Source organism: Dendrobates tinctorius, unplaced genomic scaffold (assembly GCF_039654945.1).
Source record: "Dendrobates tinctorius isolate UK_male_01 unplaced genomic scaffold, ASM3965494v1 ptg000309l, whole genome shotgun sequence".
Lineage (NCBI taxonomy): Eukaryota > Metazoa > Chordata > Amphibia > Anura > Dendrobatidae > Dendrobates > Dendrobates tinctorius.
The window spans coordinates 4,058,325-4,112,500 of NW_027361976.1; the positions used below are offsets into that span (position 1 = coordinate 4,058,325).

Here is a 54,176-nt window from a genome sequence, read left to right on the forward strand (position 1 = left end):
CTTAAATCACTGTGTACAGACAGAGGCAGCATCTTATTCATGTAACAATCTACCCAGCTCATTGTTATACATTTGTGATTGAGGATATTGTCACATTTTCATGTAACTGAACAGTGGGGCCCTGGACTTGGTATTTGGTGGGCCCTTGGCATCCCAGTCGGAAACTGCTTGGAACGTTGTAGTAATGGTTGGTGATCCTAGAGATTAGCAACTTATCTGGCAGCCTATAGATAATGGCACATCCCCTTGAAAAGTGTAAAGAAGCCTTAAGCCCCCATCTCACATATCGAGATCGCTAGCGAGATCGCTGAAGCGTCACCCATTTTGTGACGCAACAGCGACCTCGCCAGCGATCTCGCTACATGTGACATGCAGCATCGAACAGCCCCCCGCTGGATATCGCTGATCGTGCTCGAATGTCCTTGGACATTTTTTCGTCATCAGCGTCCCGCTGGCCAGCGCACATCGCTGTGTTTGACGCCGAAAAGCGACCTCGTTGGCGACACAGAACTCAGGGACGCAGGCGGGAATCGTCTGAAAAGCTGCTGTGTGACAAGGTACCAACGACCGGCGAGGTCGTTACACGGATCGCCGGATCGTTGCTGCGTCGCTGAAGAGATCTGCCTGTTTGGCAGCTAAATAGCGACCATTTAGAGACGCACCAGTAATCCTTACCAGGTCGTATCGTTGTCAGGATCGCTGGTGCGTCGCTAAGTGAAATGGGACCCTAACACAGCACAGCATCCCTTGCACCTGTAACTCGGCTCCCATAACCTCCTATGGGCCCATAGTGTACCTCCATATGCCTCAGATTTTATATGGAGCAAAACAGATTCGGTGTGATTTTCTGAGAAGAAAAATATGAAATAAAATAAGGATTTCTTTAGATGCATTCGGAATAAGGTGCCTCATTGAGACCCTATAAGGGGCACGTTACCAGTGTATAGCAGACACTTAGGGACTTATAATGTAGGAACTTTAGCATTTACAAACTTTCTTTTAATTTACCTCAGAGAACACTTTTTGCTTATAATGCTAATATATAGACCACAGCATGGATATTTTTTTGGCCTCATGCTCTTGTAATGTCCTTCCTTATAAAAATGAATATACTCAAGCAGACAAAGTGTGCCGGAGAAGAGAGTTTCTCAATTTTTTTATAACTTTTTTAATTAAATTATTGCAAATCTCCAATAACGGGAAATAAATAAATCAACATTTTTTTGTCCATTTTTTGTTTCACTGTGAAGTAAGCACATCAAGCTGGAGGAATGGTTATGAAAAAATAAATTATTAAGCATAAAGATGATCATAAATCTGTACATCTTGTAAAAACTCAAGATTTTGCATAACAAAACTTTATCAAAATTTGGATTTCCAAAGAAAATATCTGTATACTGCATTTGATATAAAAGGCGTCCAGCCTTTGCACTGGTTTCATTCATCAGTTGGAGAAAAAAAACACAAGTTAATTTTGAAGGAGTGAATGCCTTGAAAGCTGTAATACGTCATCCACTTCTGGCATGTATGCACTTGATGGAATGTACAAGGTCATTATCGTGATCGTGTACGACACATGAAAAGTAGCACACGCCGAATACTGGTTAAGCGATCCTTCAGTGAGGTCATAGCCAGAAAAGGGAGCTGTGCCCTGCTCTCAAGAGGAAGAACAGCTAGAATCCACCAGCACCAAGCAGGGCCATTGGGGTTTACCTGGAAAAGACAAGGAGTAACACAAACACATTACACGCTGGAATCTACATAACATCGAGTATCTGTCCATCATGGAGTCCTCTGAAATATGTCTTTAAATGAACATTTTCCCAGATGTTAATATTTGAATGTGTTCAGTTTATGCTCACTGAATTTTACAGGGCATCACCTTTCTAGCCTCCCTCACCCAGTGATATACAGTAGTTATCACTTTGTTTCTGGGAAGGGGGTGCAGAAAAAAAAAGTCAGTCCTGGGCCCTCCCCTCACAGCGCAGGGAAAAACCTTCATAGCTGCAAAATTCTGCAGCTCGCTGACTGGAGGGGAAGATAAAGAGTCACAGAGCCCCATACTACACATGGAGGGCAGGTAGTGACAGACCCAGCCACTACATATGGAGGGCAGGGAGAGAGTGACAGATCCCACACTGCACGTGGAGGACAGGGAGAGAGTGACAGACCCCGCACTACACATAGAGGGCAGGGAGAGAGTGACAGACCCCGCACTACACATGGAGGTCAGGGATAGAGTGACAGATCCCACACTACACATGGAGGGCAGGGAGAGAGTGACAGACACCGCACTACACATAGAGGGCAGGGAGAGAGTGACAGACACCGCACTACACATGGAGGGCAGGGAGAGAGTGACAGATCCCACACTACACATGGAGGGCAGGGAGAGAGTGACAGACACCGCACTACACATGGAGGGCAGGGAGAGAGTGACAGACCCCGCACTACACATAGAGGGCAGGGAGAGAGTGACAGACCCCGCACTACACATAGAGGGCAGGGAGAGAGTGACAGACACCGCACTACACATGGAGGGCAGGGAGAGAGTGACAGACACCGCACTACACATGGAGGGCAGGGAGAGAGTGACAGATCCCACACTACACATAGAGGGCAGGGAGAGAGTGACAGACACCGCACTACACATGGAGGGCAGGGAGAGAGTGACAGATCCCACACTACACATGGAGGGCAGGGAGAGAGTGACAGACCCCACACTACACATGGAGGGCAGGGAGAGAGTGACAGATCCCACACTACACATGGAGGACGCAGAGTGATAGACCCCACACTACACATGGAGGGCAGGTAGTGACAGACCCCACACTACACATGGAGGGCAGGGAGAGAGTGACAGACCCCGCACTACACATAGAGGGCAGGGAGAGAGTGACAGACCCCGCACTACACATGGAGGGCAGGAAGAGAGTGACAGACCCCACACTACACATGGAGGGCAGGGAGAGAGTGACAGATCCCACACTACACATGGAGGACGCAGAGTGATAGACCCCATACTACACATGGAGGGCAGGTAGTGACAGACCCCACACTACACATGGAGGGCAGGTAGTGTCAGACCCCACACTACACATGGAGAGAAGGTAGTGACAGACCCCACACTACACATGGAGAGAAGGTAGTGACAGACCCCACACTACACATGGAGAGAAGGTAGTGACAGACCCCACACTACACATGGAGAGAAGGTAGTGACAGACCCCACACTACACATGGAGGGCAGGGAGAGAGTGACAGACCCAGCACTACATATGGAGGACAGGTAGAGAGTGACAGACCCCGCACTACACATGGAGGACAGGGAGAGAGTGACAGACCCCATACTACACATGGAGGGCACGGAGTGACAGACCCCACACTACATAGAGGGTAGGTAGAGAGTGACAGACCCCATACTACACACGGAGGGCACAGAATGACAGACCCCACACTACACATAGAGGGTAGGTAGAGAGTGACAGACCTAGCACTGCATGTGGAGGATAGGTAGAGAGTGACAGACCCCACACTACACATGGAGGACAGGGAGAGAGTGACAGACCCCATACTACACATGGAGGGCACGGAGTGACAGACCCCACACTACATAGAGGGTAGGTAGAGAGTGACAGACCCCATACTACACACAGAGGGCACAGAATGACAGACCCCACACTACACATAGAGGGTAGGTAGAGAGTGACAGACCTAGCACTGCATGTGGAGGATAGGTAGAGAGTGACAGACTCCATACTACACATGGAGGACACGGAGTGACAGACCCCACACTACACATAAGTAGAGAATGTCAGATCCAGCACTGCACGTGGAGGACAGGTAGAGAGTGACAGTTCAATTCCCTGTATGACTCATAAGTCACTGCAAAAGTCAGTGGGAGGGAGGAGGACTTGAAGAGCGGAATGAATTCTACAGGGACAAGGGACTTCCTATTTCTCAGAAAAGAGAATATTTAAGTGGTTAGAAAGGCAAAATGGGAAATTGTAAGTACAAAGTGCTGTATAATATAACTGCAATATATTAAGAGGATAAAAACTTTGATGGGAGTGCTTGTTTAATGACGGAAACACTGGAGTAAAATGTGCTTAATTTATTAAGAGGTGTACGAATTAGGTGCAACTTACAATTGCCATGCACCTCCCGAGAAGATGTACTCCTTTCTGGGACTATAGTAGTGTAAACTGTGATGAATCTGTTGGGCAAGCTTGGCCCCATGTGGATTTATTATGACTGGTGTTGAGCACGTTAATCTTAATGAAGGGACTCGCTGTAGTAAAATGCACCTAATTAATGAAGAAGCGCACGCCACTTAATGATTTAGGGGCATCTGTTAACTTGCATGCACCACTGCCAGAAATGTATTACCGTTATTGTCTGGAGTATATTTCTAGAGTAAGTTATGCCATGAATTTGATGGCTAGGTGAAGCCACGTCACCACCAGTCCCACTCATCCTACGCATAGCTGACCAAGACTTCTGTTCAAAAATATTCCAAATGTAGTAATATTTGTCTGCAACTTCCATGTTGTGCAAAATTTCTGTTAATTATTAAGGCGTTTTATATTTTTTGCACAAATTCAAGCAACACAAATTTTTTGTGGCATGTGAAGTTGTTTTATAACAGAATTGTGGTGGAAAACATTTTTATGAATCGCGCACATCGGTCACAAAACAACTAATCTGAACCTGTGACCAAGTGAACATACATTCTGGGGCAGTACATAACTTATAGCGATGGGCAAAAGTTGCTTCAACAAAATTAGTAATTAAATTGGCCCTTTGTAAAAATGTGTAGTTTACAAACTATATGCCAGACCTGATCATACCCACTTAACTACTTCTACCACAATGATGGATGAATTCAAGCCATACACTAAAAAAAGTCAGTCAATGGCTACTAATAGTCACAAGTTCTGGGGTCATATAATTAATGATTAAGAATACTGTCTGCCATGTCAAAAACTTTAGTGAGGCTATGTGCACACGTATGCAGAAAATTTCTGCATGAAAACTGAACTCCTTCCCAGAAAACGCATTTTTTTTTCCCGTGCGTTTTTTTGCGCGTTTTTTGCATTAAAAATGTGCGTTTTTTTATGCGTTTTTTTTTCGGGAGCAGCCCCAGTCTCATAGAAAATAGTTAGAAATGCAGATTTTTCTGCAAAATTAATGAGCATGCTGCGTTTTTTTACCGTGATGCGTTTTTTTTGCGGAAAAAAGCGCATCAATCTGCACAAAAAGTGCAGAATGCATTAAAATGAATGGGATGCTTCTTTTAAGCGATTTTTAAGCGTTTTTGCCAGTAAAAATGCTTAAAAAACACGAAAAAAACGCTTAAGTGTGCACACACCCTTAAAGATGATCTGTCACTTGCCATTAATCAGTATGGGATTGTTTTTCCTGGAGTAAAAGCAGATGTTCTCCTGAATCTAGGAATAGTTTTCTTATGTTCCAACTCCTCTCCGTTCCTGAAAAATAGTCCCGTTTCTTGTATGTAAATCTACTCTTGTTAGCCAAGTGGGTGTGGTAATAAACTCTTCTCTATGGTACTTTTTTCATGATGATCACACCACCTTGGCTAAACAGGCTAGATTTAGACACTAGGAACAGGTGGCCATGTGTTAGGAAGAAGAAGCACAGGTACAAGCAAAAAAAAATGCCAGATTCAAGAAGACAGCAGCCTTTAAAACAAGTAAAATAAATATATATTCATGGCAAGTGACTCGTCCTCTTTAAGACAACATATCTGCTATGAGGAACTCTGACTTCTAACCTTATTTCTAAGAACTTAGGACTGGATGTAGACCAAACATGGAAGTGATGTGGCCATGTCATCTATAGAAATAAAAGCGCTTGTGATGATATCCTCTGTGTAGCCACTGATTAACCTACAGAGAGCACGAGTGGATCGTGGACCCTGCTTAGGAAATCCTTTCCTAAGCTATGGAAGCAGAACTATTGACCGACAAGTCATGCCAGTCCATTCCCATGAGTAGAACGTTAGGGGTTCACTCCCAGACCACAGATGATGTATTCTTCATATCTCCTACACTTAGAAACAATTTCACATCACATCTGATACTAAACATTTACCTGTAAATCGGTTTCTTTTGCAGGCATGGATCCGAAATGACTCAAAATGCGACCTTTTAGTGCTGGTTTCAAGGTAGAAAACCAAGTGTAAGCTTGATCGTACACAGAATCATGCAGCACAAGCAATTCTGCATAATGTTCTCCCTGTACCTGTAAGACAAGTAGCACATTGAGGCTAGATTGGATAATGGCCCTTTATTTTGGCTACAGTAATGTGTCACATGAGCTAGGTTCACACCGTGTTCAGTAGTGCTTTCGTGACTTTTCATCCAAGGCTTCTGGGATTTGTGATCCCCTGATAAAGCCATTCAGTAAAATGAGAAAAAAAGGAATTCCAATGGACTCTGTTCGCTCTCCTTTTTGACAATGACCAGATATTCAGATGAATTTTCATTCTGTATATTTAAAGAGTAGTCTGTTTTGCTTTCTAATACTTTTTTTTTCTAATGGGAATCTATGGGTGACTTCTACACTTACTATCAAAGAACCCCCCCTTCCCGTTTGTTAGGCAATCCCTGCATATGTTGCAGCTGTGAAATAGCTGTGAGACATGCAGCTGCAGGACTCAAAACATATTTTTCGAACACGTTGAAGACACTTGGTTAACACCACAGCTTGCTCGGATAACACCTTATCTCAGCACGTTCACTCATCACTAACTAGCATACTTTAGCTGTAATGATCCACATGACCACATAGTGGTAGTATTTTCGCTTCCATATGACGACGGTCAAGTCCCTGCCTTAGGGTATGTGCACACGCTGCGGATTCAGCTGCGGATCGGCAGCGGATTAAGCCCTGCGGATCGGCAGCAGTTCCGCAGACATTGTACAGTACAATGTTAGCCAATGGGATTTCAAATCCGCAGTACACACTGCTGCGGATTTTTCCGCGGTTTTAAATCCGCAGCATGTCAATTCTTTCTGCGGATTCCGCAGCGATTTGACACCTGTTCCATTGTCCAGGTGTCAAACCGCAGGGGAAAACCGCTGGTCACTTTACCTGCGGTTTTACCTGCAAATCCGCGTGGAAAAATCTGCAGCGTGTGCACATACCCTTACCTCGAGTCTTGTGCCCCAAAGTAACAGACTCACATATGCTCATGATGAAATTTAGTTTGTGCTAGTGATAAATTATGGAGAACTGGAGGCAAAATGTGAATTACAGTTTGAATAAACAGATATGTGATGTCCGGTTACATAGGACTACAACATTCTACTAATTGTAAGCACTTACTTTATCGTCCTCGACATACTCTATATCGGCGGTGTTATATCCGTCTCGCTGACTGTGTCGAATAACCTTAAATCTCCTTTTTCCAATACTATCCACCACTGAACGGCCGTCAGCAAAGAACTCTACATTTCTGATCTCCAACATGCAGCCATAATCTGCAAACCTATGAAAGGGAAGAATAATAGCAAATGAAAGGGATTCCCTGGGTAGTATTAGGCTACATTAATACAGCCATATTAACATTTTATATCACAGAAAAGCATTCACTTGTGTGAATGACGACTTCATGGGATGTTCTTATGTTTGAAAGTTACCGCCTGTCCATGAGTACGGAATAACTTCCCGATTACTGGGGTTCGATCGCTATAACCCCACCGATCCCGAGAACTAGGGCTCTGAAGAGACTCCAAACGTCAGAATACCCTTTTAACGCAAAGGATTCAAGAAAAATATGCTGTGGAATTTGCTTTTAGAGGAATTGCACATGGTGAAATGTTTTGCTCGATATTTTTACTGACTGAGAGATTCTCAACAATATGTTCCCTACGTCTCCATGTTTATTAGCAGATATAGCCGCGAAGCTGAACATCCACATTTTATAAGCCTGCTGATGCCAAATGCCATTTATATTATGTTACACTATGTATTTCTTTAATAGAGTATGACCACTTTCCCAAAAATGAATGTAAAGGTCCGTTCACATCCGCGACTACCTTTGCATGCATTCTGCATACAGGAGTACTGCAGATGTCAATGCTATGAGGTTGGCGCCACATGCAGGTACTGAGCAGACACAGTACAAAAGCAACCTAAGCGTTTAATAGTGTCAGATTTGTGATTGCAACCAGCTTTTATTTTAGACGGGTATATAAACTGACCACAATATGGGCTGATTGACAATATCACAGGTCGATAAGCGCTCATTTAATAACATTACAAGTTGCAACTGCAAAAGATTTTATGTAAATGGGTGGACATGCTGCCCCATATAAAAAGTTTGAGGGCTCCTAAAAGGCAGCCATCTTTTTGACACTCAAAAGGCAAATTGCTGCTATGACATAATTATGAAAAAAAAATGTATATAATAAATATTTAAGTGTATAATTTCTTATAATGGGTGCGCACATATTTTCTGCCTTACTACTTTCTTCTCTCACACATTGCTAGACAGCTCTTGTAGGGGTGATGTAGCACCCAGCAAATACTGTCTTTATTTGCTAAACATTTGAAAATATGTTGAAAAACAAGGCAACAGTTTTGGACACCAAAGTCTGGTCTCAAATCATCTAGAGGAGAAATGGAGGGGAATATCAACCTAATTTTTGGCTATTGCGGGAGTATTTTGTGCTCATGACTACCGCTAAAATTGCTAAATTAGGTAATACATGCCCCAGGAAGAAATTGGGCGAAAACGCGCGCCTCGGGGCAGGAGGCTGACAGTCCAGGCGGCAGCAGGATATATTATATTGCAGCACCAAGATATTTAAATAATACTGCATGTGTCCCATTATGTAGCATATTTATATAATGGAACAGAAGATTTTCCTGTCGGGTTATATACATTAAAATAATTAGGCACCATTTAATGCCTTTTGGGCAACCTGATGCCATTGAATACAATAGTGTGACAGCAAAATCGATATATACCTAATGTGCCTGCTACCCTAGTGCTGTCTTTTTTGATTAACAGTAGAAAATAATTAATTATATGCATGAATATCGATTTAATAGTGCGGGTAATTAATTTTATGTACCAATATTTATTTAATAGTGCTAATATAACCTGTGTGGTCATATGATAGAGCACCTTTGCACAATCACGTATATGCAGTGATACAATAGTATCTTTTCATATATTTTGCACTTTATAAATATTTTGCACATGCACTTTAGACTTTTGTAATGATTTTTTATACGTTACATTATTTTTCTACTTTGTTACCAATGTGGACTTAAAAAGCCAGCCTCCATTTATTCCGATATCTTATATTCCTGTAATTTTTTTAATAATGTTTTGATTAATCAATAAATTTCAATTTTAATGAATTTTTTTGAGCGCTTCTATTAATTTTTGTTTTCTCAATGGGATATGAGATATACAAAAATAATGGTGTATTTATCTGTATTTGATGTGCAGCCTTTGGTTTAAGGGCGAAACTGTTATGTATTAGCACTATTGTGTATAAATTATGAAATACATGTATAACCCTATAGAGCAGTTTAGGAAGGAACATAGTCCCATAAATATTATTACGGTAATTGTAGAGAGGGTGCTCATACATGACCACCACTCAATGAACGGGCTCATATAGACATCTAATTTTACGTACGAGTGCTATCCATGTTATTCACTGATAGACTATTACAGATACGAGCGCTATGGGGCCATTCATATGTCCAGTTTTTTTTTCCTCGGACCGAGTGGTCAGTGAAAAATATCGGAGACAAGTCCGATCTTCATTAGAGGGTAGGCTCAAAATCAGCAATGCAAGTCAATGGGATGACATCTGAGTGCAGTCTGATTTTGCACAAACTATCACAATAGAGATTTTTTTTTTTTTTTAAATTTCTCCATGAACAAGAAAATTGGGTGACACTCATACCACACTATGATCAAATTCTGGACAGAATAAACAGTTCATTTTTCTCGTACGTGAAAAAAATTGGATGTCAGGTCAAGAATTCTTGTGATTGGTAAAGCCCCCAAGATCATAAAGTTATCCTCTCTCCTATAGGTGGTATATTTTTTTTGCTTGAATGAGTTGAGCCACAAAAAAGAACAATTATCATAAATTATACTGAATATAGTGCTAAAGTTTAATGTAGGCAGAGGCGCACAACCTTCTTTGGCCCTGGTGACACATTGTTGGACTGCAGTACTAGATAGGGCTGAGAAAATTTTTGACATCTTACTTTTCAGATTAACTTTTCTCTGAATGGCACTAGATGACCAGATAATCACTGAATGGGATCACCCACTGGACTCATGCATGGAAACAACAGGGATTTCAAAGCATAAAATACAAGTTATACTAAATTTTTTCCCAACAAACCTATCAGCTTTTCCTTCTCTATACCGTGCTGTTCACAGATCGGACTGCATGTATAATATGACAGGTTCTCTTTAACAAAAAGAAAGTGGAGAAATGTAACCTAAATACATGTAAAGAATCCATCCACATACCCTTTAACAGAGTCTCCGATACACATGCCGAACTGCTTCGTACCCGTTTCCATGCATCTTCGAATCATCAGGCGATAACAAGGCTCAAATATGTGCAGTGGACATGGTACTGTAGGGTAGGCCATTGTGCACACGAATATGGGCACATTTGTATTCAAGCTTAAAAAGAATAAAACAAGGATCAATTAAGATTAGATTAACAATTCTGGATCCCCATGTGACTGCATTAAAATCAATGTGATCTGCTGGAGTTTATCTGGACTTCTTTGATCGGAGGTCCTGCATAGGTGTCATGGAAGCCACAATACTAGTAAGAGCAAGGTGGTGACCCTTAAAGAGGTTGGCCTCCACTTTTCTTTATTTATTAATTGACATCAAAAGGCTGGTAATCAGCTGTTACTGGCACCGGCCAGACGTACTCAGATACTGCCGAAACACAGCAGCTTCTGCCGGAACTACAGATCCACCCACTAGTCATTTGAACCCGGCCAGGACCATTATGGAAATAACTTAGCTGCTGTGTTCCAAGAGCATCCAAGAACTTCCGACCAGCGAAGCTAACAGTTACTTGGCAGGGCTGCCGAGTGTTTCATCCCTATTGATCAAACATTGATGGCCTATCCTAATATCTACACATTGAAGGCTGTCAGGGCACTTGTGAAGTTTACACTCTTATCAATATATTTTCATATGATGGCCTTTGAACAAGCAATTGGCTGAAAGATGAGCAGTGATTAGGGGAGCTGCTCTGGAGGAAGTGACAAGTGGGGTCCAGGGACATATGATATAACAGGTCTGATAACATCAGCTCAGGAACAGGAGCGTGAAAAGAGGTATTAACTGCTGTATAAAAAATATGGGCTGCAAAGAGGGTGACTGAGATCTCTGGAGTTCACTCCTCAACCTGAAATGTAGCTACAACATTCGGTCAGGGTCTGGCAGTCGCTTTGCTTGGCAATGAGCTGTAAACAATGTAACAAAGCTCTGGTAACCAGAGAATGACAGCAGATAGAAAAAGCAAGCAAATTGCAAACTTGCTTATTTTCATGCTGTTTAACTAAAGCAATTTAATAGCATGAGTTCAACCCTTTTGATTGCTGCGTACCTTGTGTGGATGCATACATGCTCTAAATCAGTCCAAACCCTTCACAGATATACAGCTTTCTATTTTTGTGGACTTACTTGGAGAGTTCCGCTATTTCCTCTTCATACACCATCTTTCTCTCTTTGAGTTCCTCAGGAAAGTACTTAGCAATGAGTTCTTCCATCAGGTCTGTTTTACAAAACTTCCTTACAGCCAGGTACTGGAAACATGAAAACATGCAATAAATGGTGATAATTTGTAAGGTGTAAAATGGGGGTAGCTGAGAGATACTGAAGGAGTATCTGAATATGTCTTGAATGTGGCTGAATAGAACATTACTACAACTGAAACTGACAGAGTCTGTATCCCATCAGTCCGAAAATCTCACTTGTCCACAAAACACTCTGAATGATGCTAAACTTAAAGGGGTATTCCAATCTCCAAGATCCCATTCCAATATGTAGTAGGTGTAATAATAAATAATATGAGCAAATAGCTCCAATTAGAAATATAGCATAGTTCTTCTGATTCACTATGTTCCTTTCCTCATGTGCAGGGCATTGCAGTAGCTTACATATCCTTGGTCACAACAACCACTAATAACTAGCTAACTTACTATTTGAATGGTCTTAACCATGGATACTTAAATTACTACAATGCCCAGCACAAAAGGAAAGTGACATAGCAAATCAGAAGAACTATACTACCTTTCCAATTGGAGGTATTTATTATTAATAATAATAATAATAATAATAATAATAGCAATAATACAAAATATTATTACCCCCTACTACATATTGGAATAGCATGTTGGAGATGGGAATCCCCTTTCATTTTAGCCTCCAAGTTAAATTTACAGAGAATGTAAGGTCCTAGAACAAACACCATTATATAGGCGATAAGGAAACTGAGTTCAGCAACTCAAAAAGAGGGAAGCTTTCTGGATTTTCAACTTCCAAACTTTAGAACGAAGGGGCCTAAGCAAGGATTTCAATATTGAAAGTTTTATTGTATAAACGAACATGCTTCTTTATTTACAGCAGTGATAACAACCTGTTATACTCTGAGACCCCATCCTCTGATGCCACTGGGTACTATACTTGTACATTGTACTCTACTGTCCTATTCTGTTTTGTTTTTGTTTTTCCATTTTTCTTTTTTTAGTCTTCATTCTTTTTTACTTTTTTTTCCCCTTTATTTTCCCTTTTTTCCTACTTTATTTTAAATTTTCATTTTTTACAATTTTTGTATTGCTGTGTCAGGGTGCAGTGTCTGTGTCTATCACTGTTAATATCCATGTGAAGATCAGGAAGTAGGAGACTAAATATTAGGACTATTGGCCAATCTGATATTTGCAGGATTTTTAAATAGTTATTATATGAAAAACAGAAACCTTGGCAAAAATAAAAAAAAATACATCTACCATAAAAAACGGTTTTATAAAATAGGTCATTTTCTAATGACACACTCCATTTACCAATAAAGAGTACAGCGATAGCATCACCTCCCTTTTATGGATGTTAGTAGCTTCTTTGATGGACATCACGATCCCACACACATTTCTATTTCACCTGGATGTTAAAATGTGTTGGGAGTTAAAAAAAAAACAAAAAAAAATACTCGTATGACTTAAATGAAAGATTAAGGCGTACTTGTTATTTCAGGTGACTTAGTTGTCGTGTGTGCATTAGGAAGCACACTACATCTGATCACTTATATCCTGCCTTTTTTTTTTTTTTTTTTTTTTTACTAGTCTTCTCCCTCTACATGCTCCATTTCTAATTTTCAATTGTCACTGAGCTAAGGGGTGGAGACAAATATAATGTCTCACATACACACCATAGCCTACAGAGACATGAGAAATTCCTGCTCACCTATCTTTCTGAAGCACATGTTGAGAAGCAGCAGCATAGAGAACATTAAACAGAAGTAGTGAGCAGTGTTGGTGTGAATCCAGCACTGGGGTGAGATGGAACACTTACTAGCCAGCAGCAATACTATTTCTCTGTCCTACTCTCTCCTCCTTTCCCTTCCCTTCTTCTTAGACTTTATTAGGCAGATGGAATCTGACACCTCATTGAGCAATATGGATGGAAGCAAATTTTAAAGTAAATAAGTTCAAGTGGAAGTGGTAGGAGAAGTGGCTTCTAAGTGAAGAAAGAAGCATATTTCCCCTATTATATATATATAACAATGTTTCTTATATTTACTTGTACTATAGATTTAATTTGATTTGATGTCTGTTTGATATAATAAGTTAGCTATTTCCAGTTACCGTATATACTCGAATATAAGCCGAGATTTTCAGCCAATTTTTTGGGCTGAAAGTCCCCCTCTCTGATTATATTCGAGTCATATACCTGGGGTCGGCGGAGGAGGGGGGTCTCACAGATCATACTTACCCCGTCCTGGCTCGGTCTCTGCAGCCCCCGCTTCTCCACGGTCTCCCTTCCTTCCTTCAGCGGTCACATGGTACCGCTCATTAAACTCATGAATATGCACAAATTTGAGTTTAATGAGCGGTACCACGTGACCGCTGAAGGTAGGAAGGGAGACCGTGGAAGAACAGAGCTGCAGAGACCGAGCCAGGATGGGGTAAGTATATGCTATATTCACCTGTCCCCGGTCCATCGGTGCTTGCTGCTGTCTGATGTGTCCTCTTGTCAGTTGTCAGTGACATTCAGACAGCAGAGGGCACGGTGACGTGGTTAGTGTGCGCCGTGCCCTCTACTGCCTGAACGTCACTGACAGATGACGTGGCAGACGGCGGCGAGCAGCGATGGATGCAGGACAGGTGAATGTCTCTGGTGCCGGGTCCTGAGCCAGCAGTGACACCAGCACCTGGCACCCAGCGACTGAGAGGTGAGTATGTCATTTTTTTTATTTTTATTTGCAGCAGCAGCGACAGCATATGGGGGCATAATGTATGGAGCATCTTATGGGGGCAGCATATGGGGGCATGATATATGGAGCAGCATATGGGGCATAATGTATGGAGCATCTTATGGGGGCAGCATATGGGGGCATAATATATGGAGCATCTTATGAGGGAATGATATATGGAGCAGCATATGGGGGCATGATATGTGGAGCAGCATATGGGGACAGCATATGGGGGCATGATATATGGAGCATCTTATGTTGGCAGCATATGGGGGCATAATCTATGGAGCATCTTATGGGGGCATAGTCTATGGAGCAGCATATGGGGACATAATCCATGGAGCAGCATATGGGAGCAGCATATGGGGGCACATTCTATGGAGCATCTTATGGGGGCAGCATATGGGGCATCATAAGGGGGCATATTCTATGGAGCATCTTATGGGGGCAGCATATGGGGGTATAATCCATGGAGCAGCATATTGGAGCATCATATGGGGGCATAATCTATGGAGCATCTTATGGGAGCATAATCTATGGAGCATCTTATGGGGGCAGCATATGGGGGCGTAATCTATGGAGCATCTTATGTGGCAGCATATTCTATGGAGCATCTTATGGGGCAGCATATGGGGCATAATCTATGGAGCATTTTATGGGGCCATAACCTTTATGGAGCAGCATATGGGGCATATTATTCTAGGGAGCAACTTATGGGGCCATTATTAACCTTTGTGCAGCATTATACGGGGTGTATTTTGTATGGAGCATCTTATGGGGTCCATCATGAACTGTATGGAGCATTATATGGGGCTCCTGGTTCCATATGGCTATTCAAAAACATTTATCCTACTGATGTCTCAATTAATTTTACTTTTATTGGTATCCATTTTTATTTTTGAAATTTACCAGTAGTTGCTGCATTTTCCACCCTAGGCTACTTGAGTCAGTACGTTTTCCCAGTTTTTTGTGGCAAAATTGGGGGGGTCGGCTTATACTCAGGTCTGCTTATACTCGAGTATATACGGTATTTAATAAAACAGCAAAGCTACAAACCTCACACAGATCTTCTTTGCACAACGGACACTTGGAGTTGTGGTCCAGGCAGCGCTCTAGACACTGGAGGCAATATGTGTGTCCACAGGGAGTAGTAACTGGTTCATACAGCAACCTGGAGTCAATAGATTAAAAAGAGAAAACAACAATATCTTGCAACAATACGAAACGCGTGAGTCATCTCTGCAGCACAATGAGGGCAATGAGGGAGACCTATGGATCACTGGTGTGGCTAGCTAAAACCTTGCATATACACTACATACTGACAGCTGAATATCTAGCACATCTATAGCAAGGTCGGGTTGTATTAAGAGGGTCCTAGCCACAAAAACGGCACAGACGGCACCAGTAACCATTTTACCTTAAAATTGCTTTTCTTGATCTGAACGTGAAAGTTTTTTTTTGTTGCCTGAAAAGTAGAACTGGGTTAATTCCAGCTTGGTGTGTAGACTGGACTCTGGGTCATTGGATAATCCAGGGAAAGGAGCACAGTCTGACCATTTTAATCACAGTCTGTGATATATAAAGTTACATAACCGGTCTGCAAATGTGGCAGACCCCCAATGTCGGAGTCAGCAATGAATATACTAGCTTCTCTTATCTCTACCCTCTGAAGGGACCATACTTTACAATGGATCATGTTTTCCAAATACATGTAATAAGTACATTAGAATCATGAATACTCCATAAAGAAGGTACATAGAAATGTATCATCATTACTGGTCATGACTCATGATGATTATTCATACATAATTAACACAAACCTTCCCTTTCTTTCAGGTATTTGGGTCTGCTATACAAATTTGTAGAGTGGCTATACATGGGCAAATGTCTCACCAGCACTCACCAGTCAATGAGACGTCTGCCCAATTTCAACCCTCTGTGCTGCGCTGGCACATAGTTGGAGACAATAAGTCCTGCTGATTATAAGAAACACTAAGGGCCCGATTCGTCAAGATCTGCATTGTTCACGCCGCGATTGGCGAGGAGCGTGCTGGAGTCAGAAGCTCCCAAATTCATGAGGAGGTGCACGCCTCCTCATGAATCGGGAGTGTCTGACAAGTGGTGTGCGCCTTTCTGCATCACACCAGAAATCTTACTCCAGTTAGGGAATGTCACAATTCATCATGAATTAAACAAGCTGTGGTGTCCCACCCCTGCCGTGCCCCAGCTCAGGGCTGGGAGAAACTGGCATGAAATGCTAAAAGTCACAAAATTTTAACCCAATTCTGACTTGCGACAAAATCTTGTGACTTTTCAAGGCTTTTATGCCAGAGTAATGGAGTGAAAGCTTGGATGAATCAGGCCCTTTCTAAATGTCGCTTTCTTTAAACTATGACTGTTACCTCTAAAACATCTTATTTAGGATCCTTTATGTATAGTATACCAGAAGTATTAGTATAAGTTCTAACTTTAGCCTTAGACGTAAAAATATATATTTATGATGATTCCTAAAATGAGTGTCTACCCATGATTTTCCCAGGTGCTGATTAATTTCTTTAATATATCTGTTCAGTCCTCTTAAAAAGTTATTTAAAAGTTAACATGCTAATTGCCTTGGAAATTTCCGGGCAGTGCAGGAGGGTGTCTCTGTGCTGTCTTCATGCCCACATGTCCTTAACTAGCATCCCTTCGAGCCCCTGACATCACCACTAGCAAAGTGAGATATCACCTACCAGCCTTTTTCAGTGCACTGAATTGAATGGGATACATGTGATTTTGGCTCTGCTAGTAACCCGAGAAGAACTATGGGATGTTAAGGCTTGATAAAAGTAGGGACACCATGAACCCTCAGCCCTAGTGCTAAACATCCAAGGCACAAGCATCAGACTTCTTGCTCGATGACCTGGGCCTCAGACCGATATCAACTTTGAACTGTATCAGCATGAACATATTATATATATTTTTATGGGCACTATCTATTTGGCACTACTGTTTTATGGGACACTTAAAGCACTTTAGGAAGGAGAATATGCAGTAAATGTGTGGTAATGGTAGATACAATGTAATCAGCCAGATTACATAAAGTGTGAGATTGCTCTTAGGCTATGTTGTAGTACTGTTGTATAATATCCTAAGTATATAACATAATTTGATTGGTGTCAGGTGGACATGATTTGGGCTACTTGTACTTTTGCCACTTTACTGCCAAAAGAGGTAAAAGGAAAAGAGCAGAAACTCAGGAAGAGCATCACTTAAGGGTGTACAGGCAATAGGTGGCCAGCAGAGACTGAGTAACTGGCCGTGGATTAAAGGAAACAAAATTATTTTCACTTCGGATGTCATGTTGGGAACAATCCCAGCAGAAAGAAACGCTACCTCATACAGAGAGAACAGTCCAGATCTGATGGGTCAACGTAGACAGATGAGTTCTGGTCTCCTTTGTTTACTCGTACTAATAAATCTAAAAGAAAAAAAACGCATTTAGTGAAATATACTTTCTATACTAGAAGGATATGTAATCTCCTAAGTCTTGGATAACATTGATTTTTTTTAATTTATACCAATAAGTTCATTTGTATGAATGTGCAGTATGTATCTGCCAGAAAAAAGTGTGCCGTTCCAATATACAGTAAGTTTCAGGGGTATTTCCTCCAAAGGCATGGTAAGAACACAGAGGTAGAGCAGACCAGTGACCATTCTGTGCGTATGACACCTTAGGGCTTATTCTCATATGGTTTGCAGCACAAGCATAGCATACATAAATAAGGAGGACTTTCTGATGTATACCTCCGACAGAAGTCCCTGACATATGCAACTATATAGACAAAGCGATATATTGTGTTGCCATAACATTCTAGGTTAAATGCATTTACATGTTTCTGCTGGATACATCCATAGGCAGAAATACACCTGTAAATGAGAACTGATCTAACCTGAAGGTCTCACCTCTTTTCTGGAGCTTGCATGGCCCCTCCAGCATTCTTCCCTCACTTGCATCATCTGAAGATAGCTTCCTCTTTAATGTGTTGCATGACAGAGGCAGTTTTACAGGAGTCTCTGCTGATGAGGTCCTTTTGTTCTCCACATCTGTTTTATTTTCAGATTTCTGCTTAAACTTCCATGAGCTTTTACATTCACATGAGTCTACTTCTTCAGGAAACATTACGGATTTCTTATATTCCATATGACCCTAAATCACATGAAAGGTAAATTGTGTTTTAGTTTTCTTGCTTTCTGAAGATAATGGGATTTTTGGTAAATGTAACCAATCAAGAGAACAGGAGAAACCAATCCCTCATGCAGGCTCGGACTGGCCAACAGAGAACAAAAGAATCCTCCGGTAGGCCCTTGTCAAGGAGTGCTAATGAGTAGTGCTATTACACTTGATTCACAATTTGCAGAAAAAGGTATAGTCGAATCATTCATTAAACAAGATAGCCAAATTAATATTACATGGAAGCAAAAGTAAATTTGTGCACTAGGGTCAGGTCAGGTCAATTTTGTATGTAGCTGAACAGTCTCAAAAATCAAAGTTACTGGTTGGCCTTTGCCAACCCAGTCAGACACTGCTCTCATGGCTCATGCAATAAATGTTGGTGGCTGAAGTAAAACTTCAATTATGATAATAATTAGGGGGAGACTTCTGACTCTCGTTAAAGAGACCAGCTCAGTATCAAGTCTTACAGGCAATGCACCCTAGGCGAAAAGTATGCAAATTGGTCTCTTTCGCTCTGCAATAGAGTTGTCTTGTAAGTATTACCTAGACGAGGTGGCTATCCTAGGAGTCAATGTCCAAACCTTTAAGAGGCCTTGTAACATGACCAGGGATAAATGCCAAGCCAGAAACTGATCTACAGATGGGGTGTTTGCCCCCTCATCAATGTAGAGCAGAGTCTGGTTGGCTGAGTACAATGATGTTAAGGCAACTGGCTATCATTAAACTATCAGACGTTGACATACAGGGTATCCATCTTTCTCAGATTTCTTTTGCTCTGAAACAGAGTTCATTTTCATAATTTTCTCCCATGTAATACTCTGTAAGAAAAATGTACACATGGCGTATTTAAGACCTCGGTGAACATGTATAGTTTTTGAAGCAAAAGACACTTCATGAAAATGATGGCATTGTTTTTCCTGAAGCTTCTTCTTTGCCGCCTTAGTTAACATCTTTGCGATGACTTTTTTTAATATATACTATATTTAAATAATTAGATATAATATATATACCGTATATACTCGAATATAAGCCGAGATTTTCAACCCATTTTTTTGGGCTGAAAGTCCCCCTCTCGGCTTATATTCGAGTCATATACGCCAGGGGGTCGGAGGGGGAGCGGGGGTGTCAGGTCATACTTACCCCTCCTGGCTCGGTCTCTGCAGCCCCATGCTTGTCCCACGGTCTCCCTTGCTTCCTTCAGAGGTCACATGGTACCGCTCATTAAACTCATGAATATGCGCATATTCATGAGTTTAATGAGAGGTACCACATGACCGCTGAAGGCAGGAAGGAAGACAGTGGGAGAACGGAGCTGCAGAGACCGCGCCAGGACAGGTTAAGTAAAGGCTATATTCACCTGTCCCCGCTCCATCGCTGCTTGCTGCTGTCTGATGTGTCCTCTGTCAGTGACATTCAGACGGCAGAGCCCTCTGCTGCCTGAACGTCACTGACAGACGACGTGGCAGATAGCGGTGAGCAGCAGCGGTGGACGCAGGACAGGTGAATGGAGCTGCATATGGGGCATATTATTCTAGGGAGCATCTAATGGGACCATTATTAACGTTTGTGCAGCATTATAGCATTATATGGGTGCATTTTTATGGAGCATCTTATGGGGCCCATCATGAACTGTATGGAGCATTATATGGGGCTCCTGATTCAATATGGCTATTCAAAAACATTTATCCTACTAATGTCTCAATTAATTTTACTTTTATTGTTATCTTTTTATTTTTGAAATTTACCAGTAGCTGCTGCAATTTCCACCCTAGGCTTATACTCGAGTCAATAAGTTTTCCCAGTTTTTTTTTTTGTTTTGTTTTTTCAAAATTAGGGGGGTTGGCTTATACACGAGTATACACGGTGTATATATATATTTTATATTCAGGCTTGGACTGATCTACAGGAGGACATGAGAATCCTCTGGTGGGTTCTCCACTCCACCTGTATGAGAAGTAGTTGACACAATACATTTGTTTGACTATGTTCAGACAAGGTCATCATCTCAACATTCATTTAACAAACTACCCTGCTTATTGTTATTATATAGGAAAACCAGTACATTTGTGAATGAGGTTATTGTGATATTTGCATGCAGCTGAACAGTGGGCCACTAGAGTCAATGTTACTGGTGCCCTTGGCACCCCAGTCCGGCACTGTATATTATATATACTGCTCAAAAAAATAAAGGGAATACTTAACCAACACAATGTACTAGGATGTATTCTCTTTATTTTTTTGAGCAGTATATATATTCATATATAAAATAGTGTCGGCCAAAGTGGAAGTCATCTGAAGATTGGTCAGTTCCCTTCTTTTAGCCGCTTCATGGTTAAAAGAAGTCACAAAAGACTGAACATTTGCACAGCAAGTCATTTTGCCACTGCAGTGCATATGCTCATTATGCTTAACGTTTATTGAGTGCACTTTAGGTGGGCTCCAAGCTGAATCCGCCTGAAAAAGACATTGCGTGCACATACCCTTTAAAACTCCATAATGAGCTGATCTTTTTAAAGAGAATCAGTGCTTCTCCCAAGCTGGATCTCCTGGCTCATATTGTTATTACAGTCATACTTTCTCTTACAGAACACGGGGCTGATGGCAAAGTGCCAGACTTTTTAATTATGAGACTGACAGAACAACCTTCGTATACAGTTTTCCCCCCCAGTTCATTGATCCCATTCTAGTGTCTGACAGAATATTCTGATGACATCTAACCCCTGGACTATAACAATGATCTCACTGCCTCTAAATGGGAAACACAGAAGCTGAAGATGAAGACTGGGTGCAGAAGAGTGAGGAAACCTGGACAAGATGGTCCTACAGCAGAAGATGATGGGAGAAGATTACAACTCTTTCACCAGAAAAGATGTATATCTTCGTACCGTGTTAGCCAGTAGATAGAAAAATATTCAGGATTGAGAGTCCTCAGTAGTTGATACCTTTTAATGGCTAACTGAAAAGATGGTAATACATTGCAAGCTTTCGAGACTACTCAGGTCTCTTCATCAGGCTAGACTAATACAAAATCTGAAGTCACATATTTATGCACAATACAGCCTAGAAAAAATGCAATAGATAAAACAAGTGATCTATTGCATTTTTTCTAGGCTGTATTGTGCATAAATATGTGACTTCAGATTTTGTATTAGTCTAGCCTGATGAAGAGACCTGAGTAGTCTCGAAAGCTTGCAATGTATTACCATCTTTTCAGTTAGCCATTAAAAGGTATCAACTACTGAGGACTCTCAATCCTGAATATTTTTCAACTCTTTCACCAGTAATTTTGTATCAGTAATGTACAGTGTTACACACGGTGCTACTATGAGTCATAAACAGTAACAATAAAATGAAAATCTAGTAATTGTTATTTCTTAAGACACCGACCCATGATAAAATACAGCAGATCGTCTTACTCACCCTATACAATCTCTGTGTGTTACTGCTGTAGTCCGAGGTGCTTAGTGAACTCGGAAGACTTCCCTTTATCCTCGTGGGATGTGGCACTATTTGCAGGATTTCAGGCAAGTCTCCCTGACTGTGTCCAGGACTTAACATCTTTAGCAAAAGCTGCGGATATGATAAAATAACAATACATTTATTAAAACTTAATAAATTGGCGTTAAAGTGCACAAGAGTTTTAGCAGCAAAACAAAAGACAACAGCCACCCGATTGTAAGTGATAATATAATGAGAGATATAAGAGGAGTCTGCGCTCAAAACTTCTTGTATCAGAATGGGATAGCAAAAATAAGATTCAGATTTAGTTTAAAAAACCATAGTATTAAATACTCAACAGTGGGCCCCATATGTTAGATAAATAAGAATAGACAATAGATATAAGTATAAATGTCAGTAAATACATTTACAAAATATTAGATAATAATAAATTGTCATCAAGATTAATCCGTTAGTGTTCCAAGTGGCTAATTAATGATTAATGTTGTCAAAGCTTCGCTTCCATACAGCGCTGATATAAAGTCTCTGCTAATCAGCTTTGCCTATCTATCAGCGGGAAAAAAACATGTAAAGTCATTTAAAAGCTGAAACCATAATCTGTAAAAACTTCCCAGAAGAACAGTACGTGTTAAGGCAGTGGGGGGAAGTCCCCTCTGTCGGATAGATAGGTTATCCTTCAGATAAGACGAAATGGCAGTCTCCGACAAAAAAACTAGTGAATAGGAGTGCTGTACCTGGGGAAGGTCATTTGGTCCTCACTACTCTCCGATGCTACTACAGTGTTGCGGTATCACGTGCCATTCGATGTCATGCAGGTCATGTACCTGCTTCTGGTACAGCGTAACCATACAGCGTGACTGGCTCACAGCAGACTATAGGAAGAAGATACACCGCGGACCGCTGGAAGGAGACCTTAGGGAGAAGCTGTCACCGGCCGGGAATAATCTCGGTGGCAATTTATTATCTAATCTTGTAAATTTATTTGCTAACATTTATACGTATATCTATTAACTATTCTTATTTATCTAACATATGGGGCCCACTGATGAGCATTTAATACTATAGTTTTTCAAACTAAATCTGAATCTTATTTTTGCGATCCCATTCTGATACAAGAAGTTTTGAGCGCAAACTCCTGTTATATCTCTTATTTATTAAAACTTGCAAAACTCCCTGTGATTAGAAGATGAGATATTGGTGGATATGTGGCAACAAAATTCTTTGGAACTTGGAGCAAATTTAATAACTTAATCTGTTGGGTTTACATGTGGTCAACATGTCTTCAGTATGACTGGGAATTTTGGATTACTGCAAATCTTAAAAATGACTTCATTCTTTCCTGAATTTCCAGTTTGGAGACTTGGTTCATTTCCCAGTATACCATATATGAAATTTCTCCAAAGCTGCTGATTTTACTGACCGTCCATCTGGAGTGTATGGAACCTCCTAAATCTTCCCACACAGATGATGTTAGAGAAGAGAAGGAACGAAAAGTTTGAATTGCAAAACCGATTTTTTTTAGTTTTCAGGAAGACCGAAGTGTCAAGCAGTGACTTTTCCCTCTTTTTCTGTTGAAAACACATGGATGCTCTACTGAGCCGAGTGTACATGTATATAGGAAGGTCAAGAGAGATAGCTGACAGCTGTCTCATGTATATAGTTAGCCTTAGGCTTCCCTGACACTCTAAACATTATTTTTTGCAAATTTTTTACAATTTGTTCGTGAGACTCAAAAGAAGTTTCACAACTGGATATTATAAAATGTTCCTGTGCTGATATAATCTTATAAATGTCCCCTGCTGTGTTCTGTGTTATGGCTGTATCCGACAGTGCAGAAACATGTCTGATCATTCTAGACTAGATTTCTATTGAATGATATCTATAGAAAAAAAAAATAGTACTTTTTTTTATTAGGGGACAAACACATTTACAGCCATACAAATGCTTCTCCATGTAAAAACCTGCTCATAGCTTCCATTTAATAAAACAGACATGTCTGGAAAGGTGACAAGTCTGCCATATTCAATGTGTGCAGGCATCATTAGAAAGAGAATTATTACATTACCTTCTGCGCTTCTGATTTTGCTGTATTATTCCCAGAATCAAGTGTGAGACAGTAAAGATATTCTTTTAACGCATCAACAGTCTTTCCCAAGTTTACCAGTGCTTGTGCTTTTTTCAGATGCCCCTATTTATAAAATAGATATATTTAATAAATTTTGTGTCATTTTATGACATTTTATACTTCTGATACATACTCATATCCTTCCTCAGACCGACACCATAAGGAGTATAATTATTATATATCACTGTAACGGGGTCTACCCAGGCTGGGGTACCTCTTTCAGTACCACCCCGTGTTTTCGGAGGTCCGCTCTGCGTTGGCTGGAGTCTGAATGAATGACGCTGGCTGGAATTCCTTGGTTACATGGGCGCATATAAAAGATCACTGCTTCTCCACGTATTTCCAGTCTGACAACACTTTACTCACAGGACACAGAATATATCACACAGATACAGAGGGTAGGCCAATAGAAAAGCGGCAGGCCAGACATACATTACAAAAGCCGCAGGTGGCCGGAGCCTGCCGATGTTTACTGTGGGAATTACAAAGGTGGGGGGAGGGCGGACAAAAGGAGAATATCGTGTCCCCTCTGCCCAGGGGCGCAGCCTGTGGGCTGATGCATTAGGGACATGCATCTCCCATGGAACCTATTATACATACATATAACTGCACAACATATTCTGGGTGCTGAGTGGTTCTGTAATACGTAACAATCACCATATATTATTGAGTGTTAGCCTCAGAACACAAGACGAAGGCTCGCAGGAAGGAAAAGGAGGAGACTTGTTCCATGTCTCAAGGCACCAATACATTTGGAAATTGCACTTTAAAAATCCTATGTTAGCCCCAAGTTCTGTTTAGCTACTTATAATATTAATCCAGAGAAGATGCAAAATGCTTACAATATTTTCCCAAATAAATACATAACAAATTGCGATGGATGGAGCTCTCTCTCTCTTTCTGCCATTTACCCTTGTAGTGTAATAGACAAATAATTATAAGATCAAAAAACTTACTTTTAACCAATTTGGCTGCAGCTTACAAGCGATGTCCGCATCGTTCAGGGCCTGTTCATAGGACTTCAGATTGAGGTGAATCATAGAACGGTTGCTATACAGTAAATGGTCAAGTGAAGCTGTAAGAAAAAAGCAACATCACAATTTGGCGTTAATGGACACGTGCCTTTTTGTTAGACTTTCTGCATTATCAGACATAGAAAGGTAGGTCAAATACTGTATATAGAAAAAACCAGAATTCTTCCTTTTTTTCAGTATTTAATTAATGAAGCCTGCTTATTTAATGAGAAGGAAATTTTTTTTGGGTTTTTTTCTACATGAGGCTCATTCTATTTATGCTGAAATATTTCTTGTACGGCTCAACCGTTGACTCCCATCCGGCTAAAAGCGAGCTCAACAGAACAAAATTTGGATTCTGAAATTTAGAACATTTCTCGTGTAGAAAAACATTTTTTTTCTAAAGCCTAAGGCTAGTTTCACACTAGCGTTTATGAGCGCAGCGACGGCCTGCGCATGGCCGCCGCTAAGCCCCGCCCCCTGACGCGCCCCGCCGGTAGCTCCGCCCACCGGCGCATGACGCTGCATGCGCCCTGCGTCCCCTATCTTTATCACAGGGGGCGCAGGCCGTGCGCAGTGCTGCAGTTTGGTTGCGTCGGCGCACCGTCAAAAAGGCGCATGCGCCGCCAAACGCATACTGCGCACGGCCGGCGCCCCCTGTGATAAAGATAGGGGACGCAGGGCGCATGCAGCGTCATGCGCCAGTGGGCGGAGCTACCGGCGGGGGCGCGGTAGGGGCGGGGCTTAGCGGCGGCCGTGCGCAGGCCATCGCTGCGCTCATAAACGCTAGTGTGAAACTAGCCTTAGAGAAAAATGTGAATTGAAATATGATTGCCATCTTAAGCTTTTACGGGACTGAATCTCCACCATTCTCTTAGGCCGCTTTCACACTTCAGGCTTTCGGTATCCGGCATGGTGCGGAGAAAAACCGGACTGCCGCATCCGGCCGCATACGCAGACACCGGATCCTTCTTTCTGCCGGATATATTCCTGGCAGAGAAGGTTTCTGGGCAAGCGCAGTGCGAAAAACCGGTCCGGCGTTGGGAAAAAACGTTGCATGCAACGTTTTTTCCAGACGCCGAACCAGCTATTTCCTCCGGATCCGGAAAAAAACGGACGTGCCGCATTGCCATCCGGCGCAATGCCGCACCAATGAAACAGCACGGGGAAAAAGCCGGATTTTGTCGCAACAGGCGCCGGATCCGGCAGTCCGGTTTTTCGCCGCACCATGCCGGATACCGAAAGCCTGAAGTGTGAAAGCGGCCTTAAAGGTAGGATCTGAAGATTCTCAAGAGGAGATTAAGCCTTTATTAGAGGAATGGGTACATTTCTTTTCCATGACTCATCTATAATCTACAGTTGAGAGCAGCAACTGAAAATATCCCACACTTTAGAAGATCCCGCATGTCCATGCATTACATACTCCCTTTGATTTTAATGGTCATCGTGTAATTTCAGTTATGGTGGCATCAACTTTTCCCTGGACAGAACAGTCTATGCCCGGGGGTTCGAGCAGGAAGAATATTGTTGGAGGACACAAATAGGGATTGTCTAAATTAGACACTCCCTTTAACCTGTTACTTCCAGTTGAACAGTTTTTGTTTTACCAACTCTTTAGTCCAATACTACTATTTTTATATTAAAGTTGCCAGCAGGATTGCTCATACGGTCATTTATTTATTGTACTCACTTATATAGCACCATAAATTCCACAGCACTTTACAAACATTATCATCACTGTCCCCGAGGGGGCTCACAATCTAAATTCCCTATCAGTATGTGTTTGGAATGTGGGAGGAAACCCACGCAAACACGGGGAGAACATGCAAACTCCTTGCAGATGTTATCCTTGGTGGGATTTGAACCCAGAACCCCAGCATAAACCCAGGTCCCCAGCATGAACCAAGGACTCCACCCCAGCACTGCAAAGCAACAGTGCTAACCACTGAGCCACCCTGCTGGTCATTTAAAGCCATTGCTAGTCAAAATCTCCTGGGCTGCACTGAGAATTGCTGGGCGACTAACTCTAACAGGACATTTAGCACTTTGGGTAAATGACGACCACTTTCGCTGATGTTTTTTTTTTTCCTGTAAAGAGCAACAAAACAAACCTGTTCAACTAACTTGTAGCCATTTTCGAATTCACAATGCAAGATTTACCTGTAGGACAAGATACAAACGAACGGCCATCATGGTTTAATTGCTGAGAATTCTCTAGCTCATTTTAATAATCTGTTAACCAGAATAATTGCCCTCGGGTGGTCAGAAGAATTCATATACAGACCCAAGCACATCAAGTTGTTAGGTCAGTAATGATGTTAATGGGATGGAAGCTCATTAAGTTCTAATTATCATTTTTCCATTACAGTATATGTTCTAGCAGAGTAGTCACTTGGGAAGAGAAGTCCAGAGCAATTTATAAAATTAAATAGGTCTTCATAGAATCTGTTTCATGAGAAATGTGTCTCAGAACTAGTAGAGTATCTTAGTAACTATGGTCAGAGAAGAGGATCGGTCTACAATGCTGACTTTCCTCAAATTTCAGCCTCCCTTTACTCTAAAGGAAGCTTTGTTATCAGAAATCTTTTAAGCATGCATTGGTGAGAACTTTTTACGTAAGTCAGTGTTCACAGTCACAACACGTGCATGGAGAGCCTGTGTGTTGTGACTGTCACACAGCCTCGACACATGCAGCTGCGGTGCCGAACAGCTGATTATCAGGAGCGCTCCAGGTATCCAGGTTCCCAATGCAGCTATTCGGGAAGCGCTATAGCTATTCGGATAAGGAGCTATCCGAAGCTATTCGCTCATCCCTAGTTATTATTCAGTTTAATAGCTACAAGAGGAACCTCACTTTCCTGACACAGCAGCGACCATGTAACATTTTGAGCACCCAAAATTGTTTATTAGGGGATGTAAAGCCCCATTGATAAAAGTTTTTGGTGGGGGTAAGAGTTTCGTCAAACACCAATGTATGGAATCAAATCATTGCAAGAAAGTCTGGGTGTCACCATTACAATGTATTGTTGTACAGCTGAAAAGCAAACTGCATATTATTGTAATATTGACCTATATTCCTAATAGACACGGGAGCAGCTTACAAAGCAGCGTTATATAAGGTGGGGAAGGCGCAGCTATTAATACTCGCTATGACATTCTCATACTGTTGGTAATTGTTTTGACATTATTTTCTGTTACATAGAAGCTTTCTGTGTTAAAATGTATCACTTCAATACAAAATTAGCTCTGGCTCCAAAATAGCTGATTGTAAAGTGCCATTTCGCACTAGGAGATGTCAACAAAGTGTGTTGCTAAGGCATCTGGATCGTAATGGATGGAAGAGAATAGTAACATGTTCATCCCACTGCTCCCCGTGTCATTCTGACACCATTTATTTATAGTAAAGTAAACAGAAGCAACTAAATATACAAAGCGATTAAAGTGTAGGTCGCCTTTTGTTGGATCTTTGGATGTTAGGAGAACATTTTTTATTAATTTTCTAGTTCACTATCTAGTATTTCACTTTTTATAAAACGTGATCCGGTCAATCAGCTGCGAGGAGATCAATGTCTCTGTAGCTGCAGGGAGCACAGAAGGGCAATGTGCGGAATATCATGATAAAACTACCCTCTCTTTTTAAAACCATAATATAGGCACGATTTAGGGTCTATAGCACACCAACACCAATCTACCCTGCAAATTAGATCACCTCTGTATTAAAGCCTTTTGAGGGAACTGATTTCAATGCCTCACATTCCAATAAACCAAAATATAACATACGTTTTCATTTTGTCCGTATTTTTTCGAGAGAATGGATGACGAGGGCCACTATAAGTCTAGGTAGCAGTGAAAAACACGTAAAGCACATGGGAAGGAATTGGTGTGCCGTCAGTGGTTAGCATTGTAAAGTATGGGAGAAGCTTTGTCATTTATTTCTTTACTCATCTGTGAAAAACACTGATGGTAAAAACGGACACACTGATGGTAAAAACGGAGACACCGATGGTAAAAACGGACATACTGATGGTAAACAAGGAGACACTGAGGGTAAAAACAGCCACACTGATGGTAAACTGATGGGAGAAACGACCACACTGATGGTAAACACGGTCACACTGATGGTAAAACCAGACATACTGATGGTAAATATTGACACACTGATGTTAAACTGATGGAAGAAACGGCCACACTGATGGTAAACTGATGGAAGAAACGGCCACACTGATGGTAAACACGGCCACACTGATGGTAAAATCAGACATACTGATAGTAAATATTGACACACTGATGGTAAAAACAGCCACATTGATGTTAAACTGATGACTAGAGTTGAGCGAAACGGGTCGAAAAAATTCAAAAGTCGCCGACTTTTGGCAAAGTCGGGTTTCATGAAACGAAACCCGACCCTAGGATGAGGTCGGCCACGAGGTCGGCGACTTACGCGCCAAAGTCGCGTTTCAAAAGTTTGTTTTGCGCTCTTTTTCAGCCAATCAGGATCCACGGACACTGTGGGCAACGTGATGACATAGGCACGGGTCACCACCATCTTTCAGAAGGGCATGCAAGTGATTGGCTTGCTTTGGTGGGCGTCACAGGGGGTATAAAAGGGCGTGCACGCCGACCGCCATCTTACTTCTGCCGATCTTAGTATAGGGAGAGGTTGCTGCTGATTCTGTAGGGAGAGCGTTAGGCAGGGAAGAAGACAAAAAAACTGCTTCTGCTGCTAGCGATTTGGCCTGCACAACACACAAGTCACTGTGTGTGCAGTGCAAGGGGAGGCTATATTGTGGTGTATCAGTGGTGTTGGTTGTTGGGCTGCCTTTTAAGGCTTCCTGACACGCTGGCATTGCTGTTTACCCACTGCTCCGCAAACTGCTTTTTTAAAAGCAATCCAATCTCCCTTATCCTCTCGTCACTTTGGTCACAGGCAGCTGTGCCATCGAGCATGTCACATAGCGCTCAGATATCAGTGGGCCGCACACAATCCACAAGTGTCCAGTGTCCAAAAGTGTACACAGAGATTCAAAATCTCCATTATCCTCTCGTCACTTTGGTCACAGGCAGCTGTGCCATCGAGCGTGTCACATAGCGCTCAGATATCAGTGGGCCGCACACAATCCACAAGTGTCCACTGTCCACAAGTGTACGCAGAGATTCAAAATCTCCATTATCCTCTCGTCACTTTGGTCACAGGCAGCTGTGCCATCGAGCGTGTCACATAGCGCTCAGATATCAGTGGGCCGCACACAATCCACAAGTGTCCAGTGTCCAAAAGTGTACGCAGAGATTCAAAATCTCCATTATCCTCTCGTCACTTTGGTCACAGGCAGCTGTGCCATCGAGCGTGTCACATAGCGCTCAGATATCAGTGGGCCGCACACAATCCACAAGTGTCCAGTGTCCAAAAGTGTACGCAGAGATTCAAAATCTCCATTATCCTCTCGTCACTTTGGTCACAGGCAGCTGTGCCATCGAGCGTGTCACATAGCGCTCAGATATCAGTGGGCCGCACACAATCCACAAGTGTCCACTGTCCACAAGTGTACGCAGAGATTCAAAATCTCCATTATCCTCTCGTCACTTTGGTCACAGGCAGCTGTGCCATCGAGCGTGTCACATAGCGCTCAGATATCAGTGGGCCGCACACAATCCACAAGTGTCCACTGTCCACAAGTGTGTGCAGAAATTCTAAAACTCCCCTGTCCTATAGACACCTTGTACCTTGTTTTACATTACTATATAGTTTGTTGGATTTTGTCTACATTTCTACCAAAAATGAGGAAGGCTGGTGGAAGAGGCCGTGGAATTGGGCGGGGGTTGGCAGCTGGTAATGATGGTGTTGGTGGTGGATCTGATGGTAGTGGCAAGAGCAAAATAGGACCGAATGCAGGAGGTGCTGACCCTGCGTCATCGTCTGGCTACATAAGGCCTCGAACGCTTAGTTTTCTAGGAGTTGGCAAACCGCTTTTAAAGGCAGAGCATCAGGAAAAAGTTTTGTCTTACATTGCTGACTCAGCCTCCAGCTCTATCGCCTCCTCTTCTTCAGTTGTAAAAAGTAAAAGCACTGAGTCGTCATTGGAGGCTCATGTTCATGAACCACACCTTTCCTTGTGTCCTTCACCCCAACCAAGATTGAAGGATGACGCAGGCCATACTACTGATTACTCCATGGAGCTGTTTTCACATACCATGCCTGGATTATCAAGTCAAATGGTGAATTACCCAGGCCAAGATGAATCTGACATGGAGTGCACTGATGCACAGCCGCTGATGGATGATTCTGCTGGTACATTCACTCAGAGCACTACATTGTCCTCGCAGTGTACAGAGCCAGATTTTGACCCTGATGAGACTCAGGTGCCCCTTCCCGCACACTATACCACCATACACGGTGACACAGAGAAAGGTGCACATGACATAGAAGAGGAGGTGATGGATGACCCAGTTGTTGACTCAGATTGACATCCATTGGGGGAAGAGGGTGCTGCTTCCAATAGCTCAGATGAGGAGCATCCACAGCAGACATCGACATCGCAACAGCTGTTATCTGGCAGGCCCGGAGCACTCCAAAGACAGGTTCCAAACATCAAAAGAGTTGCTGGACAGCTTGTCCAGAGGGTCAAAAGATCACAGCGTGCTAGGCCGCAAAATGTCTGCCAAAGTAGGAAGAGTGCAGTGTGGCACTTTTTTGAACAAAATCCTCATGATCAGGCCAAGGTTATCTGTAAGAAGTGCGCAAAGACCTTTAGCCGAGGGAAAAATCTGAAAAATTTGAATACCAGTTGCATGCTTAGACATTTAACCAGCATGCACTTGCAAGCGTGGACACAACACCAAACCTCAAGTGCCACATGTGCAACTGATCACAACGAAGGTAGTCAGCAACGCTACATTGTTTCCCCCACTGTAAGCCCACCGGTTAGCACAGCAGCAAATGTTGAGGTGTCGTTGCAAGGCCACAGCAGTCAGGGAATCCCACTGTTATATCAACGAAAGACTGATTCTAGGCCATCAGAAAGAACACCAACTCCATCACCATCATCAACCCTCTCTCAGTCCGCCCTGTCCACCGCTACTTCCACCATATGCAGCTCTCAAGTCCAGCTCACCCTCCCAGACACTATGAGTAGGTCAAGAAAGTACTCAGTCTCTCATCCGCGTACACTGGGTTTGAACGCCCACATTGCCAAACTAATCTCGTTTGAGATGATGCCCTTTCGGTTGGTGGAAAGCACAGCTTTCCGCGAACTCATGGCCTATGCAGTACCACACTATGACCTACCCAGTCGCCACTTCTTCTCTCGCAAAGCCATCCCAGCCCTCCACCATCATGTGAAAGACCGCATTGTCCATGCACTCAAGCAGTCAGTGAGCGGAAAGGTGCACCTCACAACTGATGCATGGTCCAGTCGGCATGGTCAGGGCCGTTACGTGTCCATCACTGCGCACTGGGTTAATGTGGTGGATGCAGGGTCCACAGGGGACAGCGGTGGTGGGACAGTGCTGCCTAGCCCACGGTATAGGAAACAGTTGGCTGTAGGCGTTCGACCCTCCTCCTCCTCCTCCTCCAGAAGCGACAGCTCGTCCACAGAGCGCAGTCGTACGAGCACTCCATCTGCAGCTGCCACTGTTGCACACGATGTGTCCCCCTATCGAGCAGCTAGTGGAAAGCGTCAGCAGGCTGTGTTGCAGATGATGTGTTTGGGCGACAGACACACCGCCGAGGTGCTGGCCGATTACTTGAAGCGACAAACTGAGTCATGGCTGGGCAGTGTACATCTTGAGGCAGGCAAGGTAGTTAGTGATAACGGCCGTAATTTTGTGGCAGCCATAGCCATTTCAAAACTCAGCCACATACCTTGCTTGGCTCACACCTTGAACCTGGTGGTGCAGTGCTTCCTCAAAAATTATCCGGAGTTAACAGCCCTGCTCCAGAAGGTGCGAAGACTGTGCGCGCACATCCGCCGGTCGCCTGTACACTCCGTTCGTATGCAGAAGCTGCAGCGATTGCTCCACCTTCCCAACCACCGCCTCATTATCGACATTGCAACAAGGTGGAACTCCACCCTGCACATGGTGGAGCGGCTGTGCGAGCAGAGGCAGGCCATAATGCATTTGTGGGAGGATACACGGCCAGGCACTTTGAGAGCAGACATGGAGTTGACAGGCGTGCAGTGGTCGAAGCTGAAAGGCCTTTGTAAAGTCCTTCAGTGTTTTGAGGAATGCACACGGCTGGTAAGCGCAGACGACGCCATCCTAAGCATGAGCATCCCACTTATGCGTCTGCTCATGCAAACTTTGACGCACCTTAAGGAGCAGGCGTCTGCAGCCAATGTTGATGAGGAGGAAGAGGAGGAGGGAATCCTTGATGACATTCAGCCATTGTCTGCTCAGGGACCTCTCCTGGACGAGGTGGAGGAAGAAGAGGAGGAGGAGGAGGATGATGGGGATGATTACTTAGGGGAGGAGGATGCATCTCGTGGGGCAAGTGAAAATGTTGGCGTGGCAAGGTCTGGTACAGGGTTTGTGCGTGACTGGAGGGATGTGGATTTGCCAGAAAGTGCTCCTCCACCCAGCACTCGCAGTGCATCATTGACACCGGGAACATTGGCCCACATGTCAGATTATGCCTTGCGGATCCTAAAAAGGGACCCCCGCATTGCCAAAATGATGAACGATGACGACTACTGGTTGGCCAGCATCCTGGATCCACGCTATAAAGGCAAATTACAAAACATCATGCCACAGGAGAACCTTGACCTAATATTGGCTAATAAACAAGCAACTCTGGTAAATCGGTTGCTTGAGGCATTCCCAGCACACAGCAGCGGTGATGGTTCTCACACGAGCCGTACGGGCCGGGGGCAGCTTGGCAGAGGTGTTCGTGGTGCACACAGCAGAAGTGGCGTTGGAGACAGGGGTTTCATGACAATGTTGTGGACTGATTTTTCAAATACCGCTCACACAACTGGTAATACTGCATCGATGGAAAGTGACAGGAGACAGCAGTTGTCAACTATGGTTACAAACTACTTTTCCTCCCATATCGATGTTCTCCCACACAGGTCATTCCCCTTTGACTATTGGGCCGCTAAACTGGACACCTGGCCTGAATTGGCCCAATATGCCTTACAGGAGCTCGCTTGCCCAGCTGCAAGTGTGCTATCGGAAAGAGTCTTCAGTGCAGCTGGATCAATCCTGACAGAAAAAAGGACCCGTCTGTCAACCCAAAATGTGGATGATCTAACCTTCATTAAAATGAACCACGCATGGGTTTCCAAGGATTTTGTCCCACCTTCCCCTGATGACACATAGGGTGACAGAAAAATGGCTTGCTTTGGTCCACCTCTTCCTGGTACTTCACCTATTTTGCCTTTTGCATCAGTTGAATGTCCAACATCAACATATGCCACTTTCTAAAACTCCCTAACTGTGCTGCCTCCCCCCCCATGGCCGGGGTCACCACCTAGCGCACGACACCGTGCGAGTGCCGTTGCCCTTTACAGGTGGGTAGGCCGACTCTTGGGCGCGGGCACTGGCACAGGGTCCCTCATAGTGCAATCAAGTGTCTCTGACGGTGGTGGTGCACACCCGCCGTCAGACACAGCGCTGTACTATGAGGGGCCCAGTGCCAGTACCGACGCCCACGAGTGGGCCCCCCTTGCTTGGCCAGGGCCCCAGCATTTGCAATCTTTACCTCTCCCTGCTCCTCCGCTGTGTAATCTGGGCCGTCAAATCCATACTGTGCCTGACACCGTCTGAGCCTGCCTCCTGAGACATATATTTTGAATGTGTACGCTATCCATACATGTTATCCGGGGATACGGTACCCTTTCTAACCTTTGTGCAATGACGTGCAATCCCTACTGGGCCTAACACCGTCTGAGCCTGCCTCATGCTGTATAGACATATATTTTGAATGTGTACGCTATCCATACATGTTATCCGGGGATACGGTACCCCTTCTAACCTTTGTGCAATGACGTGCAATCCATACTGGGCCTAACACCGTCTGAGCCTGCCTCATGCTGTATAGACATATATTTTGAATGTGTACGCTATCCATACATGTTATCCGGGGATACGGTACCCCTTCTAACCTTTGTGCAATGACGTGCAATCCATACTGGGCCTAACACCGTCTGAGCGTGCCTCATGCTGTATAGACATATATTTTGAATGTGTACGCTATCCATACATGTTATCCGGGGATACGGTACCCCTTCTAACCTTTGTGCAATGACGTGCAATCCATACTGGGCCTAACACCGTCTGAGCCTGCCTCATGCTGTATAGACATATATTTTGAATGTGTACGCTATCCATACATGTTATCCGGGGATACGGTACCCCTTCTAACCTTTGTGCAATGACGTGCAATCCATACTGGGCCTAACACCGTCTTAGTCTGCCTCATGCTGTATAGACATATATTTTGAATGTGTACGCTATCCATACATGTTATCCGGGGATACAGTACCCCTTCTAACCTTTGTGCAATGACGTGCAATCCATACTGGGCCTAACACCGTCTGAGCCTGCCTCATGCTGTATAGACATATATTTTGAATGTGTACGCTATCCATACATGTTATCCGGGGATACGGTACCCCTTCTAACCTTTGTGCAATGACGTGCAATCCATACTGGGCCTAACACCGTCTGAGCCTGCCTCATGCTGTATAGACATATATTTTGAATGTGTACGCTATCCATACATATTATCCGGGGATACGGTACCCCTTCTAACCTTTGTGCAATGACTTGCAATCCATACTGGGCCTAACACCGTCTGAGCCTGCCTCATGCTGTATAGACATATATTTTGAATGTGTACGCTATCCATACATGTTATCCAGGGATACGGTACCCTTTCTAACCTTTGTGCAATCACGTGCAATCCATACTGGGCGTGAGAACGGCTGGCGAGCTGTTAAGCAAGCTACAGCACCTGTCCAGACAAGTACAGGGATTCCCTAGCGAGGAGACTTATTTGATTGTTTTCTATGTTGGGACAGCAATTTTTGGGGAGCACTATACTCTGGAGAATGATAGATGGGGCCCACCATACACTGGAACATTCCAAAGGTGGACATCAGACACTGGAGCAGCATTTACAGGGCCCATTATACACTAGAGCATTAGAAATGGGGCCCATTATGTTTGGAGCATTATTTGGGCCCATAAGACAGTGGAGCTTCATCCATGGGGACCAACATATACTGTAGCATTATGTGGAGCTCATCATATACTGTTTCAAACATTATATGGGACCAATGATTTTGTATGGAGAAATAGATGGGCCTCGTCATGAGATGTAAAAAGTGAGGTATTTTTCATTGTACTATACCGCTATTTCTCTGCCGTATCATAGCATGATGAGTTGTGGTATGTGTTAAAGGGGCGCTCTTTCGCCCAGGGCACATGAAAACCTGCAGCCAGCCCTCCCCCCCCACAAATTTAGCCAAATAACCCCCATTTTTCAGTGCGTAACTTGTATTATGAAGTTAATTAAGGTTGACAAGCTTAAGTAAGAAGAATTGATGCTTTTGGCATTCAAATGGGCACTGTAGGTGTGTTTCCTGTCCTCCTCTCACTGCCGACTTTTATTCCCCATTGACTTACATCGGGTTTCGTGTTTCGGGACGACCCCGACTTTTCCCTATAATCGGACGATCTTGCTCGACCCGACTTTTGGAAAAGTCGGGTTTCACGAAACGAAACGCGACCCTAAAAAAGCAAAAGTCGCTCAACTCTACTGATGACAGAGACGGCCACACTGATGGCAGAAACGGCCACACTGATGGTAAGGACGGACACACTGATGGGAGAAAAGGCCACACTGATGGTAAACACGGCCACACTGATGGGAGAAAGGGCCACACTGATGGTAAACACGGCCACACTGATGGGAGAAAAGGCCACACTGATGGTAAACACGGCCACACTGACGGGGGAGAAAAGGCCACACTGATGATAAACATGGACACACTGAGGGTAAACACGGACACATTGATGACACTCTGATAAACACCACTAGCATATTTTCACGTACGTTTTTAAACATAGATGTGTGAATGAGGCCTAAGGCTGTAAGTTTAGGTCAGGTTTCCAGCAGATTAAGCACTGCGATCCATATACAGAAAGTGAAGTACACCTATGTGAACCCGGCCTAAAGGGAATAGTATTGGACCCCAAAGATCTGATATCGTTCACCTATCCTAAGGATAGTTTGTCAATATCTGGTGAGTGGTCAATACTGTCAATGACATTTTCTGTAGTAGATTTACTCTCAGGGACCTCTAGGCAGTGTCTGGTGTACTAGAATCAGTGGCTTGTTGAATCCATTGCAAAATCTCCCACAGGGAGACCAACTATCACAGGGCTTTAATTGTACTGGTCATGTCATATGTGCCAAAGGGACTTTTGGGCCCCTATACTCCCGAGACTGGGTGCGACTGCAATCCTTGCATCGGATTAGTCCACTTATCGAGTGGGCCACACCGGTCTCTGTGCCCATTGCTTTTTATGGTCCTGTCAGAGGTCGGCACCAAGACCCCCATTGACATACCCTCAAATGATAATGCAATATTTTCTGTGGTTGCTGATTGTTCTCCAAATATTAGCCAAAAGGTAATGTACATACATTGCTAGTAAAACACATGATTTCCTGATCATGTGGCCAACCACTTTAGCGTAGTGATCTGATGGCTTGAAATACTGAAGATGGAACAGTAATAATGAGCGCCGCAGCTTCTCCATTCTCTGGACCAGTGGGGAACCCTGGTTATATCCATTTACTTTACGAAAATACTACTATAAAAGAACCACAGCAGTTCCATAGATTATTGAAAAAAAAAGTGACTTGCCAAGATGAAACCATTGCATCACTGTATTATATGATGATGATTGGCTTTCGATTGCTTCGCATGTAGCAATCCATCTATTAAGAGATCATTATAGAGTGCATTACTCGGCTGCAAACAAATCCTATGCATGTGGTTACCTACGAGCTGCATTGTCTGCTCTGTTTCCACAGAAGATCAGTCATTTTGCGAGCTCCGATTTACAAAAATGTAAGCACATTTTGATCATTTCATTGCATAAGAGGCACGCAATAATTCAGCGATCCAGTTAAATTACAGTTATTGTTGGAAAAAGGTTGCAAATGTTTGACCCAGTTCTTTGTTACCTCACTAGTTATGCAAGCATAGAAGAGGGAGGAGGGCGGGAGAACTGGCAGACAGTATATTCTTCATGGTTATGCAACTCTGCTCTCCTGACCCACTTTCTCCACATAGCTACACTTCCAAGGAACAAACCGGTCAGGCTTCTTACAAAGAGCATGTGGAGCACCACCGAGGCCACCAAATGTGTGCCAGCTCCAGAACATGACACTTCACTACTAATAAGTGGAACCCATAAAGTCAGAGGACACAAAAGCTCCACAGAACACCAGGCGTCTGAGGATCCGTAATATTGTAAGGATATTAAGAATAGTAACAGGTTTTCAAAACTGATTCAAGTGCATTCTTTCACCAATTACATGTAGGTTATATATAGGGTTGTCTGAGTGATCTAATATAGGGGGTCCCCTGATCAACGTTCCTTATCTAAATGCCGACATTGTTCACTGAAAACAATGGACTCATTGTAATGAGAAAACTAACTATTATACAACACCTGATTCCAAGGAATCCCAGCAACAACTACATCCAAAAATCATTTTATTAGTGGAGACTGCAATCGAGCCGGGGTTTTCCAAACCAGATAACCCCTCTAACAGCGTACAGTGCCTGCTTTGTATAATGTTATGTAACCATACCTTGTCTGATCAGAAACCAGGCAAAGTCAATGTCAAATGAGAGTTTTTATGTCAGTCCATGAAAATCGGGTGTCATCCAAAAGCGTTTCCAATGTTTTTCATGGTCCCATAAACTTGCATGGCCAAGTGCTATCCGATATGTGAATAAAAAAAAAAAAATTGAACATGTCTGACCTTTTTGGACATGTTAACCGTGCCATAGAATTTCATGGGTACATGATGAAAACCATGGATAGCACTCGTCCGAGATAACGAGTTGTGTGCACGAGCCCTTAAGCCGGGATCACACATGCGAGGAATACGGCGGAGTCTCGCATGTTAATACCCGGCACTGCCGCCGGCACTCAGGATCGGAGCGTGCAGCTCCATGTATTGCTATGCGGCCGCATGCTCTGCTCCCGAGTGCCGGGTATTAACATGCGAGACTCGGCCGTATTCTTCGCATGTGTGATCCCGGCCTTAGGCTGTGTATTTCCTTACAGTTCCTGCAAAGTGGATGGGATTTATATCCCAACTGTGCTTTTTAGTTACTCAGCATAAACGGACCTGGAAATTTCTCTTGCGGCTACACTGAGTTTTTCGTGCGGATTTTCTCCATAGACTTGCATCAGATGCAAAAAATGCTCAGGCTAAAAAAAAAAAAAAATGCACATGCGTTTTTAGTGAGTTTCTGCTGTGGAAACACATCAAATTGGTAATCGGCACATGACTGTATCAAAGTTTTGCAAACACCAATACCAGTAAGTATCAAAACAAAGCAGCTTCATTTAAAACAGGACACCCCAAAAGGAGAGCAAAAATGCAGAGTCAAAAACGCAATGAAAAATGCATGTACCTAATTTTCATAATAGGTGCAGAAAATGTGCAACATCGAAAACTGTCCAAATACTTATCCTGGGAACAAAGCCTGAAAGGGCCTTTACCAAGCTTGAATGTGGTAGTAATAAGTAGATATGAGACGTCACCTGCTACCGGAGGTACACGAGCATACTGCATAGCAGAACGGAAGATTGCTGCTTCCTCATTGATGACAGTCACCCACAGAAAGTGCAATAAATGCCATGTACAGTACAAGAAACCTGAAGGTGTTTGTCAGCTCATTGCCAAACATAGGCTCCCTCCACTCTAGGACAATTCTAGATACTTTGTTTCAGGCAGGGATCACACATAAATCACAATGTCCCACTGAAAAATTAAATCAGAATAAAGGACCAATTGGTATAAACAGCTTATTTTTATTAACAACAAATTTTTAAAAATGTACAAATGGAGAGATGCACATATCAATGAAGGGACGTTATGAGCCCATTTTTTTTCCCATATATCAAACACCAAATGAATACACCATTATCAAAAATAGTAATAAGTATACAGTAGCTGCAAAAAACCCTTATTCTGTAAAAACATCCACAAAAAAGTGAAAAACTGTGCAATTTATTATAATAAATATCCATAAATTAGTACGATAAGGATTCTCATCAATGTGGGAGCTCTCAGGTCTATATTACCACTGTAAATTGCCAAAAACCGCAAGGAATCTGAACTATGGCGATGCCCATGAATGAATGTTAAACTGGGCCAATATACTAACCATCCTTATGGCAATGTCAATCTTTGTTAGCGGCATACAAGTCGGGGACGCCCGAGGAGACTCCTTATCAATCATCGGTAATGGCTGTTTTGCTCTTTGATATTGTTTGTTTCATTTTTATATTATTACTGCAATTATGCTGTTGCATGGATTCATGTTGAGAGCGGACTTGTATGCCGCTAACAAAGATTGACATTGCCATAAGGATGGTTAGTATATTGGCCCAGTTTAACATTCATTCATGGGCATCGCCATAGTTCAGATTCCTTGCGGTTTTTGGCAATTTACAGTGGTAATATAGACCTGAGAGCTCCCACATTGATGAGAATCCTTATCGTACTAATTTATGGATATTTATTATAATAAATTGCACAGTTTTTCACTTTTTTGTGGATGTTTTTACAGAATAAGGGTTTTTTGCAGCTACTGTATACTTATTACTATTTTTGATAATGGTGTATTCATTTGGTGTTTGATATATGGGAAAAAAAATGGGCTCATAACGTCCCTTCATTGATATGTGCATCTCTCCATTTGTACATTTTTAAAAATTTGTTGTTAATAAAAATAAGCTTTTTATACCAATTGGTCCTTTATTCTGATTTAATTTTTCAGTGGGACATTGTGATTTATATCAATAGTTATGGTATTTATTTTTTGATTATGGAGGCAATTCTATAAGTGATTTAGGGATCACACATGCAAGAAATTCGGACGAGTCTCGCATCTTAATACCCGGCACTGCCACCGGCACTCAGGACCGGAGAGTGCGGCTGCATCTATTGCTAGGCAGCCGCACGCTCCGACCCAAGTGCCGGTGGCAGTGCCGGGTATTAAGATGCGAGACTCGTCCAAGTTTCTCGCATGTGTGATCCCGGCCTCAAGATGAGTGTTTGCTCGTTCAGACTCATTTGTGCATCCTGTTTATGGTATACTGACACTCCGCACATAGGTAAGAGCCAAAAATGTATCAATTTGTCAAACCAGAGTTCTTGGCATGAACAATGTGTAGGAATATTTATGTAACACCTATTTTAATAGTTATTAGAAAGGGATAGTGTTATATCAATCAGTATCGGGCCAAGTTCACACAGATGTATTTTTGGTTTGAGTACTGGCTGTGAAAAAAACAGACAGCACCCAGACCAATGTTATTTAATAGGACTGTGCAGATGAGCATTTTATTTTTTCATGGACCAAATCTGGTGTGTAAAAAAATAAATAAAATCACAGCACACGCTGTTTTTGCCTTTTGGCTTACTGAGACTCCTCCATTCAAGTCTATGAATGTGCAAAAAAATATTAAAAATAAATAAATAAAACCAGGTTCCATCCACAGCCACATTATGGCATCATTGCAATTATTTAAGAAAAGAAACTATTTAGTCTTGTAAATTTTGGAAAAATGCCGATGTGTAAAAAAACAAAATGGATTGTACACAGATGACAAAAGGGTGAAAAAAATTTGTCTGAATTTTCTGGATGAAATTCGGCCGATTTTTATATAGCCTTAAAGTGGCATATTGCAGTAAAGGGGCAGCCCAGGTACAGGTTCCTCATACACAGCAGTTTGGTATATGGCAGCAACGGGGCAGCCAGGTACAGGTACTTCATACACAGCAGTATAGTATATGGCAGTAAAGGAGCAGCCCAGGTACAGATACTTCATACACAGCAGTTTGGTATATGGCAGCAACGGGGCAGCCAGGTACAGTTACTTCATACACAGCAGTTTGGTATATAGCAGTAAAGGGGCAGCCCAGGTTCAGGTACTTCATACACAGCAGTTTGGTATATGGCAGTAAAGGGGCAGCCAAGGTACAGGTACTTCATACACAGCAGTTTGGTATATGGCAGTAAAGGGGCAGCCAAGGTACAGGTACTTCATACACAGCAGTTTGGTATATGGCAGTAAAGGGGCAGCCCAGGTACAGGTACTTCATACACAGCAGTTTGGTATATGGCAGTAACGGGGCAGCCCAGGTACAGGTTCCTCATACACAGCAGTTTGGTATATAGCAGTAAAGGGGCAGCCCAGGTACAGGTACTTCATACACAGCAGTATGGTATATGGCAGTAAAGGGGCAGCCCAGGTACAGGTACTTCATACACAGCAGTATGGTATATGGCAGTAAAGGGGCAGCCCAGGTACAGGTACTTCATACACAGCAGTTTGGTATATGACAGTAAAGGGGCAGCCCAGGTACAGGTACTTCATACACAGCAGTTTGGTATATGGCAGTAACGGGGCAGCCCAGGTACAGGTTCCTCATACACAGCAGTTTGGTATATAGCAGTAAAGGGGCAGCCCAGGTACAGGTACTTCATACACAGCAGTATGGTATATGGCAGTAAAGGGGCAGCCCAGGTACAGGTACTTCATACACAGCAGTTTGGTATATGGCAGTAAAGGGGCAGTCCAGGTACAGGTACTTCATACAAAGCAGTTTGGTATAGGGGCAGCCCAGGTACAGGTACTTCATATACAGCAGTTTGGTATAGGGGCAGCCCAGGTACAGGTACTTCATACACAGCAGTTTGGTATATAGCAGTAAAGGGGCAGCCCAGGTACAGGTTCCTCATATACAGCAGTTTGGTATATGGCAGTAAAGGGGCAGCCCAGGTACAGGTACTTCATACACAGCAGTTTGGTATATGGCAGTAAAGGGGCAGCCCAGGTACAGGTACTTCATACACAGCAGTTTGGTATATGGCAGTAACGGGGCAGCCCAGGTACAGGTTCCTCATACACAGCAGTTTGGTATATAGCAGTAAAGGGGCAGCCCAGGTACAGGTACTTCATACACAGCAGTATGGTATATGGCAGTAAAGGGGCAGCCCAGGTACAGGTACTTCATACACAGCAGTTTGGTATATGGCAGTAAAGGGGCAGTCCAGGTACAGGTACTTCATACAAAGCAGTTTGGTATAGGGGCAGCCCAGGTACAGGTACTTCATATACAGCAGTTTGGTATAGGGGCAGCCCAGGTACAGGTACTTCATACACAGCAGTTTGGTATATAGCAGTAAAGGGGCAGCCCAGGTACAGGTTCCTCATATACAGCAGTTTGGTATATGGCAGTAAAGGGGCAGCCCAGGTACAGGTACTTCATACACAGCAGTTTGGTATATGGCAGTAAAGGGGCAGCCCAGGTACAGGTACTTCATACACAGCAGTTTGGTATATGGCAGTAAAGGGGCAGCCCAGGTACAGGTACTTCATACCTACAGTGAGATCACTGCTCTTACCTAGAGAGATCGCTTCATTGTATCTGTCCAGGGCATCCTGTAACTTGCTCTCACCCAGCAGGGCATTGCCTTCATGCCTGAGCCTGGCAGCCTGGACCTCGCAGGAGAACCACTTGGCTATGATGGTGCTGAGCAGCACATTGACCCTGTAGTGGAGCTCTGTGCCCCCCTGAGCTTCCCTGCACAGTCTACACGGACTTGTCCTGTGGCTCTCCAGGCACCTCTTACAGAAGGTGTGCCCACATGGCAGAGTCACCGGCTCGTACAGGAAGCCCTGGCACTCCTTGCAGGTCAGGACCCCCCACTGTGGGCTCAGGGGCAGCGGCTCCCTTCCCCTCAGCTCCTCTGCCAGGCAGGACACCAGGGTCTCCAGCTGCTCCGCACACAGCTTCTTCTGGGCAGCGGCGTCCTGGTACAGCTCGCAGGCATCCTGCAGTCGGCCAGTGTATGCCAGGCACTCTGCCCTCCGGAGCAGCAGCCCCCAGTCCGCCGCCCCCGACTGCTGCTCCTGCCGCTCATAGATCTCACACGCCAGCTGGAAGTTTTGGGCTTGAAAGGCTTGTGCGGCAAACTCCAGCATGAGGCCGGCGCTGACTCCCTCCGGGGTGCCCATGCTGCCCCTCACTGCACCCCCGGGCTCTGGAGGCGCCTCATTCCGGCAGTACGGTAAGAAGAATCCTGCCAGCCAAGGGTTATATAAAAAGCCGCCACGTGACGCCCAGCAGCGGCTCCCATTGGCCGAGCGCCTTCAAATTGTTACAAAACCTCACTGGGTTTTATAACAAGGTTGCAGTTGTCATTGTCTGATCGCATGTCAGAGGAAAGTAGTGATCGTGCCAAGAAGGCCGACACGTACACAGCTGGCACACAGGGCACAATACGCCATAAGATATATAATAATACCTCCCAGCCCGGACACGTACACAGCTGGCACACACAGGGCACAATACGCCATAAGATATATAATATAATAATACCTCCCAGCCCGGACACGTACACAGCTGGCACACACAGGGCACAATATGCCATAAGATATATAATATAATAATACCTCCCAGCCCGGACACGTACACAGCTGGCACACACAGGGCACAATATGCCATAAGATATATAATATAATAATACCTCCCAGCCCGGACACGTACACAGCTGGCACACACAGGGCACAATACGCCATAAGATATATAATATAATAATACCTCCCAGCCCGGACACGTACACAGCTGGCAGACAGGGCACAATACGCCATAAGATATATAATAATTCCTCCCAGCCCGGACACGTACACAGCTGGCACACAGGGCACAATATACCATAGAATATATAATATAATAATACCTCCCAGCCCGGACACGTACACAGCTGGCACACAGGGCACAATATACCATAGAATATATAATATAATAATACCTCCCAGCCCGGACACGTACACAGCTGGCAGACAGGGCACAATACGCCATAAGATATATAATAATTCCTCCCAGCCCGGACACGTACACAGCTGGCACACAGGGCACAATATACCATAGAATATATAATATAATAATACCTCCCAGCCCGGACACGTACACAGCTGGCACACAGGGCACAATATACCATAGAATATATAATATAATAATACCTCCCAGCCCGGACACGTACACAGCTGGCAGACAGGGCACAATACGCCATAAGATATATAATAATTCCTCCCAGCCCGGACACGTACACAGCTGGCACACAGGGCACAATATACCATAGAATATATAATATAATAATACCTCCCAGCCCGGACACGTACACAGCTGGCACACACAGGGCACAATACGCCATAAGATATATAATATAATAATACCTCCCAGCCCGGACACGTACACAGCTGGCAGACAGGGCACAATACGCCATAAGATATATAATAATACCTCCCAGCCCGGACACGTACACAGCTGGCACACAGGGCACAATATACCATAGAATATATAATATAATAATACCTCCCAGCCCGGACACGTACACAGCTGGCACACACAGGGCACAATACGCCATAAGATATATAATATAATAATACCTCCCAGCCCGGACACGTACACAGCTGGCAGACAGGGCACAATACGCCATAGAATATATAATATAATAATACCTCCCAGCCCGGACACGTACACAGCTGGCACACACAGGGCACAATACGCCATAAGATATATAATAATTCCTCCCAGCCCGGACACGTACACAGCTGGCACACACAGGGCACAATATGCCATAGAATATATAATATAATAATACCTCCCAGCCCGGACACGTACACAGCTGGCACACAGGGCACAATATACCATAGAATATATAATATAATAATACATCCCAGCCCGGACACGTACACAGCTGGCACACACAGGGCACAATACGCCATAAGATATATAATATAATAATACCTCCCAGCCCGGACACGTACACAGCTGGCACACACAGGGCACAATACGCCATAAGATATATAATAATGCCTCCCAGCCCGGACACGTACACAGCTGGCACACAGGGCACAATACGCCATAAGATATATAATATAATAATACCTCCCAGCCCGGACACGTACACAGCTGGCACACAGGGCACAATATGCCATAGAATATATAATATAATAATACCTCCCAGCCCGGACACGTACACAGCTGGCACACACAGGGCACAATACGCCATAAGATATATAATAATGCCTCCCAGCCCGGACACGTACACAGCTGGCAGACAGGGCACAATACGCCATAAGATATATAATAATACCTCCCAGCCCGGACACGTACACAGCTGGCACACAGGGCACAATATACCATAGAATATATAATATAATAATACCTCCCAGCCCGGACACGTACACAGCTGGCACACAGGGCACAATATGCCATAGAATATATAATATAATAATACCTCCCAGCCCGGACACGTACACAGCTGGCACACACAGGGCACAATACGCCATAAGATATATAATAATGCCTCCCAGCCCGGACACGTACACAGCTGGCACACAGGGCACAATACGCCATAAGATATATAATAATACCTCCCAGCCCGGACACGTACACAGCTGGCACACAGGGCACAATATACCATAGAATATATAATATAATAATACCTCCCAGCCCGGACACGTACACAGCTGGCACACACAGGGCACAATACGCCATAAGATATATAATATAATAATACCTCCCAGCCCGGACACGTACACAGCTGGCACACAGGGCACAATATTCCATAGAATATATAATATAATAATACCTCCCAGCCCGGACACGTACACAGCTGGCACACACAGGGCACAATACGCCATAAGATATATAATAATACCTCACAGCCCGGACACGTACACAGCTGGCACACACAGGGCACAATATGCCATAGAATATATAATATAATAATACCTCCCAGCCCGGACACATACACAGCTGGCAGACAGGGCACAATACGCCATAGAATATATAATATAATAATACCTCCCAGCCCGGACACGTACACAGCTGGCACACACAGGGCACAATACGCCATAAGATATATAATAATTCCTCCCAGCCCGGACACGTACACAGCTGGCACACACAGGGCACAATATGCCATAGAATATATAATATAATAATACCTCCCAGCCCGGACACGTACACAGCTGGCACACAGGGCACAATATACCATAGAATATATAATATAATAATACATCCCAGCCCGGACACGTACACAGCTGGCACACACAGGGCACAATACGCCATAAGATATATAATATAATAATACCTCCCAGCCCGGACACGTACACAGCTGGCACACACAGGGCACAATACGCCATAAGATATATAATAATACCTCCCAGCCCGGACACGTACACAGCTGGCACACAGGGCACAATACGCCATAAGATATACAGTCATGGCCAAAAGTATTGACACCCCTGCAATTCTGTCAGATAATAGTCAGTTTCTTCCTGAAAATGATTGCAAACACAAATTCTTTGGTATTATTATCTTCATTTAATTTGTCTTAAATGAAAAAACACAAAAAGAATTGTCCTAAAGCCAAATTGGATATAATTCCACACCAAACATAACAAAGAGGGTGGACAAAAGTATTGGCACTGTTCGAAAAATCATGTGATGCTTCTCTAATTTGTGTAATTAACAGCACCTATAACTTACCTGTGGCACCTAACAGGTGTTGGCAATAACTAAATCACACTTGCAGCCAGTTGACATGGATTAAAGTTGACTCAACCTCTGTCCTGTGTCCTTGTGTGTACCACATTGAGCATGGAGAAAAGAAAGAAGACCAAAGAACTGTCTGAGGACTTGAGAAACCAAATTGTGAGGAAGCATGAGCAATCTCAAGGCTACAAGTCCATCTCCAAAGACCTGAATGTTCCTGTGTCTACCGTGCGCAGTGTCATCAAGAAGTTTAAAGCCCATGGCACTGAGGCTAACCTCCCTAGATGTGGCCGGAAAAGAAAAACTGACAAGAGATTTCAACGCAAGATTGTGCGGATGTTGGATAAAGAACCTCCACTAACATCCAAACAAGTCCAAGCTGCCCTGCAGTCCGAGGGTACAACGGTGTCAACCCGTACTATCCGTCGGCATCTGAATGAAAAGGGACTGTATGGTAGGAGACCCAGGAAGACTCCACTTCTTACCCCGAGACATAAAAAAGCCAGGCTGGAGTTTGCCAAAACTTACCTGAAAAAGCCTAAAACATTTTGGAAGAATGTTCTCTGGTCAGATGAGACAAAAGTAGAGCTTTTAGGGCAAAAGCATCAACATAGAGTTTACAGGAGAAAAAAGAGGCATTCAAAGAAAAGAACACGGTCCCTACAGTCAAACATGGCGGAGGTTCCCTGATGTTTTGGGGTTGCTTTGCTGCCTCTGGCACTGGACTGCTTGACCGTGTGAATGGCATTATGAAGTCAGAAGACTACCAACAAATTTTGCAGCATAATTTAGAGCCCAGTGTGAGAAAGCTGGGTCTACCTCAGAGGTCATTGGTCTTCCAGCAGGACAATAACCCAAAACACACTTCAAAAAGCACTAGAAAATGGTTTGAGAGAAAGCACTGGATACTTCTAAGGTGGCCAGCAATGAGTCCAGACCTGAATCCCATAGAACACCTGTGGAGAGATCTAAAAATGGCAGTTTGGAGAAGGCACCCTTCAAATATCAGGGACCTGGAGTAGTTTGCCAAAGAGGAATGGTCTAAAATTCCAGCAGAGCATTGTAAGAAACTCATTGATGGTTACCGGAAGCGGTTGGTCGCAGTTATTTTGGCTAAAGGTTGTGCAATCAAGTATTAGGCTGAGGGTGCCAATACTTTTGTCCGGCCCATTTTTGGAGTTTTGTGTGAAATGATCAATGTTTTGCTTTTTGCTTCATTCTCTTTTGTGTTTTTTCATTTAAGACAAATTAAATGAAGATAATAATACCAAAGAATTTGTGTTTACAATCATTTTCAGGAAGAAACTGAATATTATCTGACAGAATTGCAGGGGTGTCAATACTTTTGGCCATGACTGTATAATATAATAATACCTCCCAGCCCGGACACGTACACAGCTGGCACACAGGGCACAATATGCCATAGAATATATAATATAATAATACCTCCCAGCCCGGACATGTACACAGCTGGCACACACAGGGCACAATACGCCATAAGATATATAATAATGCCTCCCAGCCCGGACACGTACACAGCTGGCAGACAGGGCACAATACGCCATAAGATATATAATAATTCCTCCCAGCCCGGACACGTACACAGCTGGCACACAGGGCACAATACGCCATAAGATATATAATAATTCCTCCCAGCCCGGACACGTACACAGCTGGCACACACAGGGCACAATATGCCATAGAATATATAATATAATAATACCTCCCAGCCCGGACACGTACACAGCTGGCACACAGGGCACAATATACCATAGAATATATAATATAATAATACATCCCAGCCCGGACACGTACACAGCTGACACACACAGGGCACAATACGCCATAAGATATATAATATAATAATACCTCCCAGCCCGGACACGTACACAGCTGGCACACACAGGGCACAATACGCCATAAGATATATAATAATACCTCCCAGCCCGGACACGTACACAGCTGGCACACAGGGCACAATACGCCATAAGATATATAATATAATAATACCTCCCAGCCCGGACACGTACACAGCTGGCACACAGGGCACAATATGCCATAGAATATATAATATAATAATACCTCCCAGCCCGGACACGTACACAGCTGGCACACACAGGGCACAATACGCCATAAGATATATAATAATGCCTCCCAGCCCGGACACGTACACAGCTGGCAGACAGGGCACAATACGCCATAAGATATATAATAATTCCTCCCAGCCCGGACACGTACACAGCTGGCACACACAGGGCACAATATGCCATAGAATATATAATATAATAATACCTCCCAGCCCGGACACATACACAGCTGGCAGACAGGGCACAATACGCCATAGAATATATAATATAATAATACCTCCCAGCCCGGACACGTACACAGCTGGCACACACAGGGCACAATACGCCATAAGATATATAATAATTCCTCCCAGCCCGGACACATACACAGCTGGCACACACAGGGCACAATATGCCATAGAATATATAATATAATAATACCTCCCAGCCCGGACACATACACAGCTGGCAGACAGGGCACAATACGCCACAGAATATATAATATAATAATACCTCCCAGCCCGGACACGTACAAAGCTGGCACACACAGGGCACAATACGCCATAAGATATATAATATAATAATACCTCCCAGCCCGGACACGTACACAGCTGGCACACAGAGCACAATACGCCATAAGATATATAATAATACCTCCCAGCCCGGACACGTACACAGCTGGCACACAGGGCACAATATACCATAGAATATATAATATAATAATACATCCCAGCCCGGACACATACACAGCTGGCACACACAGGGCACAATACGCCATAAGATATATAATATAATAATACCTCCCAGCCCGGACACATACACAGCTGGCACACACAGGGCACAATATACCATAGAATATATAATATAATAATACATCCCAGCCCGGACACATACACAGCTGGCACACACAGGGCACAATACGCCATAAGATATATAATATAATAATACCTCCCAGCCCGGACACGTACACAGCTGGCACACACAGGGCACAATACGCCATAAGATATATAATAATACCTCCCAGCCCGGACACGTACACAGCTGGCACACAGGGCACAATACGCCATAAGATATATAATATAATAATACCTCCCAGCCCGGACACGTACACAGCTGGCACACAGGGCACAATATGCCATAGAATATATAATATAATAATACCTCCCAGCCCGGACACGTACACAGCTGGCAGACAGGGCACAATACGCCATAAGATATATAATAATTCCTCCCAGCCCGGACACGTACACAGCTGGCACACACAGGGCACAATATGCCATAGAATATATAATATAATAATACCTCCCAGCCCGGACACATACACAGCTGGCAGACAGGGCACAATACGCCATAGAATATATAATATAATAATACCTCCCAGCCCGGACACGTACACAGCTGGCACACACAGGGCACAATACGCCATAAGATATATAATAATACCTCCCAGCCCGGACACGTACACAGCTGGCACACAGGGCACAATACGCCATAAGATATATAATATAATAATACCTCCCAGCCCGGACACGTACACAGCTGGCACACAGGGCACAATATGCCATAGAATATATAATATAATAATACCTCCCAGCCCGGACACGTACACAGCTGGCAGACAGGGCACAATACGCCATAAGATATATAATAATTCCTCCCAGCCCGGACACGTACACAGCTGGCACACACAGGGCACAATATGCCATAGAATATATAATATAATAATACCTCCCAGCCCGGACACATACACAGCTGGCAGACAGGGCACAATACGCCATAGAATATATAATATAATAATACCTCCCAGCCCGGACACATACACAGCTGGCACACACAGGGCACAATACGCCATAAGATATATAATATAATAATACCTCCCAGCCCGGACACATACACAGCTGGCACACACAGGGCACAATATACCATAGAATATATAATATAATAATACATCCCAGCCCGGACACATACACAGCTGGCACACACAGGGCACAATACGCCATAAGATATATAATATAATAATACCTCCCAGCCCGGACACGTACACAGCTGGCACACACAGGGCACAATACGCCATAAGATATATAATAATACCTCCCAGCCCGGACACGTACACAGCTGGCACACAGGGCACAATACGCCATAAGATATATAATATAATAATACCTCCCAGCCCGGACACGTACACAGCTGGCACACAGGGCACAATATGCCATAGAATATATAATATAATAATACCTCCCAGCCCGGACACGTACACAGCTGGCAGACAGGGCACAATACGCCATAAGATATATAATAATTCCTCCCAGCCCGGACACGTACACAGCTGGCACACACAGGGCACAATATGCCATAGAATATATAATATAATAATACCTCCCAGCCCGGACACATACACAGCTGGCAGACAGGGCACAATACGCTATAGAATATATAATATAATAATACCTCCCAGCCCGGACACGTACACAGCTGGCACACATGGCACAATACGCCATAAGATATATAATATAATAATACCTCCCAGCCCGGACACGTACACAGCTGGCACACACAGGGCACAATATGCCATAAGATATATAATAATACATCCCAGGCCGGACACGTACACAGCTGGCACACACAGGGCACAATACGCCATAAGATATATAATAATACCTCCCAGCCCGGACACGTACACAGCTGGCACACAGGGCACAATACGCCATAAGATATATAATATAATAATACCTCCCAGCCCGGACACGTACACAGCTGGCACACAGGGCACAATATGCCATAGAATATATAATATAATAATACCTCCCAGCCCGAACACGTACACAGCTGGCACACAGGGCACAATACGCCATAAGATATATAATAATTCCTCCCAGCCCGGACACGTACACAGCTGGCACACACAGGGCACAATATGCCATAGAATATATAATATAATAATACCTCCCAGCCCGAACACATACACAGCTGGCAGACAGGGCACAATACGCCATAGAATATATAATATAATAATACCTCCCAGCCCGGACACGTACACAGCTGGCACACATGGCACAATACGCCATAAGATATATAATATAATAATACCTCCCAGCCCGGACACGTACACAGCTGGCACACACAGGGCACAATATGCCAAAAGATATATAATAATACATCCCAGGCCGGACACGTACACAGCTGGCACACACAGGGCACAATACGCCATAAGATATATAATAATACCTCCCAGCCCGGACACGTACACAGCTGGCACACAGGGCACAATACGCCATAAGATATATAATATAATAATACCTCCCAGCCCGGACACGTACACAGCTGGCACACAGGGCACAATATGCCATAGAATATATAATATAATAATACCTCCCAGCCCGGACACGTACACAGCTGGCACACAGGGCACAATACGCCATAAGATATATAATAATTCCTCCCAGCCCGGACACGTACACAGCTGGCACACACAGGGCACAATATGCCATAGAATATATAATATAATAATACCTCCCAGCCCGGACACATACACAGCTGGCAGACAGGGCACAATACGCCATAGAATATATAATATAATAATACCTCCCAGCCCGGACACGTACACAGCTGGCACACATGGCACAATACGCCATAAGATATATAATATAATAATACCTCCCAGCCCGGACACGTACACAGCTGGCACACACAGGGCACAATATGCCATAAGATATATAATAATACATCCCAGGCCGGACACGTACACAGCTGGCACACACAGGGCACAATATACCATAAGATATATAATAATGCCTCCCAGCCCGGACACGTACACAGCTGGCACACACAGGGCACAATATGCCATAGAATATATAATAATGCCTCCCAGCCCGGACACGTACACAGCTGGCACACAGGGCACAATATGCCATAGAATATATAATATAATAATACCTCCCAGCCCGGACACGTACACAGCTGGCAGACAG

At 43.7% G+C, this 54,176-nt stretch overlaps 1 protein-coding gene across 1 annotated transcript; it reads right to left on the reverse strand.

The window, feature by feature from the left end:
- Positions 1-1,142: 1,142 nt before the first annotated feature.
- Positions 1,143-44,691, reverse strand: LONRF3 (LON peptidase N-terminal domain and ring finger 3). The gene is made up of 12 exons (XM_073560985.1): positions 43,980-44,691; positions 25,258-25,376; positions 24,242-24,364; positions 22,138-22,287; positions 18,447-18,690; positions 17,877-17,961; positions 15,558-15,672; positions 11,717-11,838; positions 10,535-10,693; positions 7,351-7,513; positions 6,115-6,264; positions 1,143-1,713 (listed from the first exon to the last, which is right to left on the reverse strand). The coding sequence occupies exons 1-12, from the start codon at positions 44,590-44,592 to the stop codon at positions 1,555-1,557; spliced, it is 2,202 nt and encodes a 733-aa protein (XP_073417086.1). The 5' UTR covers positions 44,593-44,691; the 3' UTR covers positions 1,143-1,554.
- Between the last annotated feature and the right edge of the window lie 9,485 nt (positions 44,692-54,176).

What these genes read in the sequence shown, in the direction of transcription:
- LONRF3 (XM_073560985.1), bottom strand. Translation starts at nt 44,592, where the DNA reads ATGGGCACCCCGGAGGGAGTCAGCGCCGGCCTCATGCTGGAGTTTGCC. An exon ending in ACACACAGAGATTGTATAGG is followed by an intron (nt 18,691 to 22,137) that starts GTGAGTAAGACG and finishes CATGTGATTTAG; the next exon opens with GGTCATATGGAATATAAGAA. An exon ending in CAAAAGAAACCGATTTACAG is followed by an intron (nt 1,714 to 6,114) that starts GTAAATGTTTAG and finishes TGTCTTTTCCAG; the next exon opens with GTAAACCCCAATGGCCCTGC.